Source organism: Vigna angularis, chromosome 2 (assembly GCF_016808095.1).
Source record: "Vigna angularis cultivar LongXiaoDou No.4 chromosome 2, ASM1680809v1, whole genome shotgun sequence".
NCBI lineage: Eukaryota > Viridiplantae > Streptophyta > Magnoliopsida > Fabales > Fabaceae > Vigna > Vigna angularis.
In genome coordinates, this window is record NC_068971.1 from 41927028 (window position 1) to 41999116 (window position 72089).

At 25.9% G+C, this 72089-nt stretch overlaps 7 protein-coding genes across 7 annotated transcripts; 5 read left to right on the plus strand and 2 right to left on the minus strand.

The window, feature by feature from the left end:
* Positions 1–676: 676 nt before the first annotated feature.
* LOC108347933 (ethylene-responsive transcription factor ERF095) lies at positions 677–1313 on the plus strand. Its single transcript, XM_017587394.2, has one exon. The coding sequence runs from the start codon at positions 677–679 to the stop codon at positions 1040–1042; it is 366 nt and encodes a 121-aa protein (XP_017442883.1). The 3' UTR covers positions 1043–1313.
* Positions 1314–5816: 4503 nt separating this feature from the next.
* LOC108347934 (ethylene-responsive transcription factor 1B) lies at positions 5817–6404 on the plus strand. The gene has a single exon (XM_017587395.2). It carries the CDS (start codon positions 5817–5819, stop codon positions 6399–6401), a length of 585 nt encoding a protein of 194 aa, XP_017442884.1. The 3' UTR covers positions 6402–6404.
* Positions 6405–10520: 4116 nt separating this feature from the next.
* On the plus strand, positions 10521–11056 carry LOC108347935 (ethylene-responsive transcription factor ERF094). Its single transcript, XM_017587396.1, has 2 exons — positions 10521–10901; positions 11039–11056. Exons 1-2 carry the CDS (start codon positions 10521–10523, stop codon positions 11054–11056), a joined length of 399 nt encoding a protein of 132 aa, XP_017442885.1.
* Positions 11057–22805: 11749 nt separating this feature from the next.
* Positions 22806–23545, minus strand: LOC108347936 (ethylene-responsive transcription factor ERF098). The gene has a single exon (XM_017587397.2). The coding sequence runs from the start codon at positions 23392–23394 to the stop codon at positions 22954–22956; it is 441 nt and encodes a 146-aa protein (XP_017442886.1). The 5' UTR covers positions 23395–23545; the 3' UTR covers positions 22806–22953.
* Positions 23546–36753: 13208 nt separating this feature from the next.
* LOC128195359 (ethylene-responsive transcription factor ERF094-like) lies at positions 36754–37289 on the plus strand. The gene is made up of 2 exons (XM_052872634.1): positions 36754–37134; positions 37272–37289. The coding sequence occupies exons 1-2, from the start codon at positions 36754–36756 to the stop codon at positions 37287–37289; spliced, it is 399 nt and encodes a 132-aa protein (XP_052728594.1).
* An 11672-nt stretch (positions 37290–48961) lies between these two features.
* LOC128195572 (ethylene-responsive transcription factor ERF098-like) lies at positions 48962–49701 on the minus strand. The gene has a single exon (XM_052873560.1). It carries the CDS (start codon positions 49548–49550, stop codon positions 49110–49112), a length of 441 nt encoding a protein of 146 aa, XP_052729520.1. The 5' UTR covers positions 49551–49701; the 3' UTR covers positions 48962–49109.
* A 16339-nt stretch (positions 49702–66040) lies between these two features.
* On the plus strand, positions 66041–66994 carry LOC108347960 (ethylene-response factor C3). The gene has a single exon (XM_017587428.2). It carries the CDS (start codon positions 66163–66165, stop codon positions 66859–66861), a length of 699 nt encoding a protein of 232 aa, XP_017442917.1. The 5' UTR covers positions 66041–66162; the 3' UTR covers positions 66862–66994.
* The last annotated feature ends 5095 nt before the right edge of the window (positions 66995–72089 follow it).

A 72089-nucleotide genomic window follows, 5' to 3' on the forward strand; every position in this document is an offset into this window, starting at 1 on the left:
AAAACCACATCAAATAATGAAAATCCAGAAGGTCAGTAGGTTGAGTTCCAAAAATTCAACCTAAAACCATGATGTAAGATGATGGCTGTTTGATATTGTAATGAAGTTCAATGTTTCTCTTAAATTACAATACTTTTAACCACGTGATGAAATTAATCCAGTATTTTTACGTCTCAATCCCACCCTTTAAATTAATACACTGAGAGAATTTCCACTTTGATGTTGGGACCAAAGGGATCATTAGTTTAGGGAAACAAGTGGACAGGGTAGTGCAAATGGTTATTTTTCTACAAGATTTCTATTATGTATTGCTAATAAAGATTCGATTAGCTTTATCATAAACTCACAATGCACGGTCCTTCTGATCTCACTTTCTGTCGTATTAGAACTAGGAAACCAAAAGGGTGACTTTCTTTATAAATAATCCATACAAAAATTTGCATAGGTTACAGACTTTAGCAGTGACTACAATCACTATGTGATCCACATGCGTTGAACACTAAAACCAATCTCTATCATGGGGTGTCATAAACTTTGATAATTTTCCATTTTTTTTTCTCATCCATTGAATGTAATCAGTCCAAGGTAAATTTCCAAATAGTGAAGACTACATACAGTGTTTGGTGAATATAAAAAGGCGAAGGGAAGTTAAAGATTGGTGCAGAAGTGTGAGAGAATGGAGGAGTTAAAGGAAAAGGTGAGTGAAAAGGAAACAGAGAAAATAAAGTACAGAGGAGTAAGAAGGAGGCCATGGGGAAAGTTTGCAGCAGAGATTAGAGATTCAGCTAGAAATGGAGCTCGCGTGTGGCTTGGGACCTTTAACACTGCTGAGGAAGCAGCAAGAGCTTATGATCGTGCTGCCTTTGAAATGAGAGGTGCTATGGCCATTCTCAACTTCCCACATGAACACCCTCCTTTCACTTCATCATCTAAAACTGAACATGCTAAACAAGTTGTCGTATTTGAGTGTCTCGATGACAAATTGTTGGAGGAACTCCTTGATTGTGATCACAAAAACATGAATCACAACTTCGCCAACTAGGAACATATGTTCCGACATTTTTAATCCTAGATTGCTGTCTGTGCAGTGCTCTTGTTCAATTAAATCGACCAATCGCGCAAAGTGCTTTTGTGGGGACTATAAAATTTGAGTCATTTCACATCACGTTAATGTGAAGTGGATAAAGTAGAGTTCGGTTAAGTTGGAAGGGAATTTAATCTTTCTTTTTAAGTGACATCGGTTTTCAATTACTTATCAGTTTTATCGATAATTAGTAATAAATGAGAAAAAATATTAAGGGTTTATGGTGACATTTTTTTCTCTAATTATGTTTTATTGGTTTATTTATTTACCAAAATTAAACTTGAAACTTATTCAAATGTTAGTAACCATATGGAACTTCAGGCACAACGATAAGAGTATATAACAAGATAAGTCTTGTGCGTAAAATGAGAGTTCCATCGTTGTCTTTTTAAACAAGGCACAACAAATAATAAAAAAATGGCGACACCCGTGGCCAACAATAGAGTGTGTCCTATCTATAAAATGCGCTAGATTCACTTAACTATGACAAGAATTAAAATAAAATAGTTGGTGGGATTACGTTAAAGGCATGCTATAACTACGAACGAATTATGGTTACTGTGTGCGTAAATATTTTATTAAATCTAATTTAATTTATTTTTTCTTAGTGGTGTTGGTATAATCCGCTACATTTTAAATAAAATATATGGATAACTTAAAAAAAAATTATGGCGGCGACCATCTAGATCCTAGATTCTACTATTTAATGGTGTGTATATATATCATGGTTACGTATTTTTTATAGTATAGTTGAATAAAATAGGCTTTTCATTTTTTTTTGCCTTCTTATTTATTTTATACTATTTGTTCATAATGCCTAAAGCGTCAATATAGCGGCTTTACTAAAAAAAAGGAAACTCGTATTTTATTTGATGGCATTTGTTTGCTATTTTTTATGCCCTTAAGATCGTTTTAGGACAAGAGGGAGGAAGTTACTTCATAATAACAGTGCGAGAGGAAGAAAGAAAAATAGGTTTAAGGATGGAATTTTTCAAAGAGAAAATATGAAAAGTTTACACGTTATGTTATTATATATATATATATATATATATATATATATATATGTAGTAACTACCAAAAATTGTTTAAGAAGAGTAATTGTTTTGTATTTATAATTAATAACTATAAAATATTCTAAAATTTCATACTCCAATCAATAAGAAAGCAAAACTTAATACCTTCAAAAGTTTCAATTTAAGACCATTTTGTATAGTTTCAATTTAATTTTTTTTTCTGTTTTGTTGACATGTTTGTTTCATTTAAATTTTCTAGAATATATTTACCATCAAATTTAGTTTTATTTGAGTCTTAAAAAGAGTATTGATGATGTTTGATTAATTATTAGGTGATTGATTAAATTGTGTTTTTAGTTTATATTAGATAGTTGATTAATTTTAGATTCATTAGATGTTGTATGTTTAAATAATGGTTTAATGTCTCCGTAGGTCCCTATTTTGGTCATGAATTTTAAATAGGCCCTCTTTCTTTTCTGTGTATCAATGAAGTCCTTGGTTTTGTAAAATTTAATCAATTAGAGGTCTGCCGTTAAATTGGACAAACGGTCGTAAGAGTATTGGTTACGTGACATGGTCACTGCAGTTACTAAGCAGATGTGGCATTTAAAAGAATTTTTGTATTAAATAAAGAAGAAGGAACAAAAGTATAATCAGTTTTGGGTAAGGGTATACTAGGAAAAAAGAAAAAATTAAAGGGCAAGACGTTTTAATTGAGGAATGCAACTGAGATTGGGAAAACAAATTGGGGATTTTTATTATTAGGGTTCGCGTGAGGGAAGAAAAATCGCGATCTTTGTTCGAGTTGAAGCAGTAAGGTTCATCGGTGAAGAAGATGTAGTTGGAAGCGGCAGAGTGCATGCAGGGGTTCGTGTCAGTCCCCACATTAGCCAACATTGTCCAAACCGGAACCTGGTAAATAAGCATGGCAAGTTTCGGCATGCAGCAGACTAAGTTCAGTAATAATAACTCAACATTTGCAGCACGTTTAGATGCATGGAGAAATCTGGCAGCTTGAAATTAAAGATCTTTTGGCCACGTCATTTGGTTTGCTTTGGTTTGCTTTGGTTTGCTTTATTCCAGTATCACCTGCACTCATCGTAATGATGTCTCTATTTTCATTTTGTCATCAAGGGTGACAACCAAGTTATGGGCGTCATCAAGCAGCTTCCAAACATGGCGCTTCGAATAGAAGAAAAAATGGGATTTTTTCCCTCACGCGAACCCTAATAGTTCGTTGCCCCAATTTGTTTTCCCAATCTCAGTTGCATTTTTCAATTAAAGAGGGAAGTCCTGAAAGTTTTTCAATTTTCCTAGTATGTCCTTACCAAAAAGTGATTATACCTCTGTGCATACGAATTATTTCATACAAAAATCCTTTTAAATGTCACGTGTGCTTAGTAGATGCACTGACCATGCCACGTAACCAATATTGTTACGGCCGTTTGTCCAATTTAACGGCAGACCTCTAATTGATTAAATTTTACAAAAATAAAGACTTCATTGATACGCCGGAAAGAAAGATGACCTATTTGAAATTCATGACCAAAATAAGGATCTACGTTGACATTAAACCTTAAATAATTTTAGCTTATTTAATGATTGGATTCTTACATGATTGACTTTCTTAGATGTCTGTTTTCAACATTGATATCAATTTGACATCTTCAACTAAGATGTTAAAATTTCTTCTGATATTAAAAGTAAAAAATAACAAATATCAAAAATCGTTTTTTAGTACTTACCACATTTAATCATCATAAACCTCCTATAACCAGTCCTCTCAGTTCACCCTAAAAAAAACCACCTTTACATCTTTTTCTTAACAGCCAATTGTAACAACTCCATTTAGCATATTTGAACAAAACTAACCGCTTTGTTTATCTATTCTCCCAATTCATTGTTATTTCTTTCCAGTTTTAATACACATTTTTGGATAAAAGCACTAGTCAAAAAATTAACATTTAGAGTGTTACTTATTTATCTTATACTTTCACTTATGTCAAATTAAATATATTTTTTTCATAACCTTTTCATTCCTAAATATAAGTTTATGTTTTTATCGTATACACACAAGTATTGCCCTCGTACTCTTTAAAGTTGGAATTAGGCCTTGATAAGGAAAAAAATATGTGGAAAATATATGGGTCTTTTCAAGAGAGAATAACCGAAAATATAACATTAACCTACTTATAAGAGATTAATACCATCTCCAATCAAAAAACTCTAAAACAATAAGTTTATTGATTTTATTTCTTATATGGTGTTCAATTTTTTCATTTTTACTTAATATGACTTAAACTCATATTTGGATTTTTCAATAATCTTTCAAGTGAGTCTCTTCACAATTGACATATTTTCTTTGAGTTAACCACAAATACTTCTTATTTGTATAGTCAATAATTATAATGAGACACACTTGACCCTCCCTCAAGAAGACTATAGATACAAAAATATGTTTGAACCTATCACCAAAACTAATTAACCATCTCTGATATCACTAATGAGTCTTCCCAAAAAAGATTAATATAAAAATACAATACAAATAAGACATGTTCAATCCACGTATAAGAAATTGACATTACTTCCATCTTAAAATCTCTAGATAATTTATAGATTTTTTTTCTTATTGTGTTTAACTTTTTTTCCTTTAATTATTTAACGTGCGATTTAAATTTACACTTAATTTTTTTTTAACTATTATATTCTTATTATTGTAATGCACTATGCTATATAGATCCTCTTATAAGAGATATAAAATGTATATTTGCTACATGGTTAACCGCTAAAGCTCTGACTTCTGCTAGGTTCTATACTATAATTCAATGGAGTAACATTTAGTGCTGCAATTGAGGAATAAGACATGATTGTCCAAAGAAAACTGAAGATGTATATAAAGTATTCTGAAATGACAATGTTGTCTCTTCTGATTTTATGAATTATCGTATGTTATATATATATATATATATATATATATATATATATATATATATATATATATATATATATATATATATATATATATATATATATATATATATATATTGGTTCGAAAGTTTTTGAAATATTCATGTAAAATACAGCAAATTAAAATTATTCTGAGTGTATAGAAGGTATAATATTTTTCAATTAATAGCATATAATTTATTTTAAACACAACTTTAATATTTGTGTGGCATTATATAGTAAACAAACGACCCAATTAAGTAATTAATTATGCAAACAAGTGAACAAAAATCTTAAAATAGTCAATTCATGCAACAAATTTTCATCGCAGTCATTTCATACTAGAAAGAAAATTCTACGTGTGATGAGGCGGCGCGGTTCAAATTCGTCCAACCTTTCCCTGCAATTGAACCTTTGGTTCAATCCTTTGAAATTGCATTATTTGACTCACGTGCGCAAAGTGCAAAGTAGTAGTACTCCAAGCCTAGGAAAGTTTAACGAGGACTGGGTCCTATCATTTCTTTATTTCAATTGAACTATATTCTCATAATTTAAAATGCAGTGCCATCCTCCTTGTCCACTATTCTTAACTCAATCTTTCTTAATTAATTCACTCCCAATTTGAACGTCCTTTTTTTATAACCCATTTGTTAATTCAGCTCACAAATCCCTTCACTTTTCACCGGATATATAAACTTCAAGCCTCTTGATTTTTCTATGTAGAAAAAATAAATACAAACAGAGAAGGTAAATTCATATTTTCATCTTCAGAAATGGATTTTAATTCATCGTTGTTTTCGATCAACAACAATGCAACAAATGAATCGTCCTTATCGTTACAAGAGCACACCTCTGATATCACACACGATGGTTCAAATCCACAGCCTCTGTCTATAGGCCCAACGAAGAAAGAGAGGAAACCCTATAGAGGAGTAAGAAGAAGGCCATGGGGAAAATTCGCAGCAGAAATACGAGACCCTACAAGAAATGGTGTTCGAGTATGGATTGGAACATTTGACACTGCTGAAGAAGCTGCTTTAGCTTATGACCAAGCAGCTTTCTTGACAAGGGGTGTTCTTGCTACCCTTAACTTTTCAGCACAAAAGGTAGTGGAGTCCCTCCAAGACATGGGTTTCAAGGCACTCAGAAATGGTGTCTCACCCTTGTTGGAACTCAAAAGGATGCACGTGATGAGAACGAAATCTAGGGTTAGCAGGAGTGGTGCTAAAAAGGTTAAAAGGGTTTGCACCAAATTGAAACCGGATCCTATTGCTGAAACTGTGTTGGTCTTGGAGGATTTGGGTCCTGAATACCTAGAGCAACTTTTGACCTTCACTTCCCCTGGTTCTTGGTCCTGAATTTCTGGAGATGTTTCAAACAATTCATTCAAACTCATTCATTCATAGCTTGTTTATTCTTTAGGTTCACTCCTTTGTTAATTCATTTATTTTCTTCTTTCCATTTTGCATACTGAAAGAAAATTTTTAAAAGATACTCCCATTGATTTTTCATTAAATATTACCGATATATATAAAGTTCCTTTAGATATCAAAAGAATATTATATATAATTGAGAACTATATAAATATTTGTATATGGATTAGGACACGTCTAGCTGTCATATTATTTATATATTTTTTGTCAATAAAAAAACTACCTATAATGAGACAAGTGAAGTTTTAAAATGTATATATCACTCATGTGAAGATGTATGTGCGTGTCTCTTTATCTGATTCCCGAATAATAATTAAGTATTAATAAATGTTATATACAATTTTTGGATTGTTACCATTAGCATTTTTTTTATAAAAATTTGATAAATAAAAAGCAATATAAAAGTCAACTGCAAAAATCAACGTATTGAGTAGAATCAACGTATCTCATTACATAAGAATTGATGTTTAAGAATTATTAAATTATGAATATTGAGTAGCATGTTTTCAAAAAATTAAAAAACCGTTTTAATAAAAGAATAATTTATTATGGCCTTAAATATGTTCGATAATTTTATTTTAAGATAAAAGTAAAAAAAATTTTAAAAAATCTGAAACTCTTTCTTACAAAAATAAAATACGGTATTATAGCGAAATCAATTTTAGTTAAAAAATAAATATTTCTTTTCACATACGTATCGCTTTTTACTTTTATAAAAATGTCCTAAAATCAGAACACATTTTAACAATATATTTTAAGCACAATTAAAGATGCCATTATTTAGCAAAAGTACTTTTCGAGGAAAGTAAAGTATGCAAAATTAGGGAAATAGATTGCAATGATATTAAAAAGGAAATAATTAGTGTTATATAATAATAAATAAAACATAATTGAAGAAAAATAGAAAGATAGAAATAGGTGACACATTATGATAAAACTATTGAATTTTTAAAATGAGATACATATTCAAGATACGGATAATACTATTTGTTTCTTCTAAAATTGATATATAATCCATATTAATAACATGGATAAAAAGAATACATTATTGAAACAACTTTTTATTTATGTTTATTATATTATTACAATTTTCAAATTTAATGAGATTTTTTTTTATAAAAATTTACAAAAAATTGTTCTGTGAATTTTTTAAAATTTTATGTAGTATTTGAGAAAAAAATTTCGAAAAATTTAAGTACAACAAATATTCATTATTAATACTTGAGAGAAAATACTAGTATTTGAATATAAAATGAAATGTATCCTTCCTTATTATATTTTATTTTAATTATATTAGTTGATATAAAATCTGGTAACATTTTTCTTTTGTGACAAAATACTGAACTTTCAGACAAATTCTAACTTTATTTTAGAATTTAAAATATAGTTTTAATTCAAATCTATATAATCAATTTACAAGGTGAAATGCAATTTTCACTTTTATACTGTATTTTCAACAATATATGAACTATGTAAGATCTCATATGGACTAGACAAATCGCTGAGAAAAATATAGCTCAAGAATGAGGATTATAGTGATTTGTATGTTGCAACATCTAGCGTATTAGCTGTGGGACTGGTGGATTACGTTTCGTGATATAATTTTCTTTATTTCTTTAAAGTTTTGATCAAATTCGACGGCTTATTCCTAGTCAAAAAAATAGGATTAAAATAAGAAGACGGTTGCATCATAACCTTGTTTACAGCGAGGTTGTTTTCATTTGGACAAAACTTATATATATATATATATATATATATATATATATATATATATATATATATATATATATATATATATATATATATAAAATAAAAATATACTGTGTATGAATAATTGGTATAATGAATAGTAAATATTTTAATATTCATTTATAAAAAGGTTGAGTTTGGTATATCTAGTTAACTCAAATAAAATTAAAATTTAATTTATATTTTATTAAGTTAAATTTAATTAAAATTAAAATAAATTTTATTTTATTAGGTTAAATTTAATTAAAATTAAATTTTAATTTATATTTTATATATTTTTTTTAATTTTATTTAAATTTGTTTATCTCTACTTATCTATAAACTAATACACTAACTATAATAAATTTTAAGCTGTGAAAAATAGAATAATTTTGATTTTATAAACTTTAGTATACATGTCAATCCCTTCAAAAAGAAGTAAATAGGTTACTTTTTTTTATATTTTCCTGTTTTTATTAACAATTTTAAGAAATATGCTGTCAGAAAAAGAAGAAGAAAAGATGAAATTTGAACGCGGAGTTCATTGAAAACATATATTTTACGAAAATCGATTGAATCAATAGACGAAAATGAGATTTAACCAAGTTAAATTATTAAATAAAGCAAAACTCACTTAGAATAAAACACATATAATTTCATGATATTTTTTTTCATTTCTTCAAAATGAAAGTGAACTAAATAATCATGAAATTCATCCAATTTGAAAGTGATTAAAGATATGTACATAGGTTGGACTTTAAAAAGTTAAGTCAGTCTTATATTTTTGTCCGGATTAAGCTTAGATTAAATATTTCTTCATTAAAGTAATAAAGATGGAAATATTTATTGGTAAAGTTAGAAGAGAAATAAAGGACTGTGGATTCAACGTATATAAAAAAAAAATTGCACTTTCAACTTAGCTTTAGTTTAATTCTTTAAAGCACAGTAAATAACAAGTGTATAATACATATACTCGGTACCAAGAACACATAATACTCTGAATTCCTTGAGATATGTCAGGATCGAGTACTAACAGATTATTACGTGCTACTTCAAGAAATATAACAAATTAAGACTCAAACACAATGAGATAGAAGAAAAATGGGTAGGATCTTTTTTAGTCGTATATTATTACATGCACCACTTTAGCAGCCACAACAATTTTACGCTTTAAAGAATTTACAGAGCAATATAAAGTAATTGTCATGATATATAATACATAATAGATTTTATTTTAAAATCTTTCTATCACTGATTTTTTTTGTTTTTATTTATTTACAAATCTCTCAATTTACTAAGATAGATACTAATGTATTAAATTGCTTTCATATTTATGTGATTTTTTCCCTAGATTATCTTAAAAATTGGTAAAATTTGAATTTTTAGCAAAATTTTCTTCAATTTCATAAAATATTTGCGTAAAAATATAACAAAAATATAAAAGAAAATCTAGCAATAACTTTGTCTAACATGCAATTAGCCTAGTCATTAAGTTATACAATAAGATATACAAAAGTAATTAATTTTGTCTCATAAGTATATAATTAATTGTTCAAGATTACAAGATTAAATAAAATTGATATATAATAAATGGATCAAATTACATCTTACAACTTAATTTTATAAATATTTAGTCAGATTAGCCCACTTTTTAATATAATATTAAAGTTATTTGAAATTTATAATAGGAAAAAATTTACTATTAGTATAACTTCATGTTTAAAATATATAAATATGAAAAATATATTGAAGATTACATATCAACTATAAATAAAACAGATATACATTATATGAGGTTATCCACTTCTGACCTTAAGATTAATATTTTGAAGTTATTAAATAGTGGTAATCATTAAAAGAAATTACTATTAACCATCTACTATATATCAAATCCAGTTATGTTGATCTACTTTTAATCACTTACATGGAATACGTAAAACTAAAAAACTAAACATATAGTTAAAGAATATATCCGAATGGAGCATGGCTACGTGAACATTTTCCGAAACTTACTCCATCGTCATTATCATTCAATTTGTAATTCAACTTCCTCGTGTTCAACTCTTTCAAAGGGTGTGAGTTCCTGGAACCTGCATACCAGGATTAAAAAACATGTCCATGAAATCAGCAACAAAATAACGTTATATATATATAAAGACGGAGGGACCGGAAAAAATTTGAATAATTTAGAAAAACGTTGTCGGAATGCTTCTAGAAGTGGAGTCACTGAGGCAATGAATCATAGTCATAATAACATGATGACAAGCATACACTGCACTATATATAGACGAATCCCATTTGTTGGGAGCAAGCAACATGGCTTCCCCTTTCTTTCAGCATTCAGATTGGGGCACATTGAAGGAGAATTGTGATATTTTGTTTGAACCATTTTCAAGCAAAGATATTTGTTGTGACCCTTTCCATGACTCTCTTTCCTTTGATATGATTGAGCACTCCAGAGATCTACAGGAACCGAGTGAAGTGATTGAAGCTGTGGAAAGTAATAAGAAGTGTTATATTGGGGTAAGGAGAAGACCGTGGGGAAGGTTTGCAGCGGAGATCAGAGACGCCACGAGGAAAGGTACCAGAGTTTGGCTTGGAACGTTTTCTAATGCAGAAGAAGCTGCTTTGGCTTATGATCAAGCTGCATTTCTCATGAGAGGATCAACTGCACTAATCAATTTTCCTGTCAAAAGGGTTATAGAGTCTTTACATGACCTCAATTACTTTGGTTGCAACCATGGCTGCTCTCCGGCATTGGAACTCAAAAAGAGGCACAACATCCGACGAAAACCAAGCTGGATTTGGAATGATCGAATGTTGTGCTGTTGCAGGACTTTGGAGCTCAATAGACACTTCATATCATATCACAGTGCAACCTCTACTTGCTCCATAAATAAATATAAAATATAAAATAAACATGGTATTTTCAACACTTGAAGGATTATAAATTTTCTTCTTCCTCTTTCTTCAAAAAATAACTCTACTAAAACCCTTTGGTTTATCCAATTAAATTATCCTAGCAACGCTCTGGAATAAATTTGTTTCAAGAGATTTCCTTCTGATGAAGCTTCTTTCATGTTTTCATTTTACTTTTTCTTACAAATAAGGTTATATTAAACAATATCCTTATCAACTGTAATATCTCAACTTGCAATTTATGTCATGATTCATCTCTATAATATTAATTATTATTAATTGTGATAATTTAAACATATAATAGTGCTTAAACATCCTTATTTTCAAAATACGTGTAAAACCCATGAAAAAATTTATAATAGTAAATTTTAGCATTTTATTAGTAATAATAATTTTAATGGATAGAAAAATATAAATTTTGGATATAAAATTATAGTAATTTTATAAGGAGAAGTTAAAATTTTTGATAACTTATTTAGTAAATTTTTTAAAAAAATCGAATAGTAAAAATTGAATAGTGAATAGTAAAAAGTGAATAGTAAAAAGTGAATAGTAAAAAGTGAATAGTAAATAGTAAAAATAAATTTTCAGCATTTGGATTCCTTAGCATGGAAGTAAGTAGTAGGTAGAAATTAGGATCAGATTTGGTGAGAAAATGATTGAAATATTATTTTTAAATAATATTAAAATAATAAATAATATTAAAATATTAATGAATAGTAAATTTTTTTTACTATAAATAGCCATAGGAGGGAAGGGTATTTTGCACCAAGAAAAGAGGAATCAAGTGAGAGCTTGAGAAATAGAGAAGAAAGAGTTAGGGAGAAATTTTTAGTTGCAAGAAGAGTAGAGGTTCTGAAGGGTTTCGGGGGAAACAAATTCGGAGCAGGAGATTAAGTCTGGAATAGAGGTAGGGGAGCTAACTTTTCTAAGCTTTTATATTATGATTTAGTACTGTTTTATTACTATTCATGTCTTGAAATTATGTATGAATATTGTTAATGCTTACTGTATGTTTATCTATATTGATATTCGGTATAAATATTATATGCTGTTGTTTTGAATCTGTTAATAAGAAATTTGTTAAAAACTAGTTGAGGAACACTTTGGCTAAGGAAAGACTTGGTACTTAAGTTGTCCATTGTGACGCACCTCTCTTTCCTGGAAGTCTACTCGACAGGTTTTTAACTTAAATCTTGTGTACAGATTATGTACTGTTAAATTATCATGTAATATATCTTGTTGGAATATATTCAGTTTGTATGATTCCTGAAATGATTGAAGTTTATTTGATTTGAATTTATGCATCTACACATGTATGAGTATTACGGGGAAATGTCGTAAGGGTATAATATGAGTCGAGGAATGTGAGTATGGTATGAGTCTCGCGGAGAGATTCTGTAATGTCAGGGTATGTGTATGAGGATTAGGGGTAGATTTCGTAATGGTATAATATGAGTTGAGGAATATGAGTATGGCATGAGTCTCGTGGAGAGATTCAGTAATATTATAGTATTTGTGTATATGTTGATGTTGAGGGTCCCGTAGTTGGAGGTTATCCTGATACTCTAATAATCATCTAGTCTCAAGTAGAGAGGGATGAATTATGTGGTGAGAGGAGCAGGAGGTCCTGGTCTATGTGCCGGTTTTGGACATAGTGAGGGGACTAACCTTGTGAATGGTATGAAGTATTTTGGAAGTGTATTTGTAAGAAGAAGTAGAAGTCATTCCAAGTGCATAACCTCCCGTGACCGCTCATCAACGTATCATCCGGATGAGTGTCTATTGGGTATTGTGGTATTTATTGGGTATTGTGGGACGAGTGTCTAATAGGAATTGTGGTACGATGGTATGAGGGTGTTTGACATAATTATTATATGATGTTTGTATCGAAGTAATTATGCATGTCTTATAAATGATTTGTTGCATGTTAGCTCACCCTACTTGTTTGTGTTTTGTGTTTGGGTATGTGCGATGATCGTATAATTCGTTATACGGGAGCAGATGAAGGAATGTCGCCTCACATAGTACCAAGGAAAGGGAGGAGTAGAAGAACTATAATTAGAATCTTTTTACATGTATAGACTTATATCAACTAGGAAATTTTAAAGGGTGAGATTACGGAATGTTACCGTAAATGTAATGTTAATTATCAAGTGTGAAAATTTGGGATGTTACATTAATGTGAAAAGTTGGGATGTTACATTAATGTGAGAATTTGGGATGTTACAATACGTGCTAACGTCTTAGTAACCGATGAAAAATTATAGTGACGAAAATTATGTAAGAGTATTATCCTTAAGATTTGAATGTAATGAAATGATTTATCAACAACTATTTTAAAAACTAAACACTTAAACTAATTTAAGCATAGCTAAAAGTAAATAAAACTTGTACAGATAAAACGTACAAATTAATAATTTTGTCACAAAATATTTAATGATAAATTTTATGGATACACAATTATTGTTATAAAAAGAGACATTACATTATTATTTGAGTTTTTCTTAAGATTAAAGATATGGTAACACATTAACATTTGTTTGATATATATTATAAGAATAAAATAATTATAAAAAATAAATTCTTGTATTTGTAAAAGAAAAAATAATAATAATAAAAGTAATATCAATTAAATATAAAAAATTTGTATATATAAAAAATAGTATTATACTTTTCTTAAAAGTATGACATTGACTCTTTTGTCCAGTAAAAGTAAAAATATGATTTAAGTTTATAATCATCTTTGACTAATCTAACCTTTTTCAAATTTTGTGATCGATTTTGTTCCTGTTGTCACTGATATAGACGGAAAGTGTACCATCACAAAGCATAATATTTTCACCTATTTTAAATGTATTATATTATAAACTGTCATACATCATCGTCATTTAAAATACATAGATGATTGATTAAAACACGTGTAGTTTTCATTTGTGATGAATATTTTCTATCACAAATGTATAATTTACACATTGTAAGAGGTAAATCCATTGCAAGAAGACAACTTATGAAAAAGTCATAAATTAATTTTAATTTATGTTTATATATACGTGTAACATCTTATTTTTAGTCGTTTATAATTGACAAAATAAAACATTATAAAATTCATAAAATTAATATAAATAATATAAATTTATCTTAAGTTATAGATATAATATATTTTATAATTATGGTTATTTATTTTATAATTATATTAATATTATATCTATAATTTGAGACAAATTTATTTTATTTTATCAATTATAATATACTAAAAATAAGATATTATATTTTGGTATTAATGTAAAAAATTAAATTTATGAAATTATTGAATTATTAAATTATTAAATTATTATTATGAAATCATCCTCTTTCTATGGATTTTTTTATCGGTAATTTCACTTTATCAATAATTTTTTCCAAACTTTTTTTTTAGTGTTTAGTAAAGAAAAATATTAACAAGATTATGAACATATATTTCTACTAGTAATAGATTTGTCAGCAAAATTTATTAATAATTAAAATAAATTTTAAGAGTTTTATTATTAAAATATATTTTCATAGATGGTAAATTTGTCAGCAAAAATAGTTAATAATTAATTTTTGTTGTAATCTATCAATAAAATACATTGTAAACTAGTGAGAAGAAAGAAGGAGTTAAGCAAGAAAGAAAAGATAAATCCGTAATTCCATTAAATTTTATAATAGTACTATAACATAAAAAGCTTATATATAATTTGAATTAATTTAGAATGTATTCATTTAAGCAAAATCATGAATACCATGGACCAAATACCATAAAGTTGTTCCCCGCGACTTATCCTATTGTGTGTGTCTTCTACCTTGTGGCCAAAAATACTTTCTGAAACTTTTTTTTTTCGAGTTCTTCTTGAAGCTATTTTATTTCATTCGTTTGATGCATAGATGAAAGAAAAATTGAAATGTCATTTCACTGTCACAAACATCAAAAGGAAAAACCTAAATCCGACAAATGTTACATCATTAAGCTGTTTCTCATTCTATATTGTGAAAGAAAAAAAAACTAATTAATTTTTTTGAGAGAAGTTAATTATGCATAAAATTAACCAATATTTTTATATTAATATATAATAATATAATTAATAAAAAACCACCAACTATTGGAAGATCATCTAATTAATTTCTTAAGTCTAAATATGTCTCAATTGCCATTAGATGGTTACATTAAAATCGTTGGTAATATAACCCATTTTAAGAAGGAAAAAAAATCTACTTACAAGTACAATAAAAAGTCAACTTAATTACATTCTTGGTAGTCGCTGAAAAATTTATGGCCATAGATATGTTGAGTGCTGGACCAAGATGAAATATATAATCCAGAGATCAGAAAATAATGAGGATCAAACTTTTCGCAAATAAACGTAGTTGACCTCTTCCTGTCAAAAAGTCAACCCATCATATGTCTATTTTTCCCTACATAACCTAGTTACTATTCTCTCGAAGCAAGATTCAACTGAATATTTTCATGAGAGTTAAAGCACAGAGAACTGTTCAAAAGTGACCATAAATCACTATAATTAGGGCAAGTCAATGTTAACATTTATACTCTAATAAAAATAACATAAGATAAATTCGTATAATCTCTACTAAAACGCCTTAGAAAAGTTTATATTAAAAACTACTTATCTGTATATGAAATACAGAACTTTGACGAAAAGTATTTAAACAGTTAATTAGTGCAGAATCATAAGCGTGGTCCACTTTAATTACCATATTGTGAGTTACTTCACTTGTAAATAAATATAATAAATTGCATTGAATTTGAGAACATTAGAACTACATATAATTGCAAAAATGTCTTAAGATTTAAAAGCCGCCATTAGAGGCATGTAGCAGGTTTGGTTGTCTTGTCTTGAACCTTAAATTAGAAGGAACAAAGGGAAAGATGACGAATAAGAAATAGTGATTCATGTATCTGCTTTCTATTGAAGACTACGATGAGGGAACATTAAAATACGAAAAAAGTGCAGGTCTTATTCATATGGGGACCAAACTTACTTAAATACTGTTATATGATAGATGAATATTATATTTTATTTTTTATGTCAAAAATCAAGACTATATATGCTCCCGTGTGCAATCTCTTTATAATATTTAATTAATGTGATGATGGTAGATTCATGGATGGTGTTGCATCATCTCTGTTTGTAAAAATGACACCGTTTGACAAAATATAAGATGGTCAGCTCTTAGGAAACAACGAGGAAAGCTGCACTACAGTACAAATATGTTTTTTTTTTAACTTCATGTTTTATCTTAATACCAATGTGTTATGTCAATACATCTAATAGAAAGAAACTTATACGTATTATTTCATATTAGGTGACATGTTTAAATTTAATAAACAACATTGCAGTAAAACTGATATATGCAGTAAATACGAGATACTTAAAACAAAATATATCAAATATTTAATTTCAAGAAGATATTATTTAATACTCGAAACAAAACTCCATTATTAGTTCCTCAATTTCACACAACAGTTCTTCTTAGTCCTTCAACGAAATTTGCATACATAATCCTTGAAAAAAACAGAATTTTCCTTTAAAAATAACTACAGAAATTAGTATTTAGAGGATTTTTTTAGTGTTTGTTAGAATTAAAAAAAAATTAGAAGTTTTATTGTGATTAAAGATTATTAAGACGGACAATATATAACCCATAATTTTATTGTTAGGTTTTTAGGTAAAAGTAGTGTGTTGGTTTATTGCATAATATCTCTGCTCCTTTCATCATCCATTCCATTCATATTATTGTGTATAATTGAACATGAAAGTTTTTTATTCTTTTTTAAATTTTTATTAAACCTCTAATTTTAACAAAAAATATGGATGTTTTTCTATAAATTTTGCTATTTTTCAAGGGAATAAGAAAGTAGGAAATAAATGTAATATTTCAACACTACATCTTTAAGATTAATTTATGCAAATTTTTTCGAAGAATATAAAAAAAAATTAATGATGTCAAACGGGAAGACTATAAGCATATTTAAGTCTTTGATTTAACATACATTAAAATTTTCATTAATTGGCTATAGGTTTTCTTTTTCAAAGTCGGTCTTCTTGGATGTACGATAAACTGCTAAATATAATAATATTACTTTTAAAAGGTAAAATAATAAAATATATTTTCCTTGAGAAATAACTAAAAGACACTTAAATTAATTTTTAGTTGTATATTATCTTTGAAGTTCATGATAATCAAAATTATCTAATTTTAGACTAATTAAAATGTTAGTTATGCAAATTAATATAATTGACTATATAAAAGGAAGAATCGGAGTGATACTCGATTTAAAACATAAATTATATTTTTAAATTATAATATTGAACAAGATAAATCAATTAAAGTTTATTTATAATTTGCTTTATTAAAAAGAACTTATTCTTTTTTGTTTAAATTTGAGTTGAGAGTGTTATAGTTGAAATTGGATTGTAAGATTTGGGTGGGTGGGAGGAGCTGACGGTGTTGATTGGGATATTGGGGCATAATGTATACGTAATGCTAGGGATTTAAAATTGGGTGGGTGGGTTAGGGTTTTTCAGCAAACAAATCTCTGCTTAGTGATGACAGTCATCACACATCTTATGCCCATTTGCTAGCTTGCCATGAATATGACACAAAACCATTTCAGCATAATAATAATAATAATAATAATAATAATAATATTATTATTATTATTATTATTATTATTATTATTATTATTATTATTATTATTATTATTATTATTATGACGATCAAATATGCTTACTTCTATAGTTATTTTAAAATTAACTGAAATGGGTAAATTGGTATAACAGGATTTTAGTTAAGAAATAGAAAACAATTAATTTATTATATTTTAAAATTAAATCTACTCGTTTTAATGAATTATCTTGGGCGGCAATGTCAAGCATTTCACGATATTCAGTCACTGATAATTATTTTTGTTTACTTATTACTCTTAATATATTTTTAAATAGGCAGAATTAGTTGTATCAATAGAGAATGTCCAATGTAAAGAGCTTTACTTATTTTACAGAATTAATATACCCAATACACAATGGAAGGTTTAGTAAAAATTGAATTGATGAAAACATACAGAAAAAAAAGTGAAGTTCACAAAATTCAAGAATAAGATATATATCTTTAACCCAAGAACAATCCCAATCTAATAGGTCTTAGAATTTGATTATCATATACATACATTCAATGATACACTAATTGGTCCTTTAATGAATTGATTATAGTTATTAAATCTTAGCTACCATGAAAAGGCACAAAAAGTTAAAACATGGACCACTTGATTTGTTATCTTTGGTACATTGCTTCCTAAAAGATAGCTGCATTATAAATCTCACTTTAAATCTCAAGTGACAAAAAAAAATAATGAGTGTAACTTTTAAACAAAGTATTAATTTTGCTTAATATATATATATATATATATATATATATATATATATATATATATATATATATATATATATATATATATATATATATATATATATATATATATATATATATATATATATATGCTGGAATAAAGCTGGAGTACTTAATGTAACAATATGTGGTAGATATTTGAAGAAGGACAATTGTAACATTTGAAAGATGATCAAGTAAATGAGATAGGTTAAAGCTTCAAGTTGTGTTTAATCATCCAAAGCTTTTTACTCTTTCTAGTACTAAAGGCTACGTATAATATCTTCAATTCCTGATATTTTAGATTTGTAAAAGGGTTCAAGTATTCTATTTTGCTTATAAAAAAACCTAACCAAGGAAACAACCTTAATTATTTGGATTCTAACCATTCATTTTCCTGAAAGTCCATACTTCCATATGCTACTAAAAGATAAAGTACAAACACTTTTGTACTACACTTTCAATTTGAATTTTCTCCATGCTTTTTAATGTAAAATCAAGAAAATATAGTGGTATTGAATTTGATTTGTATGAACAATTAAGATTAAAATTAACATGCATTACTTTTTCAATTCTCAAACTTATTCACCTCGTTGACAATAAGAAAGCAGAAATACAAGTCTACATCAAAAATAGCTTTGTAAGACGAAAAATATTAATTTTGTGTCATATATACACCGCACCGGAAAGTCCGTTTTTATCAAATAAATTATAGTCAATTATTTAAGTGTCTTGCAATAAATATGTTTCAATGTAGACACCATTTCTAACAATTGAATACGTCAAGATTGCATATTACTTTTTGGATAAGAAAATCTCTTCTCACTTTAATCAAACAAAAGACTATTAAGAAAAATTTAATATAACATTGCGAGGATCTAGAAAATATTTAGGTGTAGTAGTGATTTATAAAAAATGACATTTGATTATTTTATTATTTAAAAAATTAAATTATAAATATAATTTAATATTAATTGAGTTTTATTTTATTTTATTTTTTTGTCGCCAAAAATATGTATAGATATATAATAGAGTACTTTGGTTACTCTATTCCTTGTACACACATGCTTACAAGACTTCTCAAATACATAATATGTGTATGATAAGTCTTAAACTTTGTACTTTGAGCAAAAAGTCTACCTAATCTTCCGTAACAAAACTACCACAGATTATAGTATATAATTAGACAGCCTACCAAGAAGAGTATACCGCACATTGATATATTAAGATACTATAACAAAACACTAATCTTCCAATTATAGGTTCATGTCACAAAATTAACCTCTACATATATGTCTATAGAGAGCTCTTTGTCTTAATTAAACACCTACAACAATTTTCATAATGACTCAGACATATGAGAGGTTTCCATAAGTGAGTCTTCTTTGGAAAAAGTTGAAAACTATACTTACAACAAAAACAAACACTCTTGACCAAAAAGTCTAGATGATAGATCATAAATCCTTTTACAATCCTAACTCACAAATGCCTTGTTCCTCTCTCATCGTGTTACACTTTCTAATGTAAAACCTCCCTATAGTAATAAATTCCTCAAAACTAAGTACACTTCTGCTTTCTAATATTCCAATTGTTCTAAGTATGTGTGGTACCTATCCTAGTGGTCTTAAATAGTGTCTGAAAATAAAAGCACCAATTAGAAAACGAAAAGGTTACATTTACATTTTTATTTGACACAGGTTAAGCTTTGGTTATTACCATAACCAAAACTTAATAAAACATTTATGCTTTGATTTAGGTAAGAACTAAAGTCTAATATGAACATTTTTTTTTAAATAACTTTTTTATTTTTGTTTCTACCTACCTATCAAACCTAGACAACATCAAAACCAGACGACCAATACATTATATATGATACCTAAAATAAACCAAAATTTATATACAACAATATGATATGTTTATAATATTTTATTCTACTATATGTTTCACATCGAATTATAAAAAAATATTAATCGTTTTAAACTGTCGAAATAAACAATTTAAGATTTAATAATAATCAGTATTTGTCTCCTCTTATTAATTTTTAAAATATATAATTTTATGAACATATTTATAAAATATTATTTCTTTTTATGAACATAGGAGCACGAAACAATTTAGGGTCACAAGTCTTTCAAATGTTTGAAATACTAAGCAAATAAAAGTGTCTATATTGAGAAACAAAATAAAATAGCAAAATGAACAAAAACATATACCTTTCATTCAGATAAAATAATTAAAAAAATAAAATCAATATTAAAATTTTCGTAAACTTATAAGTTTCAGTTCCATAATGTCTGTGTTTTTATATGCATTGTTTTTCTTAAAAACGAAACATACAATATGATTTCAAAAGCTAAGACTGTATTTTTAATAGTTATATGGTTTTACTCTTTGGATAAGAAGTTCTTTCCTTACTTTAACCAAAGAGAAAACTACTAAATTTCACCTTTAATCTATATTACATTAACCTTTCACCATGTGAGGTATGTTAATCAATTTTATCTTTTTCATTTTTTGTGGTTATTTTGAATATAACAGAGTGATAACTTTAGTGTAAAGTCACCAAAAAAAAATCCAATTGGGTGAAACTAAATGTAATTTAATTACATTTTTCTGTAATGTTCCAAATAAATTGAAGATGTGTCTTTAAAGACCGTCATTTGAATTAAAACTGATAAAGGTTGAGCTAAAATAGTACATTATAATTGAAAAATACGTCAATGTACTAATTATTTATTATTTATGTGACTTACTTATATAAATATGTTTTAATTTTTCAATAAATTCTAACCTTATAGTAAATGACAGTAATATATTTATAAATTTCATAACATCTTATAGTAAATGACAGTAATATAAATTTTACAAACTTAGTTCTATATAGAAACTTTAAATTTTACTTTAATACTTTGTATATGTTTTTAGTAATTGATACTCTTTTGTAATCTATATATTCGCTTACATTGATTCTGGACTTTAGTTATATTATGTAAATTATATTAATTTAAATAGTGTTGGATTATCTTTTTATGTATTTATAATGTGATATCAAAACAATGTAATTAATTGTGTACTTTTAATGTAATTAATCGTATTTATAAACGGTATGTTGATTTTTGAGTGAGAGAGTACACGAAAGATAAACATAAAAAAAAATTAAGAAAAAAATTGTGTATCCCTTGTAAAAAAATTAAAATACAATACAATAAAATGTAAAACATACAGCAATAATTACTCCATGGAGATAGGTCTGTAATTAAAAATGAGCTCTGGTGTCATAACATTAATTACACTGACATCCCTTTTCTTAATGGAAACATAAAAATAAAGATACGAAACCGGTGTTAAAATAGTTTTTTCATTAGAAATAAAAAATAAAACGTAAAATATACAGTTGATATTTCTTAACCTTATATGAGGGGTAAGTGTGTAAATTAAAAATTATTAAATTATTGTTATAATTAGGGTGACAAAATGTGTGAAGTTTTGTCAGTTCAATTTGATTTAAACTTGGTCCGTGCTAAAACAGACTTAAAGAAACTAAATTGGCTTGTTTGGTCACCTTAGCCATGTAAGTGAAGAAAAATGTTTTTTTAATAATTTTTTTTGATAATTTTTTTATAATAATTTGTGATTAGTTAGTTTCAAATATATAAATCAATAAAACAGTGATACATAATTTATTTTATTAAAAAATTATTTAAAAAGTTGTTAAAATATCATAGTTGATATAATATTTAACAATAATTCTAATTTATAGTATATTGTGAATATTTTTATAACAATACCTACGGTAACAAGGAAGAGCGATTCTACAAAAGTCTCAATTGGGGAAATGAAAGATGGCTTTGAAATTAGAATATGCAGTAATTGATTTGGCCACTTGTACACAAAGCCAGAATACAGAACACCACCACTTCACCATCGTCCACCAAGATTTGCAAGCGGAACCCTAAGTAAGGGGCTACATTGTTAGATTGTTTCAACCATATATGCGAAGTTATTCGTAAACTATCAATTAAACCCTAATAACTTCCTAAAAAATTATTCTATAACGCCCCAAGCATAATGCAATGCTCCACTTTATTTTTATTTTTTGGACAAAATTTTGGTTATGTAAGCTTTTTTTATAAAAAAGAAGGAAAATGAGAGTTATTTATATTTACCGTCGTATGAGTATCAGAAATCATCACAGGACGCCCTTTTCAAAAGAACATTCAAGGACAACTTAATTCTCTGTTTATTTCTGTGACCTAAAGTCTACGATTAGAACCACTGTGGTTTGCAATAGCTTTAACTTCAGAAACATAAAGTGAACCAAAAGGAAAAAAAGGAGAGATAGAAGCCACAAGTTATTTTCCTGCATGTCAATCAATGCACGAAAAGAAGGACCACTCTAATTTAATTAATTGGAGTCGTTGCCTGTTCCATCAGGCGTCTGAAGGAGTTCTTCCAACAACTTATTGTCCAAGTATTCCAATTCAAAAGTTGCAGCAGCGTTTCGCTGTTGTTGTGAAGAACCCTCGGCACCACCAGAGTAAGAAGGAAAAGAAGAAGAATGAAGAGGCTGTGAAGTTGAAAACACGTTAGGATTAGGAGTGGTGTGGCCATACTCGTTAGGGAAGTTGAGTATGGCCTTGTGACCCCGAAAACGAAAAGCAGCAGCATCGTAAGCACGTGCAGCTTGTTCAGCAGTGTCAAATGTTCCAAGCCATATTCGAGCACCTTTTCTTGTAGGGTCACGAATCTCTGCTGCAAACTTTCCCCATGGCCTCCTACGAATCCCTCTGTACCTCACCTCTGCGTTTGAAGCGTTTCCATTCACAACTCCTCTCCCTCCCTCCATTCAAACTTCAAATTTGTTGTTCTTGATTTACAGTGGTGAAGATATCTTAACAGAGATTGCAAGGTGGTAATTGGTTTGTGGTTAGTATTTATATGCATGAGACTTCGTGGCAAAGCTTGACCATGCATGTAGGTCGTAAGTGACGGTTTGAACTTCAGCTGCTTTTTTAATTCTGTAATTAATTAAATATAAGTGGTGTTTGACACATTAGACCAATGAACTATAAAGTAATATTTATAGCTACTTTAGAAAATATTTATCTAAAAACCAGTAGTAATCTATGTTGTTGGCAAAACAGACACTGCATCATTAAGTTATAGCTAAACCAGTAGTAAGAATGTCATTCATGATAAGCATATAAGAAAATATAAGCTCATGCATGACGAATGCCAGATGCACGTACATGCGCCACTCCAACTTAATTATCCTATAATGCCCTCTCACGTCGCCATTATCAGATATCGGATATAAGGTTTGGGCCTTGGGCCCTGGCCCAACCCAACTCTTCCTGCCCTTCGCGGAAGTGGCCAGACATCACATACACGTAATTGATATAAGACTTCTATGGTGTTAATAGTTTTGCACCTTTAGTTTTGGCTTTAGAAAAATATGAACTTGACAGGATAATCCAAACTAACTCATCTTTACTTCTGTGAAAAGTAAAATATAATGTTTAACTTTTAACATTGAATATGTTTATAATCCTACACTTATATGTAAAATTAAAATTCATTTATATATTAATTTTTGATATATTTTAATTTTCAAATTTTCAAAATAAATATATATATTTTTAATTTAATTTAATCAATCTTTAATTTAAAAAATCGTTTAATATATTAAAAAAATTTCATGTAATTAAATTAAAAATACTATATTTTTTTACTTTTAAAATTTAAAACACTAAACTTTATAAAAAATAAGAAATAAGAAATAAGAACAATTTTTAATTTCATATTTAAGTTTATGGGAAAAAACATATTTAATTTAAAATTTTACTTATGAAATATAAAAGTCGTTGAGTTTAAGGTGTTCATTAGAATGCATGGAAGTAGGTGCATGGGTTGTATCTTGCCACGACGTTTGTCATTATGTTGAGGACATGCCGGCATGCTGCTCCTTGATTGATTTGATGGTGTTATGTAGGGATGACGGTTGTTTGCATTGTTCTAACGTAGGTAGAGTGTTTCAAAAAGGTTAGGAAAGAAATATATATATATATATATATATATATATATATATATATATATATATATATATATATTGTACAGTACTTAATGGATGGGTCTCGATGGCATAGTTTAGTGGGTTAATAAATAAGCAACATAGATAAAGTATACTTAGCAACATAAAACACATTTTAAGTAATAAAAAAAAAATTCATCACAAAACTATAAATAAATAGTTTAGATAATGAATTAGTTTGATTATTTTAACATTCATTATCATTTAATTTGATTTTTATTTGATTTGAATGTTAGAGTAACTTTTATAAATATTATGGAAATTTTGATAACAAATGGTATGAAAGAAAATAAAAATTGTGAAAAACAGTAAGCGTTTTCTTTTTTCCAAATTCTGAAAATTCTAGAGAGTTTTTTTTTTCAAAATGAAATGGCTAATCCATCTAAACTAATAATATGTCTCCTTTATTTTCTGTTTTTACTTTTATTTTGAATGTTTAGTAATACTTATTTAAATTAAGCAAAAATCCACTTCTTAAAAAATCTTTAAAAAAACACTAACATAATACAGTGTTTTTCAAAATAATTTAAATTAAACATACTTTTAACAAAACTAAACTGTGTAATTTTCAGTTTTACTCTATTATATTTTGCAATAGATAAATTATTCATATGCAATAATACCGTTCACTGTTTTTACCATAATTAAATAGATAGAATAAAAGAAAAGAAAAAGTACGATAAAAAAAAACTCAAACACTTTATAGTAAACGAAAATAATAATAATAATAATAATAATATTGGTTATATTTTTTTGTTTGTAGAAATTTTAAAAAAAATGTTATATACGTCATAGAAGATTTCCAAATTCGCGGTTACGTAAATTACACCTGTCGGCTCATAAATGCTTCATCAATCATCCTCAGTCACACTCAGCTTTCGGCTTGACCCACTTGGCTTTATCATGGCCGCCACTTAATTACTTCATTTGCCAATTTAATTAATTATCATTTAGGAAATAATTTTCAAGTAACACAATGTTATTCAAACCTAATTAATTTGTCTCCTCCTCTAGGTAGTAATAGCTAAAATTAATATTCAAAGCTATAAGTAATATATGAAACAATTTGAAGCAAATTTTAAATATACAAATAAATTATATTATTTAAGTTCAAGAAATTAAGTTATTTTTTTTAAAAAAAAATTAATAATTATTAAATCAGTTATTTATTATCTTCTGATTTTTTTTCATCAAAATTATAGAAAATATTTTTAAAATGAATTTGGTGTATAAAAATGTACAAAATGCAATTTTGGATTCAAGGATTAAAAATTATTCTTGTATTTTTTTTTTCCTAATACCTAGTTATACATAAACATGATTTCCATCATTTGAATTCCAACTATTCCAAACAAGGATCGCACAAGATTAATTTCATAATTCCTATTAAAACTCTGTCTCTTGCAAAAGCTTCCAAAATGGAGGCATTCACAGAATCTCATGAGCCATCAAGAATTCAGCAACCAATATTTAGCCTTTGCTTTTGATAGTTGATACTTGCAAAAGCTTCCATCAGGACGTATTTACCCTTTGCTTTTTTTATAGTTGATTTGATGACTTTTGTTTTTATTTATTTAGATTTGCAACCAATATTTATGATGTAATAGTTAAGGCACTTTAGATAATATTCTTATAGTAATTTAGATATTTCTTAAAAATTTAAGATTTTTATTAAATATGAATTAAGTATTATATATTTTTAGTGTCATAAAAAAAGTTTTAAATAAATTGTCAATATCGAATAAGATTTGAAGAATTATTTTTTTTAACTATATCAAATAACATCATAATATTTATCAGATGTTACTCATAAAATGGAATACTATTACAAAACATCATATTACTAATAAATTTTATGGATAAAAGAAATTTCTCAAAAATAGTATTTCTTGACTATTTTATTAACAAAGCTGTTAATAATACAAAACTTTTATTATTAATTATATTTGTAGTTGTAAATTTTATTAATAAAATAGATGTTAAAGTTATGGCTTTTGTTACAATCATGTTGTGGTAAAATTTATCACTAATTGAAGTTTTAAAAAAATTTGCTGGAAATTGTATTTTTTTAAATTTATTTTATAATTGTGTCGGTAAATTCGTCAATAAAATAAGTGTTAGTTTTTTAACCAAATTTGATTAAATTCATGTATTAAATTAAATTGAGAAGGGTGAAAAGAAGGAGGAGAAAAAAAAAAGGAAAAAAGAAGAGGCGATCACGACAACAACAACAAAAGAAGAAAAAGAAAAAGAGAAGTCAAAAGTGGTAACGAAAAACGACGACAATAATAACATTAAAAAAGGCAAAAGAGGAAGGAGAGGAAGATGAAAAAAAAAGAATAAAATAAGCTAAAAAAATAAGAAGAGAGAGAAAAAAAAACCAAATCATGATATCTGAACAAAAAAATATTAGTAATTACGGATAGATTTTGTCTATTGATAAATCTAATGTTTTTTTAATTGGAATAAGCTTTTGTGGTTGATATTTGAATATCAAATTATGTATTAAGTCATGAAAGCTAAATAAGATTTTTATTTTGAATTTTAGTTTTAATGTTGTCATGTTATTCCCTCCATCTCACTTTTGTCTTTTTCCTTTTTTTCCTTTCTAAAAGTTTCTCTTCTTCCTTTCAAGTTTTCTCTTCTTATCACATCTTGTCCTAAGTGAAAACATTCATTCTAACTTTTGAGAGTTTCAAACAAAACAAACTTCTATTTGCTCTATTAATTATTTTTTCACTTAATTTTTTATTTTTATTTTTTCATCAATATTAATGAGGTCAATTGAAAAAAGTAATCCTCTTAACTTATTTTATTGTACACTAAAATATGGTTATATTTGGATACCTTATTATAGATATCTAGATTTTGAATAAGTTCATGCTTAAGCTGGATATTGAATTAGAATGAAGGATTACAAATAAGGAAACTATTATGTTTTTATATAATTTTAAGATAAATTATCTCTTTGTGAAGGTAACTTGATCACTAAATTTTGGTCCCTAAAAGAATTGTGATTGGTTGAAAATTTATATAAATGTTTGAATTTGAATCATATTTAGTTTGTTCGATAAATTATTGTTTAATATGTTTTAAGTTTGATACCCTTATTAATCTATGATCTCATGATTAGATTATGCATGTGAAATATAGAATTTTTATGAATTGAGTTTTGAATATGATTTAGATAAGTAGAATAAATTCTATATATTTTCTTATGATAGTTTATAAAATTGATACAAGCTTCTACATGCATACTTTGAGTTAAAGGACCAAAATTAATTTGAAATTAATAAAAATGGGGCTTGAGCAAATTATGTTTTAGATTAATCCTTTGAATTATTTAGATGTTGTATCATTAAAATATTGTTGTGATTATTCTGAAATTTGGTTTGATTATATTGTCGAGGTTGATTTCTCTGATATTTTCGCTCAAGAAAAAGTGGAACAAAAACTTAAACCTTATTCTTTATCTTATTTTTACTCAAACAAAAGCTTTTTCACTCAAGTGAAAATAGAGTTAAATATAACCTTGATTTTAACCTCATTTTCACTCAAGTAAGGATAGAGCGAAAACAACTATGTAACTTAACCTAGATTTTGTCTAATTTTCTCTCAAGCGAGCACATTTTTCATCAAGCTAAACAAAATTCTTCTTTATTTAAGGTCTTTTTACCTTACTAAATGTGAATGTTTTTATAAATGAAAATTGAATATTAATTTCTATATATGATTGATTTATGGTTTTATTTTAATGAGATATATTGTATTATAATGTTTACTTGATGGAATTTTCATGTTATAGTTTTTGAGATTAACGAGAATTATATGAATTTGTAGTCATAGGATAATATATGTGGTTTTTTGTTTAATTTGAGTATTAAATATTAATACTCATGTTGTAATAGAGATCTTCTAACTAACTTATCTATGTCACATAAACTAAGATATTAAGTAGTGAGAAGTTGAGGAAAAAATTATTATACAGTGTGACTTGTATAGATGTACAACTTAGGCTGTATTAAACTTATTTTATGTTAGATTTGCTAGGAATCTCAGTTTTTGATATTTAATCAAATGTTTTTCAAATAAAACTTACTTAATACATGTTTTTTAAAAGATGTTAATTGATATTTTTCTTATTGAATATATTTAATGGATAGATTTATGTAGTTGTTATTATGTTGAATTTTGAATTAAAATAAATTATTGTAACTTGTTAATTAAAATGTATATTTTTAAATATATATTTTCTTAAAATAAAATTTATTTCAATAATTTAAGTGTTTTTTTTTTAATTTTTATGAACTTTAATATATACACAAACAAATATAAGTACAAGCACAAAAGAAAAGTTTTTAAAAGCTACTAAAATTATTTTTATTTCATTTTCTTTATACACATTGTTTATATATATATATATATATATATATATATATATATATATATATATATATATATATATATATATATATATTGTATTGATATAAGTCTTGTATAAATCTTTTGATAAATTTATATTGTTGTTGATAGTTTAATCTGTAGTGTTACAAATGTTATATAATATGTGAAAGTGGTCACGTTCAAATAAATGTTTTTTTTTTGTCGATATTGATGGAGAAAGTTCAATTTATATAAATTCATATAATTATTTTGGAAATTTAATTTTTAGATATGAAAGAGGTAAATTTTTTAAATGTCTCAAATTATAGAGAATTTTTTTTTTGGTGTCACTTCCTTCTTTCTTAACTGTTATACTATTACTTTATAGAGGATTTGATTCAACTTTTTTTTATCCACGTCGTCAAAGAATTATTATTTTTTAAATATAAATATTTGACTATAGAATAAATTTTTAATAACTGTATAAAATTCTTTTAAACATTAAATTACACTCTCTTAAACAACCTAATTGCATAAAAAAGTGAGAAAAAATAGTTGATATAATAAATGTTATTTTACACTACAAAAAATAATTAATATAATATTATGTTATCGTATAACTAAATATGTAGTAAATAGTCCAAATTCGTAATCAATTACGATTTATTTGTAAATTATTTAAAAGAAAAATTTTATAAGTAAATTTCTCATTACTAACATTATTTATTGATATATTACTTACAGATCTTATCTATAGAACATACGGGTATTATTTTCTGATAATTACGGAGAGATAATTAAAAAATTATATAAAATTAAATAAATACGGAATAAATATTTACTAAACCTACAAATATTTACATAATTTATTCAACTATTTATAAATTTGTTCATTATATGTTACTGGGATAAAATAATATGAATTATTTAACAAAGAGAACTACGTATGTCAATTTTTTATATAATTTGAAAAATAATTATTTAAGTATATTAAACTTGAAATATTTTTTTTTAATATTTTAAATTTTGGAGAATAATAACTTCACAATTAATCATCTTTCAATTTTAATTTATATCCACTTTTTATTAAAATTAAAAAAATTAAAATATTATATAATCAACTTTATTTTTTTTTATATCATATCAATCAAATTAATTACATTTTTTTTCACTCATTTTCTTCTATTTTTCACTCCTTTATCCTTAATTCAAATAACTTTATTTTCTTCCATTTTTCCCTTTTTTTTCTCAATCTTAATAACCTAACTAAAGATTAAAGTTTAGAATAAATAATTAAATTTAGGTTTACAATACTTCAAAGTAATTAAATGCAGAGAAAGGAATGAGAAAAGGTTGTATTTCTTAAAATGTTTTAAAAAATATAGGAAAACACTCGGTAAGTGGACACAATTTTATTATAAACAGTGACCTAAACATTTTTCTATAATGTGAAATACTCAATTAAAAAGTAAAATCTTTCTACGACAAGTAATCTCCTTTAATATTGGTGAAAATAGAGTTAGAAAAAGGAGAAATAACAACCACCAAAATGTGCTGAAAAAAATACTTATTTTAAGATATCAAATGTAATGTCTGTTTTTCATTTTACAGTTGTTTTCAGTCTAACATTTTTATTCGATAACAAAATTTATACGTTTTTTAGAAAACTAAATATATGAATTGAAATTGATATATCAAAATTTTTTTTATAATTTTTATTCAAATAAGATAATTCAAAACTACTGAATTATAATTTCTTATTTCAGTAGAAAATTTTAATTACCAACAGATACTACTATTGACATTAATAAAAAAATAAAACATTTGCATACATTAATTAAGATAACTATTTATACTTTAACTAATAAAATTCGAGTCACTTTCAGTTAAAAAAAAAAACAACTTACCGACGTATCTATGAAAATTTCTTATAAATATTAATTAAAAAAATAGTCTCAACCTACATTAGTGATAATCAATTTTAACAATATTAACTAAGAAATAACAAGTATTAATGTAGTTTATAATACTTTCACTTATTTTGGTCGAAAAACAATTTTGTGTTGATATAAAACTTGTATTGCTAAAGAAAACTTTTACTACCATCAAGGAAGAAATAACACTAAAGCTAATTTTGGTGATGATAATTGAAAGATACATACAATCATCTTCAATATAAAATAAATTTTACTAACATTAGTTGAGAAAATGACATTTAGCCAATAAATATTTGAATTCTTACTTTTTTCTAAAAGTAAAATCTTAAACTGTCAATTAATCAAATTTTACTTCATGTATATTTAATATTTAATTCTTTTAAAATTTATTGTCCAAATAACACATTTCATAAAAAAAAATATTTTACATAAACACTCAATAAAAATAATCATTGTAATTTTTCCTTCTGGAATTAAATTTGAACGTGTGAAAAACATTTGTTGTATTATAATATTGTTCACATTCTGATATGTAGATTTTGAAGCTTGAAACTTGATGTCACCTGGTGAACAAAGTATGTCCGTACAACATAGATGATGCTCCTTCACAAAATGAACTACGGTATAAGATGTAAAAATGCTCTTATACTTATCATAAGATAATCGATAATATTATGTTTTCTTAAGCATTAATAAAACTATGAAATATATTGTATTGGATATAAAATTGAAGCGTATATAATTTTTTTAAAAATCTCAACTTAATGCATTAGCATTTTCGTGATGAAATTAAGGTTTTTGGTTTGCCAGCTACGCATTATCAAATAATTAGGGTAATATGTTTTAATGAATTCAAGTAGAACCAAGGTAAAGTTAAAATTTAAGTACTTTATTTATCATATTGTTAAGAAATAACTCTAAATTTAATTTAATTTCACAAAATTAGTTTATTAATGTTGTGTTTACTTAAAAGGGTTTTACTGTTTATGATGATTTGTGCGGATGGATTAGTCGGATTATGTGCGTTCGTTCTCAAGTATTTACGAAGATATAGAGTGGTGATGATTTGAAAGTTGGCTCCTTAATTCCATCTTCGCTGATAGCAGAGATTTGAGGGTATTCGTTTTTATTTATCCATTTTGCCTTTTATATAATAATAATAATAATAATAATAATAATAATAATAATATAACTTTTTTCATGTTAAATGTTAATTTTTTTTTTTATAATAATTTTTACAAATATATATAATATTAATAATTACAATTTTATATTACTTTTACTATTAAGGATATTTTGATAATCTTGAATTTCTACCAATTAAATAATTTTTTTATCTGTCACATTAATCAAATCCTACACTAATTTTTACAAATTTTACTTTCAAATTCATTCTCACTTATCTCCAAATTGACTCAAATAAACAACAAAAAATTTACCCTCAAATCTATCCACTCACTCTTCCCCAAATCCTCTCCCCAAAGTGAACACAACCTAAATGAAAGTTTTATCTCTGTATAAATAATGAATGATATAATAAACCAAAAAACAACAAATTTTACTATAATAAATTTTAGACTTTAATGTAAGACTTTTATATCATATTAAAAAATAGGCTTAATAACTTACTTTGTCCCTATATTAAGTGATTTTTTTTAGTTTGATATCCGGTTTTAAAAGTGCATACATTGGGTTCTAAAGTTATAAAAATTATATAAATCAAGTCCCTTCCGTTAAATTGACACAAACGGAGTTAACTCCACCCAGATGTGGCTATAAAATATGATTTTTTTTCTTCTCTCTCATATGCTCTGTTTGCAACGCCAAACTTTTATCATGATTTTTATAATTGTAGGACATCTTTTCTTTTTCACGATGAAACTCAACTTTCATGCTCATAAAATTTTATTGAGCCACGTCTCCACACGTTTTTTACTGTCATATTATTTATATATTTTTTGTCAATAAAAAAACTACCTATAATGAGACAAGTGAAGTTTTAAAATGTATATATCACTCATGTGAAGATGTATGTGCGTGTCTCTTTATCTGATTCCCGAATAATAATTAAGTATTAATAAATGTTATATACAATTTTTGGATTGTTACCATTAGCATTTTTTTTATAAAAATTTGATAAATAAAAAGCAATATAAAAGTCAACTGCAAAAATCAACGTATTGAGTAGAATCAACGTATCTCATTACATAAGAATTGATGTTTAAGAATTATTAAATTATGAATATTGAGTAGCATGTTTTCAAAAAATTAAAAAACCGTTTTAATAAAAGAATAATTTATTATGGCCTTAAATATGTTCGATAATTTTATTTTAAGATAAAAGTAAAAAAAATTTTTAAAAATCTGAAACTCTTTCTTACAAAAATAAAATACGGTATTATAGCGAAATCAATTTTAGTTAAAAAATAAATATTTCTTTTCACATACGTATCGCTTTTTACTTTTATAAAAATGTCCTAAAATCAGAACACATTTTAACAATATATTTTAAGCACAATTAAAGATGCCATTATTTAGCAAAAGTACTTTTCGAGGAAAGTAAAGTATGCAAAATTAGGGAAATAGATTGCAATGATATTAAAAAGGAAATAATTAGTGTTATATAATAATAAATAAAACATAATTGAAGAAAAATAGAAAGATAGAAATAGGTGACACATTATGATAAAACTATTGAATTTTTAAAATGAGATACATATTCAAGATACGGATAATACTATTTGTTTCTTCTAAAATTGATATATAATCCATATTAATAACATGGATAAAAAGAATACATTATTGAAACAACTTTTTATTTATGTTTATTATATTATTACAATTTTCAAATTTAATGAGATTTTTTTTTATAAAAATTTACAAAAAATTGTTCTGTGAATTTTTTAAAATTTTATGTAGTATTTGAGAAAAAAATTTCGAAAAATTTAAGTACAACAAATATTCATTATTAATACTTGAGAGAAAATACTAGTATTTGAATATAAAATGAAATGTATCCTTCCTTATTATATTTTATTTTAATTATATTAGTTGATATAAAATCTGGTAACATTTTTCTTTTGTGACAAAATACTGAACTTTCAGACAAATTCTAACTTTATTTTAGAATTTAAAATATAGTTTTAATTCAAATCTATATAATCAATTTACAAGGTGAAATGCAATTTTCACTTTTATACTGTATTTTCAACAATATATGAACTATGTAAGATCTCATATGGACTAGACAAATCGCTGAGAAAAATATAGCTCAAGAATGAGGATTATAGTGATTTGTATGTTGCAACATCTAGCGTATTAGCTGTGGGACTGGTGGATTACGTTTCGTGATATAATTTTCTTTATTTCTTTAAAGTTTTGATCAAATTCGACGGCTTATTCCTAGTCAAAAAAATAGGATTAAAATAAGAAGACGGTTGCATCATAACCTTGTTTACAGCGAGGTTGTTTTCATTTGGACAAAACTTATATATATATATATATATATATATATATATATATATATATATATATATATATATATATATATATATATAAAATAAAAATATACTGTGTATGAATAATTGGTATAATGAATAGTAAATATTTTAATATTCATTTATAAAAAGGTTGAGTTTGGTATATCTAGTTAACTCAAATAAAATTAAAATTTAATTTATATTTTATTAAGTTAAATTTAATTAAAATTAAAATAAATTTTATTTTATTAGGTTAAATTTAATTAAAATTAAATTTTAATTTATATTTTATATATTTTTTTTAATTTTATTTAAATTTGTTTATCTCTACTTATCTATAAACTAATACACTAACTATAATAAATTTTAAGCTGTGAAAAATAGAATAATTTTGATTTTATAAACTTTAGTATACATGTCAATCCCTTCAAAAAGAAGTAAATAGGTTACTTTTTTTTATATTTTCCTGTTTTTATTAACAATTTTAAGAAATATGCTGTCAGAAAAAGAAGAAGAAAAGATGAAATTTGAACGCGGAGTTCATTGAAAACATATATTTTACGAAAATCGATTGAATCAATAGACGAAAATGAGATTTAACCAAGTTAAATTATTAAATAAAGCAAAACTCACTTAGAATAAAACACATATAATTTCATGATATTTTTTTTCATTTCTTCAAAATGAAAGTGAACTAAATAATCATGAAATTCATCCAATTTGAAAGTGATTAAAGATATGTACATAGGTTGGACTTTAAAAAGTTAAGTCAGTCTTATATTTTTGTCCGGATTAAGCTTAGATTAAATATTTCTTCATTAAAGTAATAAAGATGGAAATATTTATTGGTAAAGTTAGAAGAGAAATAAAGGACTGTGGATTCAACGTATATAAAAAAAAAATTGCACTTTCAACTTAGCTTTAGTTTAATTCTTTAAAGCACAGTAAATAACAAGTGTATAATACATATACTCGGTACCAAGAACACATAATACTCTGAATTCCTTGAGATATGTCAGGATCGAGTACTAACAGATTATTACGTGCTACTTCAAGAAATATAACAAATTAAGACTCAAACACAATGAGATAGAAGAAAAATGGGTAGGATCTTTTTTAGTCGTATATTATTACATGCACCACTTTAGCAGCCACAACAATTTTACGCTTTAAAGAATTTACAGAGCAATATAAAGTAATTGTCATGATATATAATACATAATAGATTTTATTTTAAAATCTTTCTATCACTGATTTTTTTTGTTTTTATTTATTTACAAATCTCTCAATTTACTAAGATAGATACTAATGTATTAAATTGCTTTCATATTTATGTGATTTTTTCCCTAGATTATCTTAAAAATTGGTAAAATTTGAATTTTTAGCAAAATTTTCTTCAATTTCATAAAATATTTGCGTAAAAATATAACAAAAATATAAAAGAAAATCTAGCAATAACTTTGTCTAACATGCAATTAGCCTAGTCATTAAGTTATACAATAAGATATACAAAAGTAATTAATTTTGTCTCATAAGTATATAATTAATTGTTCAAGATTACAAGATTAAATAAAATTGATATATAATAAATGGATCAAATTACATCTTACAACTTAATTTTATAAATATTTAGTCAGATTAGCCCACTTTTTAATATAATATTAAAGTTATTTGAAATTTATAATAGGAAAAAATTTACTATTAGTATAACTTCATGTTTAAAATATATAAATATGAAAAATATATTGAAGATTACATATCAACTATAAATAAAACAGATATACATTATATGAGGTTATCCACTTCTGACCTTAAGATTAATATTTTGAAGTTATTAAATAGTGGTAATCATTAAAAGAAATTACTATTAACCATCTACTATATATCAAATCCAGTTATGTTGATCTACTTTTAATCACTTACATGGAATACGTAAAACTAAAAAACTAAACATATAGTTAAAGAATATATCCGAATGGAGCATGGCTACGTGAACATTTTCCGAAACTTACTCCATCGTCATTATCATTCAATTTGTAATTCAACTTCCTCGTGTTCAACTCTTTCAAAGGGTGTGAGTTCCTGGAACCTGCATACCAGGATTAAAAAACATGTCCATGAAATCAGCAACAAAATAACGTTATATATATATAAAGACGGAGGGACCGGAAAAAATTTGAATAATTTAGAAAAACGTTGTCGGAATGCTTCTAGAAGTGGAGTCACTGAGGCAATGAATCATAGTCATAATAACATGATGACAAGCATACACTGCACTATATATAGACGAATCCCATTTGTTGGGAGCAAGCAACATGGCTTCCCCTTTCTTTCAGCATTCAGATTGGGGCACATTGAAGGAGAATTGTGATATTTTGTTTGAACCATTTTCAAGCAAAGATATTTGTTGTGACCCTTTCCATGACTCTCTTTCCTTTGATATGATTGAGCACTCCAGAGATCTACAGGAACCGAGTGAAGTGATTGAAGCTGTGGAAAGTAATAAGAAGTGTTATATTGGGGTAAGGAGAAGACCGTGGGGAAGGTTTGCAGCGGAGATCAGAGACGCCACGAGGAAAGGTACCAGAGTTTGGCTTGGAACGTTTTCTAATGCAGAAGAAGCTGCTTTGGCTTATGATCAAGCTGCATTTCTCATGAGAGGATCAACTGCACTAATCAATTTTCCTGTCAAAAGGGTTATAGAGTCTTTACATGACCTCAATTACTTTGGTTGCAACCATGGCTGCTCTCCGGCATTGGAACTCAAAAAGAGGCACAACATCCGACGAAAACCAAGCTGGATTTGGAATGATCGAATGTTGTGCTGTTGCAGGACTTTGGAGCTCAATAGACACTTCATATCATATCACAGTGCAACCTCTACTTGCTCCATAAATAAATATAAAATATAAAATAAACATGGTATTTTCAACACTTGAAGGATTATAAATTTTCTTCTTCCTCTTTCTTCAAAAAATAACTCTACTAAAACCCTTTGGTTTATCCAATTAAATTATCCTAGCAACGCTCTGGAATAAATTTGTTTCAAGAGATTTCCTTCTGATGAAGCTTCTTTCATGTTTTCATTTTACTTTTTCTTACAAATAAGGTTATATTAAACAATATCCTTATCAACTGTAATATCTCAACTTGCAATTTATGTCATGATTCATCTCTATAATATTAATTATTATTAATTGTGATAATTTAAACATATAATAGTGCTTAAACATCCTTATTTTCAAAATACGTGTAAAACCCATGAAAAAATTTATAATAGTAAATTTTAGCATTTTATTAGTAATAATAATTTTAATGGATAGAAAAATATAAATTTTGGATATAAAATTATAGTAATTTTATAAGGAGAAGTTAAAATTTTTGATAACTTATTTAGTAAATTTTTTAAAAAAATCGAATAGTAAAAATTGAATAGTGAATAGTAAAAAGTGAATAGTAAAAAGTGAATAGTAAAAAGTGAATAGTAAATAGTAAAAATAAATTTTCAGCATTTGGATTCCTTAGCATGGAAGTAAGTAGTAGGTAGAAATTAGGATCAGATTTGGTGAGAAAATGATTGAAATATTATTTTTAAATAATATTAAAATAATAAATAATATTAAAATATTAATGAATAGTAAATTTTTTTTACTATAAATAGCCATAGGAGGGAAGGGTATTTTGCACCAAGAAAAGAGGAATCAAGTGAGAGCTTGAGAAATAGAGAAGAAAGAGTTAGGGAGAAATTTTTAGTTGCAAGAAGAGTAGAGGTTCTGAAGGGTTTCGGGGGAAACAAATTCGGAGCAGGAGATTAAGTCTGGAATAGAGGTAGGGGAGCTAACTTTTCTAAGCTTTTATATTATGATTTAGTACTGTTTTATTACTATTCATGTCTTGAAATTATGTATGAATATTGTTAATGCTTACTGTATGTTTATCTATATTGATATTCGGTATAAATATTATATGCTGTTGTTTTGAATCTGTTAATAAGAAATTTGTTAAAAACTAGTTGAGGAACACTTTGGCTAAGGAAAGACTTGGTACTTAAGTTGTCCATTGTGACGCACCTCTCTTTCCTGGAAGTCTACTCGACAGGTTTTTAACTTAAATCTTGTGTACAGATTATGTACTGTTAAATTATCATGTAATATATCTTGTTGGAATATATTCAGTTTGTATGATTCCTGAAATGATTGAAGTTTATTTGATTTGAATTTATGCATCTACACATGTATGAGTATTACGGGGAAATGTCGTAAGGGTATAATATGAGTCGAGGAATGTGAGTATGGTATGAGTCTCGCGGAGAGATTCTGTAATGTCAGGGTATGTGTATGAGGATTAGGGGTAGATTTCGTAATGGTATAATATGAGTTGAGGAATATGAGTATGGCATGAGTCTCGTGGAGAGATTCAGTAATATTATAGTATTTGTGTATATGTTGATGTTGAGGGTCCCGTAGTTGGAGGTTATCCTGATACTCTAATAATCATCTAGTCTCAAGTAGAGAGGGATGAATTATGTGGTGAGAGGAGCAGGAGGTCCTGGTCTATGTGCCGGTTTTGGACATAGTGAGGGGACTAACCTTGTGAATGGTATGAAGTATTTTGGAAGTGTATTTGTAAGAAGAAGTAGAAGTCATTCCAAGTGCATAACCTCCCGTGACCGCTCATCAACGTATCATCCGGATGAGTGTCTATTGGGTATTGTGGTATTTATTGGGTATTGTGGGACGAGTGTCTAATAGGAATTGTGGTACGATGGTATGAGGGTGTTTGACATAATTATTATATGATGTTTGTATCGAAGTAATTATGCATGTCTTATAAATGATTTGTTGCATGTTAGCTCACCCTACTTGTTTGTGTTTTGTGTTTGGGTATGTGCGATGATCGTATAATTCGTTATACGGGAGCAGATGAAGGAATGTCGCCTCACATAGTACCAAGGAAAGGGAGGAGTAGAAGAACTATAATTAGAATCTTTTTACATGTATAGACTTATATCAACTAGGAAATTTTAAAGGGTGAGATTACGGAATGTTACCGTAAATGTAATGTTAATTATCAAGTGTGAAAATTTGGGATGTTACATTAATGTGAAAAGTTGGGATGTTACATTAATGTGAGAATTTGGGATGTTACAATACGTGCTAACGTCTTAGTAACCGATGAAAAATTATAGTGACGAAAATTATGTAAGAGTATTATCCTTAAGATTTGAATGTAATGAAATGATTTATCAACAACTATTTTAAAAACTAAACACTTAAACTAATTTAAGCATAGCTAAAAGTAAATAAAACTTGTACAGATAAAACGTACAAATTAATAATTTTGTCACAAAATATTTAATGATAAATTTTATGGATACACAATTATTGTTATAAAAAGAGACATTACATTATTATTTGAGTTTTTCTTAAGATTAAAGATATGGTAACACATTAACATTTGTTTGATATATATTATAAGAATAAAATAATTATAAAAAATAAATTCTTGTATTTGTAAAAGAAAAAATAATAATAATAAAAGTAATATCAATTAAATATAAAAAATTTGTATATATAAAAAATAGTATTATACTTTTCTTAAAAGTATGACATTGACTCTTTTGTCCAGTAAAAGTAAAAATATGATTTAAGTTTATAATCATCTTTGACTAATCTAACCTTTTTCAAATTTTGTGATCGATTTTGTTCCTGTTGTCACTGATATAGACGGAAAGTGTACCATCACAAAGCATAATATTTTCACCTATTTTAAATGTATTATATTATAAACTGTCATACATCATCGTCATTTAAAATACATAGATGATTGATTAAAACACGTGTAGTTTTCATTTGTGATGAATATTTTCTATCACAAATGTATAATTTACACATTGTAAGAGGTAAATCCATTGCAAGAAGACAACTTATGAAAAAGTCATAAATTAATTTTAATTTATGTTTATATATACGTGTAACATCTTATTTTTAGTCGTTTATAATTGACAAAATAAAACATTATAAAATTCATAAAATTAATATAAATAATATAAATTTATCTTAAGTTATAGATATAATATATTTTATAATTATGGTTATTTATTTTATAATTATATTAATATTATATCTATAATTTGAGACAAATTTATTTTATTTTATCAATTATAATATACTAAAAATAAGATATTATATTTTGGTATTAATGTAAAAAATTAAATTTATGAAATTATTGAATTATTAAATTATTAAATTATTATTATGAAATCATCCTCTTTCTATGGATTTTTTTATCGGTAATTTCACTTTATCAATAATTTTTTCCAAACTTTTTTTTTAGTGTTTAGTAAAGAAAAATATTAACAAGATTATGAACATATATTTCTACTAGTAATAGATTTGTCAGCAAAATTTATTAATAATTAAAATAAATTTTAAGAGTTTTATTATTAAAATATATTTTCATAGATGGTAAATTTGTCAGCAAAAATAGTTAATAATTAATTTTTGTTGTAATCTATCAATAAAATACATTGTAAACTAGTGAGAAGAAAGAAGGAGTTAAGCAAGAAAGAAAAGATAAATCCGTAATTCCATTAAATTTTATAATAGTACTATAACATAAAAAGCTTATATATAATTTGAATTAATTTAGAATGTATTCATTTAAGCAAAATCATGAATACCATGGACCAAATACCATAAAGTTGTTCCCCGCGACTTATCCTATTGTGTGTGTCTTCTACCTTGTGGCCAAAAATACTTTCTGAAACTTTTTTTTTTCGAGTTCTTCTTGAAGCTATTTTATTTCATTCGTTTGATGCATAGATGAAAGAAAAATTGAAATGTCATTTCACTGTCACAAACATCAAAAGGAAAAACCTAAATCCGACAAATGTTACATCATTAAGCTGTTTCTCATTCTATATTGTGAAAGAAAAAAAAACTAATTAATTTTTTTGAGAGAAGTTAATTATGCATAAAATTAACCAATATTTTTATATTAATATATAATAATATAATTAATAAAAAACCACCAACTATTGGAAGATCATCTAATTAATTTCTTAAGTCTAAATATGTCTCAATTGCCATTAGATGGTTACATTAAAATCGTTGGTAATATAACCCATTTTAAGAAGGAAAAAAAATCTACTTACAAGTACAATAAAAAGTCAACTTAATTACATTCTTGGTAGTCGCTGAAAAATTTATGGCCATAGATATGTTGAGTGCTGGACCAAGATGAAATATATAATCCAGAGATCAGAAAATAATGAGGATCAAACTTTTCGCAAATAAACGTAGTTGACCTCTTCCTGTCAAAAAGTCAACCCATCATATGTCTATTTTTCCCTACATAACCTAGTTACTATTCTCTCGAAGCAAGATTCAACTGAATATTTTCATGAGAGTTAAAGCACAGAGAACTGTTCAAAAGTGACCATAAATCACTATAATTAGGGCAAGTCAATGTTAACATTTATACTCTAATAAAAATAACATAAGATAAATTCGTATAATCTCTACTAAAACGCCTTAGAAAAGTTTATATTAAAAACTACTTATCTGTATATGAAATACAGAACTTTGACGAAAAGTATTTAAACAGTTAATTAGTGCAGAATCATAAGCGTGGTCCACTTTAATTACCATATTGTGAGTTACTTCACTTGTAAATAAATATAATAAATTGCATTGAATTTGAGAACATTAGAACTACATATAATTGCAAAAATGTCTTAAGATTTAAAAGCCGCCATTAGAGGCATGTAGCAGGTTTGGTTGTCTTGTCTTGAACCTTAAATTAGAAGGAACAAAGGGAAAGATGACGAATAAGAAATAGTGATTCATGTATCTGCTTTCTATTGAAGACTACGATGAGGGAACATTAAAATACGAAAAAAGTGCAGGTCTTATTCATATGGGGACCAAACTTACTTAAATACTGTTATATGATAGATGAATATTATATTTTATTTTTTATGTCAAAAATCAAGACTATATATGCTCCCGTGTGCAATCTCTTTATAATATTTAATTAATGTGATGATGGTAGATTCATGGATGGTGTTGCATCATCTCTGTTTGTAAAAATGACACCGTTTGACAAAATATAAGATGGTCAGCTCTTAGGAAACAACGAGGAAAGCTGCACTACAGTACAAATATGTTTTTTTTTTAACTTCATGTTTTATCTTAATACCAATGTGTTATGTCAATACATCTAATAGAAAGAAACTTATACGTATTATTTCATATTAGGTGACATGTTTAAATTTAATAAACAACATTGCAGTAAAACTGATATATGCAGTAAATACGAGATACTTAAAACAAAATATATCAAATATTTAATTTCAAGAAGATATTATTTAATACTCGAAACAAAACTCCATTATTAGTTCCTCAATTTCACACAACAGTTCTTCTTAGTCCTTCAACGAAATTTGCATACATAATCCTTGAAAAAAACAGAATTTTCCTTTAAAAATAACTACAGAAATTAGTATTTAGAGGATTTTTTTAGTGTTTGTTAGAATTAAAAAAAAATTAGAAGTTTTATTGTGATTAAAGATTATTAAGACGGACAATATATAACCCATAATTTTATTGTTAGGTTTTTAGGTAAAAGTAGTGTGTTGGTTTATTGCATAATATCTCTGCTCCTTTCATCATCCATTCCATTCATATTATTGTGTATAATTGAACATGAAAGTTTTTTATTCTTTTTTAAATTTTTATTAAACCTCTAATTTTAACAAAAAATATGGATGTTTTTCTATAAATTTTGCTATTTTTCAAGGGAATAAGAAAGTAGGAAATAAATGTAATATTTCAACACTACATCTTTAAGATTAATTTATGCAAATTTTTTCGAAGAATATAAAAAAAAATTAATGATGTCAAACGGGAAGACTATAAGCATATTTAAGTCTTTGATTTAACATACATTAAAATTTTCATTAATTGGCTATAGGTTTTCTTTTTCAAAGTCGGTCTTCTTGGATGTACGATAAACTGCTAAATATAATAATATTACTTTTAAAAGGTAAAATAATAAAATATATTTTCCTTGAGAAATAACTAAAAGACACTTAAATTAATTTTTAGTTGTATATTATCTTTGAAGTTCATGATAATCAAAATTATCTAATTTTAGACTAATTAAAATGTTAGTTATGCAAATTAATATAATTGACTATATAAAAGGAAGAATCGGAGTGATACTCGATTTAAAACATAAATTATATTTTTAAATTATAATATTGAACAAGATAAATCAATTAAAGTTTATTTATAATTTGCTTTATTAAAAAGAACTTATTCTTTTTTGTTTAAATTTGAGTTGAGAGTGTTATAGTTGAAATTGGATTGTAAGATTTGGGTGGGTGGGAGGAGCTGACGGTGTTGATTGGGATATTGGGGCATAATGTATACGTAATGCTAGGGATTTAAAATTGGGTGGGTGGGTTAGGGTTTTTCAGCAAACAAATCTCTGCTTAGTGATGACAGTCATCACACATCTTATGCCCATTTGCTAGCTTGCCATGAATATGACACAAAACCATTTCAGCATAATAATAATAATAATAATAATAATAATAATATTATTATTATTATTATTATTATTATTATTATTATTATTATTATTATTATTATTATTATTATTATTATGACGATCAAATATGCTTACTTCTATAGTTATTTTAAAATTAACTGAAATGGGTAAATTGGTATAACAGGATTTTAGTTAAGAAATAGAAAACAATTAATTTATTATATTTTAAAATTAAATCTACTCGTTTTAATGAATTATCTTGGGCGGCAATGTCAAGCATTTCACGATATTCAGTCACTGATAATTATTTTTGTTTACTTATTACTCTTAATATATTTTTAAATAGGCAGAATTAGTTGTATCAATAGAGAATGTCCAATGTAAAGAGCTTTACTTATTTTACAGAATTAATATACCCAATACACAATGGAAGGTTTAGTAAAAATTGAATTGATGAAAACATACAGAAAAAAAAGTGAAGTTCACAAAATTCAAGAATAAGATATATATCTTTAACCCAAGAACAATCCCAATCTAATAGGTCTTAGAATTTGATTATCATATACATACATTCAATGATACACTAATTGGTCCTTTAATGAATTGATTATAGTTATTAAATCTTAGCTACCATGAAAAGGCACAAAAAGTTAAAACATGGACCACTTGATTTGTTATCTTTGGTACATTGCTTCCTAAAAGATAGCTGCATTATAAATCTCACTTTAAATCTCAAGTGACAAAAAAAAATAATGAGTGTAACTTTTAAACAAAGTATTAATTTTGCTTAATATATATATATATATATATATATATATATGCTGGAATAAAGCTGGAGTACTTAATGTAACAATATGTGGTAGATATTTGAAGAAGGACAATTGTAACATTTGAAAGATGATCAAGTAAATGAGATAGGTTAAAGCTTCAAGTTGTGTTTAATCATCCAAAGCTTTTTACTCTTTCTAGTACTAAAGGCTACGTATAATATCTTCAATTCCTGATATTTTAGATTTGTAAAAGGGTTCAAGTATTCTATTTTGCTTATAAAAAAACCTAACCAAGGAAACAACCTTAATTATTTGGATTCTAACCATTCATTTTCCTGAAAGTCCATACTTCCATATGCTACTAAAAGATAAAGTACAAACACTTTTGTACTACACTTTCAATTTGAATTTTCTCCATGCTTTTTAATGTAAAATCAAGAAAATATAGTGGTATTGAATTTGATTTGTATGAACAATTAAGATTAAAATTAACATGCATTACTTTTTCAATTCTCAAACTTATTCACCTCGTTGACAATAAGAAAGCAGAAATACAAGTCTACATCAAAAATAGCTTTGTAAGACGAAAAATATTAATTTTGTGTCATATATACACCGCACCGGAAAGTCCGTTTTTATCAAATAAATTATAGTCAATTATTTAAGTGTCTTGCAATAAATATGTTTCAATGTAGACACCATTTCTAACAATTGAATACGTCAAGATTGCATATTACTTTTTGGATAAGAAAATCTCTTCTCACTTTAATCAAACAAAAGACTATTAAGAAAAATTTAATATAACATTGCGAGGATCTAGAAAATATTTAGGTGTAGTAGTGATTTATAAAAAATGACATTTGATTATTTTATTATTTAAAAAATTAAATTATAAATATAATTTAATATTAATTGAGTTTTATTTTATTTTATTTTTTTGTCGCCAAAAATATGTATAGATATATAATAGAGTACTTTGGTTACTCTATTCCTTGTACACACATGCTTACAAGACTTCTCAAATACATAATATGTGTATGATAAGTCTTAAACTTTGTACTTTGAGCAAAAAGTCTACCTAATCTTCCGTAACAAAACTACCACAGATTATAGTATATAATTAGACAGCCTACCAAGAAGAGTATACCGCACATTGATATATTAAGATACTATAACAAAACACTAATCTTCCAATTATAGGTTCATGTCACAAAATTAACCTCTACATATATGTCTATAGAGAGCTCTTTGTCTTAATTAAACACCTACAACAATTTTCATAATGACTCAGACATATGAGAGGTTTCCATAAGTGAGTCTTCTTTGGAAAAAGTTGAAAACTATACTTACAACAAAAACAAACACTCTTGACCAAAAAGTCTAGATGATAGATCATAAATCCTTTTACAATCCTAACTCACAAATGCCTTGTTCCTCTCTCATCGTGTTACACTTTCTAATGTAAAACCTCCCTATAGTAATAAATTCCTCAAAACTAAGTACACTTCTGCTTTCTAATATTCCAATTGTTCTAAGTATGTGTGGTACCTATCCTAGTGGTCTTAAATAGTGTCTGAAAATAAAAGCACCAATTAGAAAACGAAAAGGTTACATTTACATTTTTATTTGACACAGGTTAAGCTTTGGTTATTACCATAACCAAAACTTAATAAAACATTTATGCTTTGATTTAGGTAAGAACTAAAGTCTAATATGAACATTTTTTTTTAAATAACTTTTTTATTTTTGTTTCTACCTACCTATCAAACCTAGACAACATCAAAACCAGACGACCAATACATTATATATGATACCTAAAATAAACCAAAATTTATATACAACAATATGATATGTTTATAATATTTTATTCTACTATATGTTTCACATCGAATTATAAAAAAATATTAATCGTTTTAAACTGTCGAAATAAACAATTTAAGATTTAATAATAATCAGTATTTGTCTCCTCTTATTAATTTTTAAAATATATAATTTTATGAACATATTTATAAAATATTATTTCTTTTTATGAACATAGGAGCACGAAACAATTTAGGGTCACAAGTCTTTCAAATGTTTGAAATACTAAGCAAATAAAAGTGTCTATATTGAGAAACAAAATAAAATAGCAAAATGAACAAAAACATATACCTTTCATTCAGATAAAATAATTAAAAAAATAAAATCAATATTAAAATTTTCGTAAACTTATAAGTTTCAGTTCCATAATGTCTGTGTTTTTATATGCATTGTTTTTCTTAAAAACGAAACATACAATATGATTTCAAAAGCTAAGACTGTATTTTTAATAGTTATATGGTTTTACTCTTTGGATAAGAAGTTCTTTCCTTACTTTAACCAAAGAGAAAACTACTAAATTTCACCTTTAATCTATATTACATTAACCTTTCACCATGTGAGGTATGTTAATCAATTTTATCTTTTTCATTTTTTGTGGTTATTTTGAATATAACAGAGTGATAACTTTAGTGTAAAGTCACCAAAAAAAAATCCAATTGGGTGAAACTAAATGTAATTTAATTACATTTTTCTGTAATGTTCCAAATAAATTGAAGATGTGTCTTTAAAGACCGTCATTTGAATTAAAACTGATAAAGGTTGAGCTAAAATAGTACATTATAATTGAAAAATACGTCAATGTACTAATTATTTATTATTTATGTGACTTACTTATATAAATATGTTTTAATTTTTCAATAAATTCTAACCTTATAGTAAATGACAGTAATATATTTATAAATTTCATAACATCTTATAGTAAATGACAGTAATATAAATTTTACAAACTTAGTTCTATATAGAAACTTTAAATTTTACTTTAATACTTTGTATATGTTTTTAGTAATTGATACTCTTTTGTAATCTATATATTCGCTTACATTGATTCTGGACTTTAGTTATATTATGTAAATTATATTAATTTAAATAGTGTTGGATTATCTTTTTATGTATTTATAATGTGATATCAAAACAATGTAATTAATTGTGTACTTTTAATGTAATTAATCGTATTTATAAACGGTATGTTGATTTTTGAGTGAGAGAGTACACGAAAGATAAACATAAAAAAAAATTAAGAAAAAAATTGTGTATCCCTTGTAAAAAAATTAAAATACAATACAATAAAATGTAAAACATACAGCAATAATTACTCCATGGAGATAGGTCTGTAATTAAAAATGAGCTCTGGTGTCATAACATTAATTACACTGACATCCCTTTTCTTAATGGAAACATAAAAATAAAGATACGAAACCGGTGTTAAAATAGTTTTTTCATTAGAAATAAAAAATAAAACGTAAAATATACAGTTGATATTTCTTAACCTTATATGAGGGGTAAGTGTGTAAATTAAAAATTATTAAATTATTGTTATAATTAGGGTGACAAAATGTGTGAAGTTTTGTCAGTTCAATTTGATTTAAACTTGGTCCGTGCTAAAACAGACTTAAAGAAACTAAATTGGCTTGTTTGGTCACCTTAGCCATGTAAGTGAAGAAAAATGTTTTTTTAATAATTTTTTTTGATAATTTTTTTATAATAATTTGTGATTAGTTAGTTTCAAATATATAAATCAATAAAACAGTGATACATAATTTATTTTATTAAAAAATTATTTAAAAAGTTGTTAAAATATCATAGTTGATATAATATTTAACAATAATTCTAATTTATAGTATATTGTGAATATTTTTATAACAATACCTACGGTAACAAGGAAGAGCGATTCTACAAAAGTCTCAATTGGGGAAATGAAAGATGGCTTTGAAATTAGAATATGCAGTAATTGATTTGGCCACTTGTACACAAAGCCAGAATACAGAACACCACCACTTCACCATCGTCCACCAAGATTTGCAAGCGGAACCCTAAGTAAGGGGCTACATTGTTAGATTGTTTCAACCATATATGCGAAGTTATTCGTAAACTATCAATTAAACCCTAATAACTTCCTAAAAAATTATTCTATAACGCCCCAAGCATAATGCAATGCTCCACTTTATTTTTATTTTTTGGACAAAATTTTGGTTATGTAAGCTTTTTTTATAAAAAAGAAGGAAAATGAGAGTTATTTATATTTACCGTCGTATGAGTATCAGAAATCATCACAGGACGCCCTTTTCAAAAGAACATTCAAGGACAACTTAATTCTCTGTTTATTTCTGTGACCTAAAGTCTACGATTAGAACCACTGTGGTTTGCAATAGCTTTAACTTCAGAAACATAAAGTGAACCAAAAGGAAAAAAAGGAGAGATAGAAGCCACAAGTTATTTTCCTGCATGTCAATCAATGCACGAAAAGAAGGACCACTCTAATTTAATTAATTGGAGTCGTTGCCTGTTCCATCAGGCGTCTGAAGGAGTTCTTCCAACAACTTATTGTCCAAGTATTCCAATTCAAAAGTTGCAGCAGCGTTTCGCTGTTGTTGTGAAGAACCCTCGGCACCACCAGAGTAAGAAGGAAAAGAAGAAGAATGAAGAGGCTGTGAAGTTGAAAACACGTTAGGATTAGGAGTGGTGTGGCCATACTCGTTAGGGAAGTTGAGTATGGCCTTGTGACCCCGAAAACGAAAAGCAGCAGCATCGTAAGCACGTGCAGCTTGTTCAGCAGTGTCAAATGTTCCAAGCCATATTCGAGCACCTTTTCTTGTAGGGTCACGAATCTCTGCTGCAAACTTTCCCCATGGCCTCCTACGAATCCCTCTGTACCTCACCTCTGCGTTTGAAGCGTTTCCATTCACAACTCCTCTCCCTCCCTCCATTCAAACTTCAAATTTGTTGTTCTTGATTTACAGTGGTGAAGATATCTTAACAGAGATTGCAAGGTGGTAATTGGTTTGTGGTTAGTATTTATATGCATGAGACTTCGTGGCAAAGCTTGACCATGCATGTAGGTCGTAAGTGACGGTTTGAACTTCAGCTGCTTTTTTAATTCTGTAATTAATTAAATATAAGTGGTGTTTGACACATTAGACCAATGAACTATAAAGTAATATTTATAGCTACTTTAGAAAATATTTATCTAAAAACCAGTAGTAATCTATGTTGTTGGCAAAACAGACACTGCATCATTAAGTTATAGCTAAACCAGTAGTAAGAATGTCATTCATGATAAGCATATAAGAAAATATAAGCTCATGCATGACGAATGCCAGATGCACGTACATGCGCCACTCCAACTTAATTATCCTATAATGCCCTCTCACGTCGCCATTATCAGATATCGGATATAAGGTTTGGGCCTTGGGCCCTGGCCCAACCCAACTCTTCCTGCCCTTCGCGGAAGTGGCCAGACATCACATACACGTAATTGATATAAGACTTCTATGGTGTTAATAGTTTTGCACCTTTAGTTTTGGCTTTAGAAAAATATGAACTTGACAGGATAATCCAAACTAACTCATCTTTACTTCTGTGAAAAGTAAAATATAATGTTTAACTTTTAACATTGAATATGTTTATAATCCTACACTTATATGTAAAATTAAAATTCATTTATATATTAATTTTTGATATATTTTAATTTTCAAATTTTCAAAATAAATATATATATTTTTAATTTAATTTAATCAATCTTTAATTTAAAAAATCGTTTAATATATTAAAAAAATTTCATGTAATTAAATTAAAAATACTATATTTTTTTACTTTTAAAATTTAAAACACTAAACTTTATAAAAAATAAGAAATAAGAAATAAGAACAATTTTTAATTTCATATTTAAGTTTATGGGAAAAAACATATTTAATTTAAAATTTTACTTATGAAATATAAAAGTCGTTGAGTTTAAGGTGTTCATTAGAATGCATGGAAGTAGGTGCATGGGTTGTATCTTGCCACGACGTTTGTCATTATGTTGAGGACATGCCGGCATGCTGCTCCTTGATTGATTTGATGGTGTTATGTAGGGATGACGGTTGTTTGCATTGTTCTAACGTAGGTAGAGTGTTTCAAAAAGGTTAGGAAAGAAATATATATATATATATATATATATATATATATATATATATATATATATATATATATATATATATATATATATATATATATATATATATATATATATATATATATATTGTACAGTACTTAATGGATGGGTCTCGATGGCATAGTTTAGTGGGTTAATAAATAAGCAACATAGATAAAGTATACTTAGCAACATAAAACACATTTTAAGTAATAAAAAAAAAATTCATCACAAAACTATAAATAAATAGTTTAGATAATGAATTAGTTTGATTATTTTAACATTCATTATCATTTAATTTGATTTTTATTTGATTTGAATGTTAGAGTAACTTTTATAAATATTATGGAAATTTTGATAACAAATGGTATGAAAGAAAATAAAAATTGTGAAAAACAGTAAGCGTTTTCTTTTTTCCAAATTCTGAAAATTCTAGAGAGTTTTTTTTTTCAAAATGAAATGGCTAATCCATCTAAACTAATAATATGTCTCCTTTATTTTCTGTTTTTACTTTTATTTTGAATGTTTAGTAATACTTATTTAAATTAAGCAAAAATCCACTTCTTAAAAAATCTTTAAAAAAACACTAACATAATACAGTGTTTTTCAAAATAATTTAAATTAAACATACTTTTAACAAAACTAAACTGTGTAATTTTCAGTTTTACTCTATTATATTTTGCAATAGATAAATTATTCATATGCAATAATACCGTTCACTGTTTTTACCATAATTAAATAGATAGAATAAAAGAAAAGAAAAAGTACGATAAAAAAAAACTCAAACACTTTATAGTAAACGAAAATAATAATAATAATAATAATAATATTGGTTATATTTTTTTGTTTGTAGAAATTTTAAAAAAAATGTTATATACGTCATAGAAGATTTCCAAATTCGCGGTTACGTAAATTACACCTGTCGGCTCATAAATGCTTCATCAATCATCCTCAGTCACACTCAGCTTTCGGCTTGACCCACTTGGCTTTATCATGGCCGCCACTTAATTACTTCATTTGCCAATTTAATTAATTATCATTTAGGAAATAATTTTCAAGTAACACAATGTTATTCAAACCTAATTAATTTGTCTCCTCCTCTAGGTAGTAATAGCTAAAATTAATATTCAAAGCTATAAGTAATATATGAAACAATTTGAAGCAAATTTTAAATATACAAATAAATTATATTATTTAAGTTCAAGAAATTAAGTTATTTTTTTTAAAAAAAAATTAATAATTATTAAATCAGTTATTTATTATCTTCTGATTTTTTTTCATCAAAATTATAGAAAATATTTTTAAAATGAATTTGGTGTATAAAAATGTACAAAATGCAATTTTGGATTCAAGGATTAAAAATTATTCTTGTATTTTTTTTTTCCTAATACCTAGTTATACATAAACATGATTTCCATCATTTGAATTCCAACTATTCCAAACAAGGATCGCACAAGATTAATTTCATAATTCCTATTAAAACTCTGTCTCTTGCAAAAGCTTCCAAAATGGAGGCATTCACAGAATCTCATGAGCCATCAAGAATTCAGCAACCAATATTTAGCCTTTGCTTTTGATAGTTGATACTTGCAAAAGCTTCCATCAGGACGTATTTACCCTTTGCTTTTTTTATAGTTGATTTGATGACTTTTGTTTTTATTTATTTAGATTTGCAACCAATATTTATGATGTAATAGTTAAGGCACTTTAGATAATATTCTTATAGTAATTTAGATATTTCTTAAAAATTTAAGATTTTTATTAAATATGAATTAAGTATTATATATTTTTAGTGTCATAAAAAAAGTTTTAAATAAATTGTCAATATCGAATAAGATTTGAAGAATTATTTTTTTTAACTATATCAAATAACATCATAATATTTATCAGATGTTACTCATAAAATGGAATACTATTACAAAACATCATATTACTAATAAATTTTATGGATAAAAGAAATTTCTCAAAAATAGTATTTCTTGACTATTTTATTAACAAAGCTGTTAATAATACAAAACTTTTATTATTAATTATATTTGTAGTTGTAAATTTTATTAATAAAATAGATGTTAAAGTTATGGCTTTTGTTACAATCATGTTGTGGTAAAATTTATCACTAATTGAAGTTTTAAAAAAATTTGCTGGAAATTGTATTTTTTTAAATTTATTTTATAATTGTGTCGGTAAATTCGTCAATAAAATAAGTGTTAGTTTTTTAACCAAATTTGATTAAATTCATGTATTAAATTAAATTGAGAAGGGTGAAAAGAAGGAGGAGAAAAAAAAAAGGAAAAAAGAAGAGGCGATCACGACAACAACAACAAAAGAAGAAAAAGAAAAAGAGAAGTCAAAAGTGGTAACGAAAAACGACGACAATAATAACATTAAAAAAGGCAAAAGAGGAAGGAGAGGAAGATGAAAAAAAAAGAATAAAATAAGCTAAAAAAATAAGAAGAGAGAGAAAAAAAAACCAAATCATGATATCTGAACAAAAAAATATTAGTAATTACGGATAGATTTTGTCTATTGATAAATCTAATGTTTTTTTAATTGGAATAAGCTTTTGTGGTTGATATTTGAATATCAAATTATGTATTAAGTCATGAAAGCTAAATAAGATTTTTATTTTGAATTTTAGTTTTAATGTTGTCATGTTATTCCCTCCATCTCACTTTTGTCTTTTTCCTTTTTTTCCTTTCTAAAAGTTTCTCTTCTTCCTTTCAAGTTTTCTCTTCTTATCACATCTTGTCCTAAGTGAAAACATTCATTCTAACTTTTGAGAGTTTCAAACAAAACAAACTTCTATTTGCTCTATTAATTATTTTTTCACTTAATTTTTTATTTTTATTTTTTCATCAATATTAATGAGGTCAATTGAAAAAAGTAATCCTCTTAACTTATTTTATTGTACACTAAAATATGGTTATATTTGGATACCTTATTATAGATATCTAGATTTTGAATAAGTTCATGCTTAAGCTGGATATTGAATTAGAATGAAGGATTACAAATAAGGAAACTATTATGTTTTTATATAATTTTAAGATAAATTATCTCTTTGTGAAGGTAACTTGATCACTAAATTTTGGTCCCTAAAAGAATTGTGATTGGTTGAAAATTTATATAAATGTTTGAATTTGAATCATATTTAGTTTGTTCGATAAATTATTGTTTAATATGTTTTAAGTTTGATACCCTTATTAATCTATGATCTCATGATTAGATTATGCATGTGAAATATAGAATTTTTATGAATTGAGTTTTGAATATGATTTAGATAAGTAGAATAAATTCTATATATTTTCTTATGATAGTTTATAAAATTGATACAAGCTTCTACATGCATACTTTGAGTTAAAGGACCAAAATTAATTTGAAATTAATAAAAATGGGGCTTGAGCAAATTATGTTTTAGATTAATCCTTTGAATTATTTAGATGTTGTATCATTAAAATATTGTTGTGATTATTCTGAAATTTGGTTTGATTATATTGTCGAGGTTGATTTCTCTGATATTTTCGCTCAAGAAAAAGTGGAACAAAAACTTAAACCTTATTCTTTATCTTATTTTTACTCAAACAAAAGCTTTTTCACTCAAGTGAAAATAGAGTTAAATATAACCTTGATTTTAACCTCATTTTCACTCAAGTAAGGATAGAGCGAAAACAACTATGTAACTTAACCTAGATTTTGTCTAATTTTCTCTCAAGCGAGCACATTTTTCATCAAGCTAAACAAAATTCTTCTTTATTTAAGGTCTTTTTACCTTACTAAATGTGAATGTTTTTATAAATGAAAATTGAATATTAATTTCTATATATGATTGATTTATGGTTTTATTTTAATGAGATATATTGTATTATAATGTTTACTTGATGGAATTTTCATGTTATAGTTTTTGAGATTAACGAGAATTATATGAATTTGTAGTCATAGGATAATATATGTGGTTTTTTGTTTAATTTGAGTATTAAATATTAATACTCATGTTGTAATAGAGATCTTCTAACTAACTTATCTATGTCACATAAACTAAGATATTAAGTAGTGAGAAGTTGAGGAAAAAATTATTATACAGTGTGACTTGTATAGATGTACAACTTAGGCTGTATTAAACTTATTTTATGTTAGATTTGCTAGGAATCTCAGTTTTTGATATTTAATCAAATGTTTTTCAAATAAAACTTACTTAATACATGTTTTTTAAAAGATGTTAATTGATATTTTTCTTATTGAATATATTTAATGGATAGATTTATGTAGTTGTTATTATGTTGAATTTTGAATTAAAATAAATTATTGTAACTTGTTAATTAAAATGTATATTTTTAAATATATATTTTCTTAAAATAAAATTTATTTCAATAATTTAAGTGTTTTTTTTTTAATTTTTATGAACTTTAATATATACACAAACAAATATAAGTACAAGCACAAAAGAAAAGTTTTTAAAAGCTACTAAAATTATTTTTATTTCATTTTCTTTATACACATTGTTTATATATATATATATATATATATATATATATATATATATATATATATATATATTGTATTGATATAAGTCTTGTATAAATCTTTTGATAAATTTATATTGTTGTTGATAGTTTAATCTGTAGTGTTACAAATGTTATATAATATGTGAAAGTGGTCACGTTCAAATAAATGTTTTTTTTTTGTCGATATTGATGGAGAAAGTTCAATTTATATAAATTCATATAATTATTTTGGAAATTTAATTTTTAGATATGAAAGAGGTAAATTTTTTAAATGTCTCAAATTATAGAGAATTTTTTTTTTGGTGTCACTTCCTTCTTTCTTAACTGTTATACTATTACTTTATAGAGGATTTGATTCAACTTTTTTTTATCCACGTCGTCAAAGAATTATTATTTTTTAAATATAAATATTTGACTATAGAATAAATTTTTAATAACTGTATAAAATTCTTTTAAACATTAAATTACACTCTCTTAAACAACCTAATTGCATAAAAAAGTGAGAAAAAATAGTTGATATAATAAATGTTATTTTACACTACAAAAAATAATTAATATAATATTATGTTATCGTATAACTAAATATGTAGTAAATAGTCCAAATTCGTAATCAATTACGATTTATTTGTAAATTATTTAAAAGAAAAATTTTATAAGTAAATTTCTCATTACTAACATTATTTATTGATATATTACTTACAGATCTTATCTATAGAACATACGGGTATTATTTTCTGATAATTACGGAGAGATAATTAAAAAATTATATAAAATTAAATAAATACGGAATAAATATTTACTAAACCTACAAATATTTACATAATTTATTCAACTATTTATAAATTTGTTCATTATATGTTACTGGGATAAAATAATATGAATTATTTAACAAAGAGAACTACGTATGTCAATTTTTTATATAATTTGAAAAATAATTATTTAAGTATATTAAACTTGAAATATTTTTTTTTAATATTTTAAATTTTGGAGAATAATAACTTCACAATTAATCATCTTTCAATTTTAATTTATATCCACTTTTTATTAAAATTAAAAAAATTAAAATATTATATAATCAACTTTATTTTTTTTTATATCATATCAATCAAATTAATTACATTTTTTTTCACTCATTTTCTTCTATTTTTCACTCCTTTATCCTTAATTCAAATAACTTTATTTTCTTCCATTTTTCCCTTTTTTTTCTCAATCTTAATAACCTAACTAAAGATTAAAGTTTAGAATAAATAATTAAATTTAGGTTTACAATACTTCAAAGTAATTAAATGCAGAGAAAGGAATGAGAAAAGGTTGTATTTCTTAAAATGTTTTAAAAAATATAGGAAAACACTCGGTAAGTGGACACAATTTTATTATAAACAGTGACCTAAACATTTTTCTATAATGTGAAATACTCAATTAAAAAGTAAAATCTTTCTACGACAAGTAATCTCCTTTAATATTGGTGAAAATAGAGTTAGAAAAAGGAGAAATAACAACCACCAAAATGTGCTGAAAAAAATACTTATTTTAAGATATCAAATGTAATGTCTGTTTTTCATTTTACAGTTGTTTTCAGTCTAACATTTTTATTCGATAACAAAATTTATACGTTTTTTAGAAAACTAAATATATGAATTGAAATTGATATATCAAAATTTTTTTTATAATTTTTATTCAAATAAGATAATTCAAAACTACTGAATTATAATTTCTTATTTCAGTAGAAAATTTTAATTACCAACAGATACTACTATTGACATTAATAAAAAAATAAAACATTTGCATACATTAATTAAGATAACTATTTATACTTTAACTAATAAAATTCGAGTCACTTTCAGTTAAAAAAAAAAACAACTTACCGACGTATCTATGAAAATTTCTTATAAATATTAATTAAAAAAATAGTCTCAACCTACATTAGTGATAATCAATTTTAACAATATTAACTAAGAAATAACAAGTATTAATGTAGTTTATAATACTTTCACTTATTTTGGTCGAAAAACAATTTTGTGTTGATATAAAACTTGTATTGCTAAAGAAAACTTTTACTACCATCAAGGAAGAAATAACACTAAAGCTAATTTTGGTGATGATAATTGAAAGATACATACAATCATCTTCAATATAAAATAAATTTTACTAACATTAGTTGAGAAAATGACATTTAGCCAATAAATATTTGAATTCTTACTTTTTTCTAAAAGTAAAATCTTAAACTGTCAATTAATCAAATTTTACTTCATGTATATTTAATATTTAATTCTTTTAAAATTTATTGTCCAAATAACACATTTCATAAAAAAAAATATTTTACATAAACACTCAATAAAAATAATCATTGTAATTTTTCCTTCTGGAATTAAATTTGAACGTGTGAAAAACATTTGTTGTATTATAATATTGTTCACATTCTGATATGTAGATTTTGAAGCTTGAAACTTGATGTCACCTGGTGAACAAAGTATGTCCGTACAACATAGATGATGCTCCTTCACAAAATGAACTACGGTATAAGATGTAAAAATGCTCTTATACTTATCATAAGATAATCGATAATATTATGTTTTCTTAAGCATTAATAAAACTATGAAATATATTGTATTGGATATAAAATTGAAGCGTATATAATTTTTTTAAAAATCTCAACTTAATGCATTAGCATTTTCGTGATGAAATTAAGGTTTTTGGTTTGCCAGCTACGCATTATCAAATAATTAGGGTAATATGTTTTAATGAATTCAAGTAGAACCAAGGTAAAGTTAAAATTTAAGTACTTTATTTATCATATTGTTAAGAAATAACTCTAAATTTAATTTAATTTCACAAAATTAGTTTATTAATGTTGTGTTTACTTAAAAGGGTTTTACTGTTTATGATGATTTGTGCGGATGGATTAGTCGGATTATGTGCGTTCGTTCTCAAGTATTTACGAAGATATAGAGTGGTGATGATTTGAAAGTTGGCTCCTTAATTCCATCTTCGCTGATAGCAGAGATTTGAGGGTATTCGTTTTTATTTATCCATTTTGCCTTTTATATAATAATAATAATAATAATAATAATAATAATAATAATATAACTTTTTTCATGTTAAATGTTAATTTTTTTTTTTATAATAATTTTTACAAATATATATAATATTAATAATTACAATTTTATATTACTTTTACTATTAAGGATATTTTGATAATCTTGAATTTCTACCAATTAAATAATTTTTTTATCTGTCACATTAATCAAATCCTACACTAATTTTTACAAATTTTACTTTCAAATTCATTCTCACTTATCTCCAAATTGACTCAAATAAACAACAAAAAATTTACCCTCAAATCTATCCACTCACTCTTCCCCAAATCCTCTCCCCAAAGTGAACACAACCTAAATGAAAGTTTTATCTCTGTATAAATAATGAATGATATAATAAACCAAAAAACAACAAATTTTACTATAATAAATTTTAGACTTTAATGTAAGACTTTTATATCATATTAAAAAATAGGCTTAATAACTTACTTTGTCCCTATATTAAGTGATTTTTTTTAGTTTGATATCCGGTTTTAAAAGTGCATACATTGGGTTCTAAAGTTATAAAAATTATATAAATCAAGTCCCTTCCGTTAAATTGACACAAACGGAGTTAACTCCACCCAGATGTGGCTATAAAATATGATTTTTTTTCTTCTCTCTCATATGCTCTGTTTGCAACGCCAAACTTTTATCATGATTTTTATAATTGTAGGACATCTTTTCTTTTTCACGATGAAACTCAACTTTCATGCTCATAAAATTTTATTGAGCCACGTCTCCACACGTTTTTCTCAATCCTAGTTGTTATGAGAATTAATGTTTAATTATTTCATATTAATACTGTCACAGGTTTTGTTTTCGATTTTCTGGATATGAATCCTTTTCAAGTTTTCATACTAAACACATATAATTCAAGTTTTCATACTGGTGTTACATTTAGCTTTAATTTTATTAAAAATAATAATTAATTAATATTTAAAGTATTTATTATTTATGAATAATAAATGCGTGATATTTTAATATTTTTTATACAAACTAAATGTAGGTATTATATTATTAGTATTGTAAAATAAATGTAATTAAAATTAAAATATAATTTATATTATTAAATTAAATATAATAAAAATTATAATAATAATAATAATTATTAATATATTATTACTATTATATTATTATTATAATTATAATAATATTATTATTATTAATATTATTATTATATTGCAGTAAAATGTCTATTCACTTTTTATTGAAAAAGAAAATGTCTATAAAATAATACACAGCAAAGACACAAAAATGTATATTCACTTTTTTTTCACTTTTAATTAATGTTAATATAAAATAATATAAATTACATTTTAATAATATAAAATGTAATTTATATTATTAAATTAAATATAATAAAATAATAATAATAATAATTATTATTATTATTATATTATTATTATTATATTATTATTATAATTATAATAATAATATTATTATTATATTGCAATAAAATGTCTATTAACTTTTTGTTGAAAAAGAAAATGTCTATAAAACAATACACAGTAAAGACACAAAATTGTACATTCACTTTAGAGAGGAATAGAAAAGAGATAAAAAAAATGGTAGGAAGAGCATATGAGAGAAAAAAAAAAGTGCAGCGACGTCAACCCGGCTTTATCTCAATTTAACGGAAAATACTTGATTTTATGCAATTTTAAAAGCTACTGTATGCACTTATAAAATTGAGTATTAAACTCAAAAAAAAAATCACTTAACATAATAACCAAATAAGCTATTAAACCTAAAACAACTTTAAATCTAACTAAATTTTATAAAATTAACTTATAAAATAAAATTTCTATCTATCTATATACTATAAAATTATTTTAGCAATATTATATTTTGAACATATATATTTTTTTGTTAATATATATTTACTAAGACAGGTTGCAGATATTGATTTTAAAGTATATGTATATAATATGATGGAAGCATAATTTGTTATGCATTAATGGTCAAAGCATGGTGGCATATTCAAGAATGGGTTCTCTATGTTATTTCGTCTTGACTTTGAATTTTGAAAAGAAGTCCTGCAATGTAATTAAGCAAGTGATTTTTGTCTTGAATGAAATAGAAAGACGAAGATGTTAAATCAGTGATGATGGTGAAAAAGAAAGTGTCAAATATATGTTTATAATTGGGACAGGTAACAGAGATACATGTACCTTCTTTCGTTGCCCTTAAAACAGCACGAGGCGTCCACATAAATAATTGCTTATATTTAATTTCATGTCCACCTTACCACCTAACTTTATTACAACTTGCATACCATATAATAAAAACTTCTCATCTTAAATTAATATTATTGTCTTCATTCTCTTCATCACCCTTAATCATCATAACGGTATCATTTTATAACAACACTTTCATCATTCATCTATACACAACACTTTTATATGCTTATCGATAAGCTAATAATAATAATAATCATAATATAATTCCTTTTCGTTTATTTTTCAAAGTTTATAAAACATAATAATTGATTTATTGTGAATAATAATATAAATTTTACATATATATAGACTGTTTATTCTTCCAATTAATTAATGCTTGATATATGATATTAAAAAATTGGTTCAATACCTTTGTTTCTTCTTTACATTTTGTCAATGCAGATCGTTAGCAACTATTTTACCTTTTTAGGATTGAATTCTGGGTCTTTATAAATATTTTTTTATAGTAAAATGTTAAAAGTAAACAGTATATATTTTGTTTTATTGGTTGAATGCTTGTTTAGGTTGCACGGGCAGTAACAGATATTGGTACTTTGCTTTTTTGTCTGTCTTGTCATTGATGAATAATTTGTTATCAATGTCAAAATATACAAGACTTGGTACCCTAGTAAAATATTTTTCGTATTTTACACATTGAAAATTTTATGTAGAATATCACAATTTCTTTTATTATTTTATAGTAGTTTTATATCAATATTGACAATATATAATATATGCGGACATTATTTATATGTATGCTAATACAGAGTAAAATTATTAAATATATAAAAATTATCTTTATTATTAAATATTGATTAAAATTATTAAATATATGTATGCTAATTAAAATTATTATTATATTTTGTGGAAAAAGTTAATAAAGACAACTTATAATCAACTAAGATTAACGGTTAAAATATATTAATAAAGCATTATGCAAGTTTATTAAGATAATTATATGTGACTCAAGATCCAATTAAGTAAAAACCCATAAATCTAACATAAATAATACTTTTCACAAAATAATTGGTTATATGTTTATTTATTACAATAGTTATTTTTATTCGATGTATGCCCTTCATTTGAGTATCAGAGTGAATTTTATAAGTACCTCACTTTTTAACTTAAGTCATTATTTGAACTTAAAACATATCTACTTAAAGACGAAAGGGAAAAATAGGAGTTTTTAGGAAAAAATAAGAGCTTTTTAGAGTCCATGTATATTTGATCTTTTAATAACATATATTAAATACACCAAAAACTTATATCAACAATTTAAAATACTTAAAACTTTGACAAAATCTTTACTATGTTCAAATATTTTTTAAACTAACATTTAGTATTTTTTATAATATATGTTTAAATATTAAATTGTTTCACAATTTTGATTCAACTAGTAATTAACACATATCAAACTAATCTAGTATAAGGTTATTTTGATTGAAAATAGGTTCCGGTACGGATAAGATTATCCATATCAAACTAATCCTGCAAACATGAATAAAACTATTCTCTGTGGGATAAGATTATTTCTATCGAAAATATTTAGTATAATTTCAAAAAAATAAATAAATGGATAAATATTGTTTATGATAATTAATTTTTTAATTTTATTATATTTATTTTATTTTAATCAAATATTTTACTATTTATTATTATTTATTTTCTTCTATCTATAAAAGCAACCCATTTATATGAGAAAAATACACAACAAACACAAGACTTCATGTAAAATAGTTTGTTGTATTTTGCCAGAGAAACACGTCTTATTTTGTTTTATTTTATGTAATGAAGATTGTTTTTTCTAAGCCAGCTTTTATGTGTCTGAACCCAAATTTTTTCTACTAATTTGTAAGAAGAAAAAATAGAGCAGCATATTAATTATCATATTAAGTAGTGTGAGAACATAGTATTTTAGATTACTAATTTGAGAAATTATTATTTTGGATTAAGTTATATAATTTTTTACTTTGAATTTATAGTATTCCACAAATACAATTATTTCAAATTTAGTAATTCATTAATATGGAAAGTCTAGGTTATATAGTTTGAAAACAAGGTTATCTTTTATTATATAATCTGGAATATAGTTATCTTATGTAATCTGGAAATATATAATTATCTTATATTACGTAATTTGGGAATATGATTGTTTTAGATTATATAATTTGGGAATATAATTATTCTAAAAATATGGTTATATTTTAAAGTGGGCCTTGACAAAATTATACAAATTTGAATAAACATACTCACTTAGTATTTTGACATAAATGGTATTCCTTTATATCATGTTTGGATAAATGTGCATGTGCCAATTGATGCTTTTAGCCATTATACAACTTAAGTAAGTACTTGGATTTTGCTACTTAAATAATATTTAATTGTCACAGCAATTACTATGGTATCAATTCAATTTATAACTAACATACCAAATCATATTATATTTATAACTATCACATTTTTTTGTTTCATTATAATTTTCAATTGCATTATATATATAATACAATAAAAATGAAAATAAAGAGTTATGAATAAAAGTAAAAAAATGAATCAAATAAGATAAGAACATGGAGAATCCTTCTTTTATTTGAACTTATCTAGTTTGAAAATACTTTTCATTCTAAAAAAAAGTTTCCTTCTATGTAATATCCATTGAACGATTTAATATGATAGGTGAATTAAAACAATTATAATATGTATTTTTTCAATGTATTTTAAATATAAATATAATTTTAAAATCTGAAAAAATAGTATAATAATTAAAAATAAATATTGTAACAAGAAACTCAACATTAAATGAAAATTTATTAAAATATTAAGAATAAAATAAGAAATTAACGATGTTTTTAATCCTATACTTTAATACAAAATTAGAATATGACTTTTTCTTATAAATTTTGATAAAATTTTATTCTCAAACTTTAAAAATAAATAAATATAATCATTTAAACTTAACTGTGTTAAGCAATGTTTTAAACTAACTTTTAAATTACATTCTGCTTCAAATATCATATCAGTATAAAACATTGTTTAGCAGGTAAAGAAATTAATAGTTATATTAAAAAAATTATATTAATTCATTTGTAAATTTTGAAAATTAAAATATATTAAAATTTCAGACAATAACAAATTTTAATTTCATCTATATTTACAAAATAAAAAGCATATTAACTCTAAAATAAATTAATCATATAAAAAATAAATAGAACTTATAAGTTCAGATATGATTAGTAATAACTTAAAAAAAAGTATTATAAGTTAGAGAGATAATTTGATAGACTAAACAGAATTGATTTAATAAAATAAAGTTATAAAGTGGTCAAATAAGTTGTCTAATATGTTAAAAATCGTTTATAAAAGTTTGATTTATCCGTGAGTTTGTTGAATTGATCGTTGAGTGATGGAATAGGTTTATTTGGCGGATAAATACGTTGTTAGTATTTTGTAGTTTCTAGAAGAAAACAAAATTGAAAAATGGTTTACATAGAAGATGGAAAACAGTGTAAGTTACAGAGTATATGGTGTTGAATTATTTAATTGCAGAGGAAAAGACACGGTGGCGGCTGATGTAACACTAGTACATATTCTACACCTTCACAAGATTAGGGTCTACAGCTTAGACAAAGATAGGTTATTGGAATGCAGAAATCCAATGTATTCATCCTCTTTTTCACTTATTCCCGGGCCCTACGATCATTTTTTTTATATCTTCACTTTTTTTCTCAATCATCTTATTAAATATAAAATCAAATCTATCAAAAAAAGTTGTTTTAATCAACTATTTCTAGTGCTTTTCTAAAATTTATTATAAATATAATCACAGTAAGCTTTTTAAATATACATAGAAATAGTGCGTGTGCATTGATACAAAATTATATGATTTATATTTCAATATATTTATAGTAAATTGATTAAGAACAGAAATTGCACGTGTTGTAAGAAAAAAATATGAAAATATTTTTAAGACATTCAAATAAATAAGTCACATTTTAAACAATTCGAAAAACAAAATCTGATCATATATGCATGCACATACGCTATTTATAAGAACTTATTCGATTAATTTGAAAAGTTTAAGCGTTAATTAACGTATTACTGAGGTTTAAGAAGATCGTATAAACTGCTAAGAAAAGTTTAGTCAACTTCAAATGAAAAGTTATTGTTATTATATTAATATCATGTCATACGAATAATTTATTTAAAATAAATTTTTTCTTGACCTAAACTTTTGTCTAATTGAAACAATCGATGTTTCGAGATATTATTATTATTATTTCTCGCTTTGTCTTGTTCTATATTAGCTATACGAAGAATTAAGGATGAGAAAAATATTTATAGGATTAAATTTTTTTCTTACCCTCATATTTAGCATTAATGTTATCCACATTTAAATAGTAATTGAAAAAAACAGGTATCCGAGTACATGGGCAAAATATGTAAAGGAATAGTTAGTACCTGAAAGAAACGACAACACTGAATCTACCCCAAAAAACGACAACAAAAATAAATGCTATTTTTAAAAGTATGATTAAAATATTATTATTTTCAGTGTATAAGTACAAGACATTATCAACAATTTCATTAAAAAAACAAGGAACGAGACTCTCCAGGGCACTTGGAATACTGTAGAGGGAGCGAAGAATTAGTTATTTGCATATTCGTATATGTCACTAGAAATTAATTTACAATTTATACGTTAACATTATTTTATTTTTTATTTTCTTTATCTATGTAAAAGTACAGAAAATTATTTTTTTTTGTAACTTTTTTATCTTTATGATATATCATTCTATTAATATTTTAAAAATAATTCTATTCAAGGCGGAGAAATGAATGAAATGTAGGGTGTTGTATGCGACATGTGGACACGGTCACTGATGCTGACGCAATTCCTTTGCTAAAACTGTCGTGCGTGTGCGTATGGGGTTGCGTTTGGTATGTATACAATAATTAATTAACCACAATACTTTTAAAATTTTAAGAAAATAAATTATATTTGAACAAATTATTACTTTAGTATCTTATATGTTTTTAGAAAAATATTGACAAAATTAGCTGCTAAAAGGAAATATACTTAATTTGATAAATTGATGTAGTGTACCATAAAAGATGATACAAGAGAAATATTAAAATAATGTATCCATATGATTTCGCTCCAAATTCTGAAGACAGCTCAGTGGTACCTGATTTTCCATTGGAGGAGTTGGCCACGTGGCTTGATTATAAGTTTGACTCACGTGCCAAAAATAGTTAATATACTTATCCTTTTTCATGGAGGCAAAGTGATTTAGTACAAAATTAGGCACTATAGGTGTTATTTTAATAGAAGCAAATGGTGATAAATTCATCCTCCTTGTCCAACAATATAAACTTCCCTATTCATTATAACTAACTTATTAATTTTTAATTCCAATGATTTTCCATCAACGATTTTCTAGTCCTTTTCCTTCCTCCTTCTTTTCTAAGGATATAAAAGGGAGCCCAATGCAACCCCTTAGATACGTTCACTCACACTCCAATCCAACCACAATTTTAGTCACACTTAACTAGCTACCATTTCAAAAAAAAAATTCCAACTTCTAAATTCTCTCTCTGCACCTTCATTTTATCACATGGATTTGCCTTTGGATTTAGATTTTGATTATCATCTTTTTCCAAACCAAAACCTTAACTTCTTCGAAAACGCTGGCGACCCTTTTTCCTGGGACTACAATTTTGACGACATCTTCAACTTCAGCTACGACCAAACCAAGGAATCATCTTCGGCGTCCAACGTTTCCGGTTCTGTGGGAAGCGTTGAGTTACACGAAGTATCGTCCGACAACACAACCTACGAAGACGTATCCAAAGAAACAGAGCCGGTGGCGGCGCCGGTGCCGGTGAAGGAGGGTAGGATGTACAGAGGAGTGAGAAAGAGGCCGTGGGGGAAGTTCGCGGCCGAGATAAGGGATTCGACTCGAAACGGCGTTCGGGTGTGGATTGGAACGTTCGACACGGCGGAAGCGGCGGCTCTGGCTTACGACCAGGCGGCGTTCTCGACGAGGGGGTCTTTAGCGGTGCTGAATTTCCCGGTGGAAGTGGTGAGAGAGTCCCTGAAAGACATGCCGAGTAAGCCTTGGGAGGAAGGTTCTTCCCCTGTTTTGGCTCTCAAGAGAAAACACACTATGAGGAAAAAGTCGAGTTCGAAGAAGAAGAAAAGCAAAAGCGATGGCAGGGAGCAGTTGGAATTCTGCACCACTTCGCAGAATGTGCTGGTGTTCGAGGATTTGGGTGCTGAATATCTAGAACAGCTGTTGAGTTTGACTTATTAGTCTCTGTTTCTTGTTCCTCTGTTTCTGCAATTGTTCATAAATGAACTCCAATCTTGTAATTCTTTTCATAACTGGAATAGTTCTCTGTTTTTTTGTTGATAGTAATAATAAATATTATTATCATCCTTTGTTAGCTAATGTGAGACTGATAAATATGTAGATATTGTTCTCGTTTTCGTACATGTCACATTCTACTATAGTTGTTATTTGATAATTCATTTTAATATTTATATGATTATAACTTAGTATTGAATAAAAAAAATATACCATTTATATATTTTTTATAGTCAAACATAAAGTTGTCCTGTTTAAGTGTTACCAATTGTTTTTCTATTTCTGAAATATTTGAGATTTTATTGTCTTCATATAAAGGTTTTTGCATGATGACTTTTAAACATCGGTTTCTCTTCTCCGAAACTTGCAAAATATTCTCTTCTCTCGTCTTTTCTAGATTTACTTTCGTATTTTGTTAGTTTTGTAGACTCGATATATTATCATAGATGTTTTCGTTGGAAGACTTTTGCGATAAACTTTGGATAAGTTATCTATGAAAAAATTACGATGTTCGTGTACTTGGTCCTTTAATGCTATAATTTGGTTAGTTGATTCGTGATTTATGAATTAAATGTTCTAAGTGTTTTTTTTTTTTATTCTAAGATTTTTCAACATGTTTATAATATTATTTTACACTATTTTATCATCTCACTGGCTTTTACAGAAATGACGTGAGATGGTGTAAGACATATTTTATTTGGCCAATGAAATTTGATAGCATTCTTGTATGAGTTGATAATGGCTTTATTGATTACGAAAGTAGGAATTAGTTAGGGAGATCTCTACCATGGGTTTATTAATAGTATATTCTCTGTCACTAAATAAATTTTATTCCTTGACAGTGGATAAATTAAACACAACTAAGCGGTAAAAATAACATAAAATTTTTAATGTACATCAGTTGCTTTCCCATGGGATTCTTGAAATAAGAAGATAAAATATTTCATTTTAATGATGACAAATTAACAACGCTCAGATACTAATCTGCTTCTTCCACTTTACCTTGTCTCACCCTTTTAAATGAAACGGTTGGCACAGTTCATTTTTTTATGTTATCTTAAAAATATTAGTACAACTATTATCATGGATTAAACCATTCAGTTTACATAAATTTTAAAATACTTCTTTTAAAAATATATTTTTATTCTTTTATATATTAATCGTAAAATAATATGTACAGTCCCTCCTTTATTGGTAGACCTGTCATTTTATTTTTGAACTCAAAGTCTTAATAGAAAAAGTAAGTGTGAGCAATACCAGCATGAGAGAGCCTACAACTTGCCTAGCTATCTCACTCAAATGTATATAATGATGTCTCTTAAATAAGTGGAAGAAGAAAAAAATAAACTTGAGTATAATGTAAGAAAAATAAAATTTTATATAAATATATATTATCGATCTGGTCTATGATCTCAAATGAATTTTTTTATATCCAGCTTCTAAACAAACTACCTTATGTTAACAGGATAGTTTTCCTTTGAGACAGTCCTAGAAATGTACAGAGCTACTACTTGATTTGATTTGAAAGTAATTTTCATAATTAGTAGTCCTAATAAAGTCTGTGTTGGGACAATCTCGGTAATCTTCGAGATAGGTTCACTTTTGGTACTTTTAGTTTCTTCATGCCAAATTCCTAGTTCTACCATGTCAAATTCCTATTTTTTAGTTTAATCTATTAATTGCAACTACTTGCATTTACTTCTACACCGACTTTGGTTTTATGAACTAGGGAGTTTGGTTTTTTTTTTCTCTATTTATTATCAATATATTGTTTTACTTGATAATTATGTTAAAAATTGTGATAATGTTTTTCACTTCATATTTTAACACAAAAGTGAATACAAGCAATATTTATTTAATAACAAGATTTGGATGTATTATTGGATATATTTTGTTGTTCTTTTTCTTTGGTCTTAAATTTGTCAAACAACATGCAATAATTTTTAAATATGGACTACTTTAAAAATAACCCTACCCTTTGATTTTAGTTGATGATATTGTATATTAAACTCTTGGTCCATCTGAAAGTGCTATTCCAAATAAAAAAGAAGTCTCAAATGTTTGAAATTTTTTCAAAAATGAAAATGTTGCATATAATTATTGTAATAAAACTACAAAGTTGAAAAACACCTATTACTAAAAATAATTATGAAACTTTACATTTAAGTTGACATGTCAATGCAGATAGAAGTATTACAAATGCAGATAGAAGTATTACAGATTTAGATGTGTATATGAATCTTTATTAAGAAAGAAAGCTTGAACATGAAAAATCAATCAAAAAAATCATGATAAGTTCCTTACCAGATACATAATTAGACATAATCTTTTTTATAATTTTGTTGAATATAAAAGAATTAGAGACGGGATTGAAAAAAAATAGCTTTCAGATTATAAAATTATTAAAATAATTTTTTACTTTTAGATTATAGAGTATGAAAGTATTTTCTTTTTAATTGCACAGTCCAAAAATTATTTTTGTTTTCTAAATTGTACAATTTAAAAGTTTTTTCTTCCTTCTAAATTGTGCAATCAAAAAGTTTTTCTTAAAAAATATTTATAAATGGTGTAATTCGTTAGTTATTTTTGGATTCCAGTGTACACAAATTATAAGTTATTTTTTCCTTACAGAATGCAGAATCGAAAAGGGGCAAATGGGATTAATATTAATTTTGGTGCAGAACAAAAAATATGGGGGTGCATAAAGTATTTATCTGTAGGTTGTGATAATTACAGCCCTGTCTGTAGTTGAAATTTGGGCTAACTTTAGCATCAATAAAAACAGAAAAAGAATGAACAAAATGGACGAATAGAGTATTACCATTTTCACACTCCTATTTTGTAGAGACCCTATTTTCATAATAGGTATGAGACTGCTAACCTTATACTTTCTACCATTGGATAAAATATATTGATAATATATTTACTTTGCATATTTTATTTGTAATTTAGCAATTCTAATTTACCTTATAATAATAAAGAAGTTGATAGTACAAGTGTTAAAAAAAAGAAGCACAATAAATTAGGAGTTATTTTGTTTTTTTTAACAATTAAAAAATATATGATATTATGTGTATTTCACCTCCTTCTGAAAATATTTATATATAACATGGTGAAAATAATTTTAATCTTTATTTTTAGCAGCACTAATTTCATTTCGTGAATGTATTTATTTTGGGTAATATGATTCATTTCAATGTGTCAATTCAGTCTGATATGAAGCTTATTTGAACAAATTTAAATTAGAAAATAGACTTAGTATTAGTATATATTCATGTTTTGATTCATACCAACCCAAATTTATCTTAATATTTTTTAAATTTTAACTTTTTAACTATAATAAAACCTTTTATTTTATAACAAAACTTATGTACATCATATAATAATCATAATAAATTTATGAACATTAAAATATTTATTTATAAAATCTATTTTAATTTAACACTTATATATATATATATATATATATATATATATATATATATATATATATATATATATATATATAATAATTTTCTATTTAACCGGTAAAACTAATATATTACATTATATTATGTTCAACTCAAAGTTGTCAAACTTATTTTATAATTTAATTTAAGAAAAAAGTTCTTATGTTTATGTTATCTTTATTTGCATTTTGATGAATGGTTAATATCTAATGATTCTATTGAAAGAAATTTATGTGCTATAAGGAAACCTAACTAGATATTAATGTCATTTAAGCATTATTTTATTATAAGTTACCACGCTTACATTAATATGCAAGTTTTAACTTATTCTTTAATTAAGTAAACCTTCATACACACATGTATAGTTATACTTCAAAATCAAAATGATTGAAGTTGCTCACCTTTTTATTATCTTCTCACCTTATAAAAAACTTTGTATAAATTCTACATATTATTAATACAAGAAAATATGTATAGTGACTATCAAAATTTATTAGTAATTACAAAAATTTGTTGGTAAAACAAAATTATTTACAAAACTTATCAATAAATTTTATCAGACAGTAATAAATGTGCAGTAAATGCAACCTATCTACCACTCACCCTGGATCTGTATTTATAGTTTTCGTTATGGGCTTGGGATTAGTGAAAAGTTAATCACGGCCCAATTCAGCCCAATAGCTTTTAACCCCTACTTACCTTAAGCTAAGTTGATTAGTAACGCGGCCGACCATCATCGCGGAACTTATCCTCATGACCGGCCGGCCCTGACGGGTCCACGGCCTGGGCGGCCGACTTCGAGCGAGTCTTGATTATGGGCATACAGGCGTCCGCCCTACCATGTATAGCCCTTCCCAACATTAAGTAGAAGGGTAGTTTCCTGGGTCCCATACGGTGATATGGGCGGCCGGTCCGTTTGGTGGTCCAATGACGTGGATATCCTTCCGTACGGCGTCCGGTCCCTGCTGGTACACAAGCCCCCAAGCCCTAGTGCACGTAGGACTTCGAGTGCGGCGTGGCGTGGGCTAGCGGTCCGTAGTTGGGCCGGATCTGGTGGGCTTTTGAGTTTGGACTTTTGGCGGGAAAACACGTGGTGCGTCCACACTGGCGGAAGGGGAAACGACTTCAAATCTGGAGCGTTGGTCGCGTTGGATCTGGACGGCACGGATGCCTTCAACGGTTACAAAATTTTTTGTATAAATAGTGGATGGGAACGATGTCATTTTCACTTCTCTTCGTTTCATTCAAGATTTGAAATTCTTTTTTCCTCAGGTAATAAATGGCCATTGTCCATACAACTACTAAAAGAGACATCACACATAAAATAATGAAAGAACAAAAAAAAAATCAAATAAAATATGTATATAAGACTATTACAATTATCTCAAGCATAATTATATTATCAATATGCGTATCTGTACAAAGTCTTATACACTTAAAAGTAGTATTACACTAAATCAAAACATAATACTTATTTCCAAAACTGATAAAATAGGAAATCAAAATTATTTGCTTCTAAGCTAACACCACTCTCATCCTGCATTAGATCAATTAGAACATCTTAATTTGCTCACACCATTAAGATGATCATCACAAACAAAAATAAACACAAAGACAAACAAATAGAAAAGAAAGGATAAGCTAATGTACCAAAATAGTTATCATATAATAGAAACATAGATGTTAATACACACACACACACACACACACACACACACACATATA

Coding starts and splice junctions, on each gene's coding strand:
- LOC108347933 (XM_017587394.2), top strand. CDS start 677: ATGGAGGAGTTAAAGGAAAAGGTGAGTGAAAAGGAAACAGAGAAAATA.
- LOC108347934 (XM_017587395.2), top strand. CDS start 5,817: ATGGATTTTAATTCATCGTTGTTTTCGATCAACAACAATGCAACAAAT.
- LOC108347935 (XM_017587396.1), top strand. CDS start 10,521: ATGGCTTCCCCTTTCTTTCAGCATTCAGATTGGGGCACATTGAAGGAG.
- LOC108347936 (XM_017587397.2), bottom strand. CDS start 23,394: ATGGAGGGAGGGAGAGGAGTTGTGAATGGAAACGCTTCAAACGCAGAG.
- LOC128195359 (XM_052872634.1), top strand. CDS start 36,754: ATGGCTTCCCCTTTCTTTCAGCATTCAGATTGGGGCACATTGAAGGAG.
- LOC128195572 (XM_052873560.1), bottom strand. CDS start 49,550: ATGGAGGGAGGGAGAGGAGTTGTGAATGGAAACGCTTCAAACGCAGAG.
- LOC108347960 (XM_017587428.2), top strand. CDS start 66,163: ATGGATTTGCCTTTGGATTTAGATTTTGATTATCATCTTTTTCCAAAC.